The sequence below is a fragment of the Camellia sinensis genome, chromosome 4 (assembly GCF_055761805.1).
Source record: "Camellia sinensis isolate YWXY chromosome 4, ASM5576180v1, whole genome shotgun sequence".
In the NCBI taxonomy this organism is placed as follows: Eukaryota; Viridiplantae; Streptophyta; class Magnoliopsida; order Ericales; family Theaceae; genus Camellia; species Camellia sinensis.
In genome coordinates this window covers 86321209-86393297 of record NC_138964.1, presented here as the reverse complement: position 1 = coordinate 86393297, position 72089 = coordinate 86321209, and the positions used below count along the sequence as shown (strand labels likewise).

The 72089-nt window shown below is 45.3% G+C and overlaps 1 protein-coding gene across 1 annotated transcript; it reads left to right on the top strand.

Moving 5' to 3' along the window:
- Positions 1 to 36376: 36376 nt before the first annotated feature.
- LOC114288606 (uncharacterized) lies at positions 36377 to 37183 on the top strand. The gene is made up of 2 exons (XM_082923415.1): positions 36377 to 36825; positions 37075 to 37183. The coding sequence occupies exons 1-2, from the start codon at positions 36377 to 36379 to the stop codon at positions 37181 to 37183; spliced, it is 558 nt and encodes a 185-aa protein (XP_082779541.1).
- Positions 37184 to 72089: the final 34906 nt, after the last annotated feature.

Genomic DNA, 72089 nt, shown 5'->3' with positions numbered 1-72089 from the left:
TGATAGAGGATAGCCAGTATCTCCCCCTTGCTGAGGCAGGATTTATGGCGGCACAAAGTTCAGAAGAAATTGTGGTTATGGCAGCCGTATCGGAACAGGGGACCGCTCCGCAGAGTGAGGCCAACATCAGTATGTCATACCCGCCCAGGTCGCCCGTTGTGCACCCGGTCTGGGCTCCCCAGTTATACCAGGCTCGTGAGCCCACCACCTTCGAATTGATGGGGATGATAGGCGATCTCCAAAGGTCTGTGGCAGACCTCGCCTATGGAATGTCGGCTTCACCGCCAGCGGCGCCGTATGCCGGGAATTTTGTACCACAGGAGCCCCCGCTACTGGGGCGGATTGTGATAGAGCTCAGCCAGCCGGAGGTGGCTTCCGGCTATAGCCACGACATGCCAACACCAACCCAGACCCTCGATCAGGCTGAGGCCAGGGGAAAAGACAAGGCAAAGGTAGACGCCGACCCTATTGAACAACTGCTGTGGGCAGTCGAGGCTCTGAAAGCCAGAGGGATGAACAAGCAACAAACGTCTGCAATAGTGACCAAAGCTATAGATGATGCTTTCCCCGCTCCAATCAAAGGCAGTTCAAGCCAGGCAGAAAACCGGGATGGGCCAAGTCATGCCCAGACAATTCCTGTAGTTCCCACCCCTGCACCGGGGAAGGTTCAAAAAGCCAAGGCAGCGCCAGCCGATCCTTTCGCCAGCGCATCTGGCAAGAATCCTCAAACTGCAAAGTACCTGCCCCGAGGGCGCAGGGTCTTTCACGACCTCCACATGCCTTTGTCTAGGGCATTGCTAATACTGGCGAAGAATGGGCATCTTAAGCCTTTGGAGCCCCGGCCGCTTTCGAAGAATCTCCCCGCCACTCATGATGCTACCTTGTACTGCGCGTACCATCAACAGTCCGGTCACAGTACCGATGGATGTTCACGCCTTCATCATGAAGTGCAGGATTTGATTGATAACAAGGTTATCCTACCACCCACCTCGGGCAAGCCCGTCACCACTCAGTTGTTGGATTTCGAGGGCTCAGATACTGCGAGTATGTGAAGTGAAACGCCTGCGGGCAACATTTGGTGTATTTTTGAAGCGTCTGGCACGCATTTTTGAGCATCGGTGAAACCGAGTTTTGTAAATCCTGGCTTGGATATCGAGTCAGTCTTTTGTTTTGAGTCTGTCTCTTTGTCTTGAGTCAGTCTTTTGCTTAAGGGTCTGTCTTGTTGTATCGAGTCAGTCCCCGTTGTATATAATACCAGGTGATTCTGGGGTTGTTGTCCCGAACACTGTTTTGTTTTATTATTATCTGTTTTTGTTTTGAGTCTGTCTCTACCGAGGGGCCAGTTGCACCAACAGAACCGATTGAAACAGCTGTTGCTATCTCAAACTTCATGCTTGCTTTCAGCATAAGTGCCAGAAAATTTGATCGGGCTGACAGTACATCTCGCCTGCTCTCCTGCGCGCCAAACTCATTGCATTAACCTAAGATTTTCAGAAAACAAATCTTTTGAACACCGCGGTGATGAAAACGAAGAGAAAGGAATTCCTCGGGTTTTGCAAAATTTGATCATTTTGAGAAAAAGAGAGGCGTGCTAAGCCTTTTTATGAATGAAATCATGCTTGTCGGCGTGAGTACTGAGAAGGACCCTGGCTTGATCCAGATTGGTTCCACACTATCTTCGGCGCGAGCGATTTGTCGCTTTCTTAAAAACTTTCAAAAACAAATATTTTACGCGGCCTTGTGAAGACCTGTGTGGAATCGCTCTTGAGATTGCGCAGCTTAGGATCGCTCTCAGCCTCAAGATTCGATCCGTTTCAAACTTTGAACCCGTTCAGAACATTCAGAGAGTTCAACGGACAAACATCATGCAAGGTCTGTATGGCCAATTCTGAAGTAGCCCTCGAGCAAGAGGCACCCAAGCTGAATCAGAAGGAGTGAATCTCGCCGGAAGAAGCTCGTGGAGCAACCGTGATGGATTCTTCTGCAAATCAGCGCAACAGCCGTTCTCCTGGACACAGAGAGGCTTCAATTCAATTTCCAAAACCATTTGGCATGGACTTGCTACACTTTTACCCCTTGAGAGGCTCGCTGGGCCGAAAACCCGGAAGGGCGGCCCAGGCAAAAGTTAGAGCAAGAGAAAAATACAAAAAGAAAAGAAAAAGACAAAAAAAAAAGAAGAAAAGAAAAGAAAAAATGCAAAAAAGAAATGAACAAAAGAAAATGAAAAAGAAGCTCGCAAGGTCGAAAACCCGCATTGGGCGCCTTGGCAAAAGTGAGAGCGAAACAAAGTGAAGGTTAAAATACCCGAGTGGACCTTAACCGGAACTACGTAAGGCTTGATTCCCATGTTTGGGATACGTAGGCAATTTCATCATGAAGTCCAGCCCCCAACGCTTTCATAGCGTCTCAGTCCATGCAATGGTTTCGATTTCATCCCAAAGTCCAGTGGCCAACACCCTTCAAGGTGATTGTGTCCATATATTTGTTGTGACTGTCGTCGTCATCTCTGTGTCCAAGAGCTCGACCACTGCCAACGAAGACTGTCTGCGGACTGCTGCGGCACCATCCAAACAAGGGGCAACTTTCCGTTGCCACAAGCCGTCGCGAGACGCCATTCAAACTAGGGGCAACTTTCCGTTGCCTCCCACCCCCTTTAAACCAGGGGCAATTTTCCATTGCCTCCAATCCGAGGTTGCGCATCTCAAAGGGTAAGCTCCATGCTTGTCGAGCATCAGCTGTTTGAAAAATAGTTTTTGAAAATTTTTACTGAGGTTGACTATTTTCTCGAAAACTATTCCATTTTCCAAAACTGGACCATTGTCTTGGACCCAAAAAAGGAAAATTTTCAGTGCTTACATGTCTGACTTGCACGGTTTTCAAATCAAAAATTGAACGAGTACGCTAATCCGACTCTCATTTTGATCAAAATTGTTTTAGTAGAAAGCAAAAAACAAAGAATGGTTAAAATGATGAACTAAGGGCACAGTTGAGTCAGGCGTTCTGTCTTTCCCCCGTCATCGACGTACTTGCCAGAAGGGCGCTCTGCCCGCCAGAAGAAATAGCCGTGAGCTAATGGTGTCGAGCATGAACCCACACCTTTCCATTTATCCATCGATCACCCCGGGGAGGGATGAAAAATGAGAGAATGAAGAATAGAGAGGTGTGAGTTGAGAGAAAAGTGAGGAAAAGGGTTTTGAGAGAAAATCCGAGCTTAAGAGTTGAGTGATGTGAGAATCACAAATCAGAAAAGGGTGGGAAATAATACCCAGATTGAACTGGCTCCTCGTGATCCGAGGTCCCCCATCTTCGTTAAAGCGTCTGTGAGTCGTGTCTTTTTGATTTGTCGGTCTCGTCTTTTGTTTTAGTCTTTCTCGAGCGTGTCTCGCTGGGTTTAGGTCGTGTACCTTTGTTGAGTCTTTTTCTGCTATGTTCAGTTGTAGGCTCGCTACCCCGGTTCGAAGAACCCTCATTCTATTTCAAAAATTGTTTACACTCAGAGTGCTGTGCCATTCTCTACGTTGGAGCGTGATTCAACTCCAGCTGGTCTCGTCTTTCAGCTTCGTCTTGTTAGATTGGGCTGTTTTGTTTGAACTTTGCTGTGTGCAGAATGAAACGAATGTTATGTTATGAGCTGTATGCAGATTAATCCCCACAGAGTAAGGGCTGTGTCCAAGAATCAGGCAGTGGGTTGCTTGAGTTATTTTGCTGTTGGCTGTTAAGTTATCTGATTATTACAGTGCGAGTGTTCAATTTTCAGACAGCCAACCAATTCCGTTTACATTGAGATGTAATATGATGAGATGTGATGCGGTGCAATACGCAAGATATGTAAATGTAACACTTTTTGAGCAAAAAAAATCTGTTCATTTCATAATCTTTTTCCAGTACAAAGTTTTGTGGAAACAAAATCTGCCTGCGGCAGTACAAGGTAATCTATCTACCAACAAAAGAAAAGAACAAGAAAGAAGAAAAGATAACAAAAATCTGCATCTGTGTCGAGCACCCCAGAGACCGTCAGTCTGTCCTGGTCCTCTTCCTGGACGAGGGTCCAGGAGCATCATCAGCAACATCGTCAGAGCCCGAGCTAGAACCGCCTCCGGTCTCCTCCGACGACGACTCGGACTCCGCCTCTGCCTCCGCCTCTGACTCCTCGTCATCATCATCACCCGGGACCGGAGCTCGCGAGCTACTCTCGACGTGAGTACGCCCTCCCCTGGTGCGGGGAAATATCCTGCCCTCCTTGTCTCTCCCCTGAGCAGGAACAGAAGGTCTCGCTGGAGCACCCCCTGCCATGGGAATCTGGAAAGGAGGCTGACAAAGTACATGAAGGGAAATGCATCAGTATACTGTGAACAGTTTAAAGGTGCAGAATGCAGTGTATGAATACAGCGTGAGGATGCCGTGAGCAATTTATCAGTGCAGAATGCAGTGTATGAGTGCAGTGTGAGAATGCCGTGAGCAGTTTGTCAGTGCAGAATGCAGTGTATGAGTATAGTGTGTGGATGCCGTGAGCAGTTTAACAGTGCATAATGCAGTGTATACAGTGTATCAGGTGCTGTGAGATCAGTGTATCAGGTATGGTGCCATGAATCAGATTATGCAGAGCAGTGCATGAATGGTTTGAGGCCAGTGTCAGAAGAACATACCGGTATGCTGTAGACGGCTAGGAGGTCAAAAGTCCGCTGAAGCATCCCCATCATCGAGGCATTCATCGCCAATGCCTGACGGGTGTACTCAGAAGAAGCCTGCAAAAGTATCAGATGCATTAGTATTCTGTGGAATATCAAGTAAACTGAATTGAATAACTGTACGAAGTGCAGTGATACATACCGGCGGTAAGTCGGGGACATCAATGAACTCGTGACCAGCCGGTGGAGGGGCGAAGGAGATCTGATAGGTCGACCCACCCTGCCCCTGGAAGGTCAGTACAGCAGGCAGGGCAGGCCAGCCAGCTCCTCGTCCTCCCCGCACTCCGCCCCTACCACGGACCCGGGCCCTCCTCGAAGATCCAGCCCCTGCTCCCGCTCCGGCCCCAGCCGCCGATGCTGCAGGCCTGGCCCCCTCTGCTCGACGACCGCTCAAGGGGCGCATCAGGTATGTCCGCACATACTCCCCATAGTCGCCGGTGCCTCGGAAGCCGGTCTCCTCCCAGCCGATGGAGTAGTCATCCAGCTGCTCACGGGTAAGTCCCTCGGTCTCCCTCATCTCTGCAGGAGGGTGAACCGGGACTATCTGCTTAGGTAACCCGCGGGTTTGGCGTAGAAAACGCTCCCCCAGGTACCAAGCCCGACAGACCGGGCCCTCAAGCAAGATCCTGAAACGCGAGGTCTCCTCAGCACCAGGGAACCGACCCCGCATCGCCGACGGCAAAGAAGCCCATGGCCGCCAAGTGATCTGAAAGTGACAGACAGTTTGTTATCTACTGCTATTGAAACATGCAGTGGGAAAGTGAAGCTAAATGAACTGAAAGTAAAGCATACCTCAGCCGGGGTGATGGTGTCGAAATATCGGCGGAAGAAGCCGAACGTCTCCCGCGGTCGCCGAGTGCATCTCCCGTCAAAGCGACTCGAGAACGGGACAGCCGGAGGAGGCTCCGCAACTGGCACAGGTGCAAGCCTGGGAAAGTAGGCATAAACCCACAACTGCAAAACAGATGTCAGTACGATCATCAGTTGAAGCAGAATATGCAGAATAAAGCAGAAATGGCAGAGCCGTGTAATGTGCAGTGTACAGTGTGAGCAGTGTACAGTCAGTGTAAAGCAGAATGTATGTGTGTGCCGTGTGTACAGTATACAGCAAGTGTGAAGCAGACTACAGTGAGTGCAGTGTACAGAGTACAGAAAGTACGAGACATAAATGAAAAAGCGGAGAAGAAATGTACCTCCCAAGCTCGCCAGTAGCCTCTGAGTAGCTGGCCGCTGCCACGAGAAGCCGAGCTCATATACCCATAGAGGGTGGCCAGAGCGGCGCCGCCCCAATCGTAGTGCAGAATGTCCCGGACGTCCACCAGTGCGCTGAGAAGGCAGAGAGGCACGGTGTTCGCCCGGTCGGCGAAGATAGTAGTCCTGAACAGGAACATGAGGAAGCCGCGAGCATACCTCTCCACGTCCTCCTGGGTCATCTGCGCCTCCTCCTCCAATGCGGGCTGGACCCGAAACTGTACCTCGAACCAGGAATACCGCACAAAGCCTGGACGAGCTAGTGGTGGGGCCTCCCCCAGAAGATGGACCTGAGCGGCGGTCCACTCATCCATGTCGGTGTCGAAGGGGATCGGATCACCCCCTACCCCGATGCCTGTGAGCATCGAGAAGTCATAACGGGTCATCGTCATGTCCCCTGCAGCAGAAAAATGGAAAGAATCGGTGGTGTCCCACCACCTCTCCGCCAGAGCGGCAAGAAGAGGTCTGCAGGTGGACAACCTAGAGAGCCCTCGGCAGAAGGTGCCGAAGCCCGCCCGATCCACGATGCGCTGGACCGCATCAGGGAGCTCGTCATACCACTCCCGTGCACCAGTATTCCCATACCCGCGAATGGTATGGGAACCCTCCTGCAAACAGAAAACAACAATTGCAAGACAACATTCAAAATGCAGTTTTGAAAGAACAGATAAAGCATGTGTGCAAGTTTGACAGATTCAGGCAAATACCGGGTGCCGGTGTGCTTGCAGTGAAATACGTGTGCTGTGTCAGCGTGTTTGGGTGTTTCAGAACATATATAGCATTGTGTGCAAATCTAACAGATTCAGACAAATACTGGGTGCCGGTGTGTGTGCAGTAGAATACAGTGTATGTCGTGTGTTTGAGTGATTCGGGGTCAGTGCAGTGTGTGTGCATGTGTCAGTCTCAAGCAGATATCAGTTGTATGTATGTTTACAGTCAACTACGGTCTACGACATATCAAATCTAAGCAGTTAAAGAGTACAACTAACTATGGCAGTTTTGTATCCTACATTGCAGAAAGTAAAGCAGAAGATGAAGAGTTACCTCGGAAGTGCCGAATGACAGATGAGAGGTAGGCTCGCGTAGCAATAGCTCAGGCGCCGCGTACCTCTCGAAGCTCCGGAACTGACGCAGACCGTCTGGGGGCAGAACGCGGATCGCCGGCCGGTAGGTCGCCGGGTCGAACGGGCGCTGGTTCAATGGTAGAAGCTCGACCCCGGGGTCCATCTCGTGGTCCGGGGGAGTCCCGACATGTGGAATGTCGTCCGCCATGAAGAGAGTGGTGTGAAAATGGCCGAAAAAGAAAATCGGGTCGGAATACGAAGAGTCAATTGAAAAGTCAACTCCCGAGAGGGTCGGAAATGGACGGGAAAGCCGGAATGTGAAAAGGCACGAAAACGAAGAGAAAAGTGAGGGGAACGAACCCCGAAAAGGCGAGAACGCCAAACGGGACGCCAAAATAAAAATGTGATCGGTGGAAAACGTCCGAAACGCGAAGAGAAACGCGAATCCGACGACGAAATGAGCGTAGAACGCGAAGAAACGGGCGAAAAACGAGAAAGAAACGCTCCAGAGAGAGAGGGCAAAGGTTTTCGGCGGTGGGGAGATGAGAAAATAGCCCTATTTTATAACACCCAAGGTGAAAAGACAAAACTGCCCCGTACCAGCAACTGTTTGCCGGTCGGCAATATTTTGTGCCGGCCGGCACTTTTTCGTGCCGATGAAGTTGTTTTTGTGCCGATGGCCAGCCGGTGGCCTCCTCTTTCGGCCGGTGGGGTTCCCACAGCCTTGTTTAGGCCATTTGAGTAGTTTTTGGTCTTCATAGCTCAAGAAAGTGCAAGAAAGTGCACCTCCGACGTTCAACCGGCCTCCGTCTTGACTTCGGGCCGTGTCTCCAGTGCGTGGCACTCGAATTCGTGCAGGGTGTATCCTTTTTGTATCCTTTTGAATTCAAAAGTTGCCCCATGTGTGTTCCATGGGTTCATCACACTACTTCGATGCATTGCATCGCGCTCTCATGCGCCACACATTTGCATTGTTATGCACGTGTTACATGCGTTGCAACACGCACCCCTTTGCATTGTCGTGCACATTTCTCATGCATCATCATTGCATTTCCATTCCATGCATTGTCATACATTCTGGAATACGTGCGTTGTTGCGCATTTAAGCCCATTTACATTCCGTGTGGCATGCATGTCGCACTTAGCGTCGCACTGTTTGTGCATTTCAAATCGTCGCACTGTTTTGTGCATTGCATCCCGTTGTGCGGCTTTGAGCTCTCATTACGTTAGTTGCGTAGACCGCATCTCAATTCCTTTACTTGCGTAGACCGCATGTTAATTACGTTATTTGCGTAGACCGCATCTCAATTCCTTTACTTGCGTAGACCGCATGTTAATTACGTTATTTGCGTAGACCGCATCTCAATTCTTTACTTGCGTAGACCGCATGTTAATTACATTACTTGCGTAGACCGCATCTCAATTCTTTACTTGCGTAGACCGCATGTTAAGTACGTTATTTGCGTAGACCGCATCTCAATTTCTTTACTTGCGTAGACCGCATGTTAATTACATTACCTGCGTAGACCGCATGTTTTGATTGCGTAGACCGCATGTTTAATTTCATTACTTGCGTAGACCGCATGTTTTGATTGCGTAGACCGCATGTTTTGATTGCGTAGACCGCATCTCAATTCATCACCTGCGTAGACCGCATGTTTTGATTTGCGTAGACCGCATGCCTAATTTCATTATTTGCGTAGACCGCATGTTTAATTTCATTACCTGCGTAGACCGCATGTTCTGATTACGTAGACCGCATGTTTAATTTCATTACTTGCGTAGACCGCATGTTTTGATTGCGTAGACCGCATGTTTTGATTGCGTAGACCGCATGTTTAATCTCATCACTTGCGTAGACCGCATGTTTTGATTGCGTAGACCGCATGCTTAATTTCATTACTTGCGTAGACCGCATGCTTAATTTCATTACTTGCGTAGACCGCATGTTTTGATTGCGTAGACCGCATGTTTAACTTCATTACTTGCGTAGACCGCATGTTTTGATTGCGTAGACCGCATGCTTAATTTCATTACTTGCGTATACCGCATGTTTTGCTTGCGTAGACCGCATGATTGTTCAATTTCATTACCTGCGTAGACCGCATGCTTAATTTCATTACTTGCGTAGACCGCATGTTTTGATTGCGTAGACCGCATGTTTAATCTCATCACTTGCGTAGACCGCATGTTTTGATTGCGTAGACCGCATGCTTAATTTCATTACTTGCGTAGACCGCATGTTTTGATTGCGTAGACCGCATGTTTAACTTCATCACCTGCGTAGACCGCATGTTTTGATTGCGTAGACCGCATGTTTAATTTCATTACCTGCGTAGACCGCATGTTTTGATTGCGTAGACCGCATGTTTAATTTCAATACCTGCGTAGACCGCATGTTTTGATTGCGTAGACCGCATGTTTAATTTCAATACCTGCGTATACCGCATGCTTTGATTGCGTAGACCGCATGTTTAATTTCATTACCTGCGTAGACCGCATGTTTTGATTGCGTAGACCGCATGTTTAATTTCATTACCTGCGTAGACCGCATGTTTTGATTGCGTAGACCGCATGTTTAATTTCATTACCTGCGTAGACCCCATGTTTTGCTTGCGTAGACCGCATGATTTATCCATTTCATTACCTGCGTAGACCGCGTGCTTATGATCAACTTCGTCGCCTGCGTAGACCGCTTGCTCCACTTACCTAGTTGTATTTCCGCAGCATTGTTATGCTCCCCACTTGCTTTGCGCTGTTACGCATTTTCGAGTACATCACATTTGCATTGTCATGCATGTTACTAACCATATTGTACCTGTTAAGTTTGTTTTCTTCGCAGGCACGATATTGTATGTACGGTTCATTTTGAGGCTGGTGCAACCAGACGAGCCGCACAGGTATTGTATCTCCCGAGTGAGACGTATTGAGAATTCCATAATTCTCTTACATCCTTTCTGCATTGTAGTGTAGTTTGGTATGCTAGCTTAAAACTGTCGCATGCTTGCTTCGTTACAGCTTTCTTTGCATGATCATAAGTTATGCTCGGCTCCGTGCATTGTCTTGCATTTTGCCCCTGCCTTCGGGTGCATATCTTATTTGTTTTGCATGTTTGTCTGAGTCTTCGGCCTTGTCAAAAATGGGTCGTCTCTGGGCTTTGACATTCACTCCCGTCATTGTTATGACTTTCGAGTTCTGTCAAAGAGGGGCAACTGTAGACACCCCATTTTTGACCGTCCTCAAGACTTGGACGTCACTGTTTGAACACGCGGTGATCTTCCATGTTTGTGTTTGTTTGGAGTTCCCGGAGGTTTTGGCTCGCGCGCCCTACCTCAGAATCTCCGAACTTGACCGTTTAGTGTCCGGTTTTGCACTAAACACTTGTGTTTTGCCTTGGAAGGGCAGGGTAGGGCTTGTAGACCATCCCCACCCGCCACCAGCATTGGCTTGAGGCCACCGGCTGGTTTTTGTGGCCACCGGCAATATAGTTTGCCGGTCGGCACTATTTGTTGCCGGCCAGCACTATTTGTTGCCGACCGGCACTCCTTTTGGCCAAGATGGCATTTTTTGCCGGCCGATTGCTGTTCATCTGCTTTTGCAGATATTTTAGGACAGCTGTATTGCTTTTGCTCCCTTCCATACACGTGTATGGAGGGATCTCCCTCTTGCAAAGCTTGTCTTGTAAGCTTTACAAGAGGCATATAGAGGGAAGCTCTCTCTAAGGCAAAAAAAAGAGCTTTGAGACATTTTAGAGGAGAGAAGACAGAGGAGAGCTCTGGTTTTTTCTAGGGTTAGGGTTAGATACACTCATATATCTCTCTTTCCCTCTCATTTTGCACACTAGGTGTTTTGTGTCTTACTATTGCACACAAACACCTAGTGTTTCACCTTCCTCTTGAGATTAGGATTCTAAGGGCTTGTTCTTGAGTTTCTTGACTGGTTTGGAGCCAAAGGAGGCCATTGGAGCATCCTTGTTGAAGAGGACTACAAGGGTAAGAAACTTACACCTTTATTCCCCATTTTTGCATTGACTTTCTACTAGTCTTAGAGCTGTTTTTGTGATTATTGTACAACATAAAAAAGTTCTGTTTTTAGGCCCTCTTTGTTGTTTATTAAGAGTGTTTTGTTGTTTGAGGGTTGTTGACCACCCTTAGGCCTCAAAAGGCCTCTTTTTGAGCCATTTTGTGCTAGCTCCGGGATTTTGGTGTTGAGGTCTTTCACCACTGGAATCTTGAGGGATTTCAGTGGTGAAGATGATGCTTTGAAGTCCCAAGAAGGAGAGGGCCACCCCCTCTCCTTGTTGTCCTTGAAAAGGGCACATTTTGGCCTCTTAAGGAAGCCTATGCTTGAGTGTGTGTTGAGCATGTTTGGTTTGTTTTTCATGCTTATATATCCATGATATAACATGATTTCAAGTTGGTTTTGGAACTCCATGCATGTTTAGCATAGTTGCCATGTAATGCCTTGTTTATGCCTTAATGTGCCTTAGGTTTTTAGCCTTTGTTGGAGCATGTTTAGGCTTGCATTTGTGAAGTTTATGTGCTTATTTTGCCATGTTTTAGCTCTGTCCATAGTCATTTGGGTTAATCTTTGCATGCATTATATAGCTCCTTTGCATTTAGGCTTGTTGGCCTTGAGTATGTGCATGTGTAGCATGCCATCTTTGCATTGTTTTGATGATTTGGAATCATCCTACATGCTATTTCAGTCCCATTTCCATGCTTGTTTGATCGCCTTGCATGTCTCTTTAATGCTTTGAAAGCATGTGTTGCAATGCCCCATGTTTTGGCCATGGTGTATGCCTTTGTATTTGGGCCATTTAGATGCCATCTAAGTAGTCCTTTAGCTTTGTTTTAACATGCTAAGCCTCTGATTTTGGTCCCCCCTTGCATGCCTTGTTTGGTCTTGTTAAGTGTAGTCCAATGCTCCATTGGTTTGTTTTGAGCACTTAGGCCATTTGGTGCATGCTTGGCTTGATTAGTTGCTTGGTTTGGCACCATGTATTAGCATGATTTTCAGAGCTTATGTTGCATGATACTTGCTCATGTTTGCCTCTTTCAAGTGTGCTTGAATGTTGTTTGATTTGTGCTTAAGTGTTGGTCCTTATGTGCATGTGTGTGTGCATGCCATTTAGCTCTCACTTTTTAGCACAATGGCCACTGTTTTAGGCCTTATTAGAGCTGCCTAATTCATGTATAGGACCATCTTAGCATTAGTTTGCATTACCATATGTATGCTTGTATGCTTGCATAAATGCTTCGCCACGCCATGTTGCATTCCTAGCTTGTATGCCTAGGTTGCATTGCATTTTGCATGCATGCCTTGTTCCTTGAATTGGTGATAGGAATTGGGCCTAATTTGTTTGATTGGTTTGCATGCATTTGAAACCAAAGTTGCATACTTGGTTCTTCGGGCCATCATGCATGGAAATGCGTGATTGGTGGTCCGAGAACCGAGGCACATGTCCCTTTGAGTCATCACAATGATAAGAGACATGGTTGGTGCATACATGCCTTGAATTATGCTGCCATGCCTTGTTTTGCCCTCTGTTGCTGTGAGTTGCAGGTTCTGCAGGAATATTCTGCCGACCGGCAGTGTAATGTGCCGACCGGCACCTTTTTCTCTGCCGACAGACCCTATTTTGTGCCGATGGCCATACTACACTGCCGGTGGAAGTTTCAATCAGCCGGTGGTGATCCTCTCTTTCCAAGGGACCAGTCCTGAGGCTTTGACAACCTCCAGAGGAGGAAAGGAAGGAAAACAGAGGCAGCTTGTGCATGGTGGCGCGCTTCCCGAGGCATTTTCCTGTTTTAATTAGTCTATTTAATTTGTTAATTAAATTAGGCAATTTGTAATATTAATTAGCTTGTGTAGTTAATTAGTCTGTAATATTTATTCGGTCCCTCCGAGTGAGGGCAAATCTGTAATAAGTGTGTGTGGGTGTGTGAATGTCTTCCAATTCCCACTTCTTTCTTCCCTTTTACTTACCCGCTTTAATGGTTAGTATTAGGACACGTTTAATTTAGCATACTTTATGCTATGCATGCGTGCATCCATGCATTTGTATTGCATGCATTAGGCTCGGTACATCACGCTAACTGCATTTTGTACTTCAAATTCCAAACTGAATATGTGATAATTGTGCATTTTCACATGCCATGTTTAGGATAGCCGAGCCTATTCTAGCAACATTTTGTATGCAATGCATTAGACACTCAACATGGACTTAGATCATGCATGTTTGCTAACAAGTTCTTTGTTTTGGCACGGAGTACGATGTAAGTATTTCCGCTTTAGCATGTTGCATGAGTGTGAATGTTGCCATGACAGCATGCTTAACATGTGGCTAGATGCTTATGTGTTTAAACTGCTTGAATGCCTGTGGGTGAAGGTTGGATTGTTTGAGTTGGAAAGACTCGTTGAAATCCGTATTTTAGCCTACTTGCAAGTAGCAAATTCCAAAGCATTTTCAAACCAAACGGGTATGCAATGTTTATTTCCAAATTAGGCAATCTAGTCTATACTTGTTTGCTGCGCGCATAACATAGTGATTCTAGACTAATAATTGGAATAAGAATACAAAAAGTTTTCAAATACGGATATCACGGTTAGTAGAGGCCGGTCTTCGGACCGGGCGAAAGGGGGTGCTCATAGCTGACCTTCCCCGATCGTACCCAAGCTCCCGAGCCGAGACAACTCCGGTGATGACGGACATGTGGCCTTCGGCACCGAGTCAGGGTTTCCTAAATTCTCCCATAAAAAATATTTAGGTGGCGACTCTGTATCTGGCAAAGCAGTCCATGTTTGGCACTACTTTTTCAAAAATCTGTTTCTCAAAACGATTTGCCAGATTTGGACTCTTTGGTTCAGATTAAGAACCGTGACACAAATCGAGTCCGAACTGTAGCATGAGGCCCACGCGGGCGCGTCTACAGTATGTAAATGATTCAAGGAAGATAAATGTCATATGTATATAAATGGTTCAAGGAAGATAAATGATATATGTTTATGTAAATGATTCAAGGAAGATACATAAGTAAGAGAAAGAATGAAACAATCTTTGTAAGACTCTGAAATAAGTTTGCTATGATAATGTTTGGGGCTAAATGCCAATAAGTTTAATGCCAATACATGTAAGAGCTAAAGGCTAACAAGTCTAAATAATCAAGAAATGCTCTAGTTATGATATGTTACGTTATGACTTAATGAATGTTTACAAGTTTACGTATGTTCTAAGCTCAAGTCTGTTACAAGATTACGTATGTTATAAGTCAAGAATGTTACAAGTTAATATATGTGACAAGTTCAAGTATGCACAAGTTTAAGTAAGTTTATAAGTTCAAGTATATACAAGTTTAATATGTTATAAGTTCAAGTATGTTATAAGTTCATGTATGCTACAAATCCAAGTATGCTATAAGTCTATGTATGTTACAAGTCCAAATATGTTACAAGTATACGCCTGTTACAAGTTCACGTATGTTGTAAATTCAAGTAAATTTCAAGTATGGTCTAAGTATGATTTCAGGTAAATTACAAGTTCAAGTATATTTCAAGTATGGTTTCAAGTATATGACAAGTTCAAGGATGTTTCAGGTACGTTTCATGTATATGTTACAAGTTTAAGTATGCTTCATGCCATTTTCAAGGGCTTTAATGCCAACATGTTTACAAGGGCTTCATGCTATTTTCAAGGGCTTTAATGCCAACATGTTTACAAGGGCTTTATGCCATTACAAGTTACAAGGGCTTTATGCCATTACAAGTTACAAGGGTTTTATGCCATTACAAGTTATGAGGCTTTATGCCATTACAAGTTACAAGGGCTTTATGCCATTACAAGTTACAAGGGCTTTATGCCATTACAAGTTATGAGGCTTTTATGCCATTACAAGTTACAAGGGCTTTATGCCATTACAAGTTACAAGGGCCTCGTGCCACATGTTTCAAGGGCCACGTGCCACCATGTTTTAAAGACTTTATTGTCATTATGTTTATGTTGCAGGATTGGGCCTAAGGCCGTTATGTACTTTGCACAGATTCAGACTAACTATGTGAACTCTGCACCTTTTTATTCATTGATATGAATTATGTTTCAAGTTAAGCATTGGTTTATGTATGTATTACTATTCACTGAGCCAGCTCACCCGCTGTTATGTCTGTTTCTGTAGGTTACCAATCAGGTGGTCAGCCCTAGCCAAGACGCCGCTTCCTTTTGCCAACCTTCATATGTTCAGGCACTGTTTAAGTCTTTCAATTTCTTAAGTTGTCAAGATGTTGGTTTGCTTATGAGTGTCCATCTAAGGTTTTCGTATGTACCTTTCATGTTTGTCTTCGTATACGCCCGACTGTAGGGCTAAAACTGTAAATGTGTATGTACATACTCTGGGATATAGTTTGGAACTTTATTTATCCGGTATAATGCATGTGATGAATGAGATCCTGGCATGTAGGAGTAGCTCAATGGAGTTTCATTGTTCATTATTATTTATCTATTTATTTTTAATGCTTCTGTTCAGGCCCCATATGATATATATATAACAGGTTAAGTGTCCGTTACTGAAGTGGTCATGCCCAAACTTTTAGAGGCGAGTTGTGGGTATGACAAGACCTATGGAAACATTGAGTTATATATTATGTGTTGCATCACCTACAGGGGGATCCATGTTATGCTCAACTGTATATGTTGCATGTCAATTATTTCTTGGGAATGCTATTTTGGATGCTGATTTAATTCCTTCAGACATGAGACATTTTGATGTTGTTTTGAGTATGGATTGGCTAGCTAAATACCATGCCACCATAGATTGTGCTTTAAAACGAGTGATATTCCAACCTCCTGGACAAGATGAATTTTATTTCGAGGGAAATGGGGTAGTTCCACCACCATACCTTATATTTGCTACAAAAGCCCAAAAACTAATGAGTAAGGGTTGTCAAGGGTAATAGTGTAGTGTAATAACTGAACCGACCATGGACATTACTCCAGACAATATACCAGTGGTTAGAAATTTTCTCGATGTGTTCCTGGATAAATTACCTGGACAACTTGCTGATAGAGAGATTGAATTTACAATTGATGTAATACCGGGTACACAACCAATTTCTAAAACTCCCTACCGTATGTCCACTATTGAAATGAAAGAATTGAAAACTCAGGTGTAGGAATTGCTTGATAAGGGATTTATTCGTCCAAGCACTTCGCTATGGGGAGCGCCGGTTCTTTTTGTAAAGAAAAAAGATGGGACCCTCAGACTATGTATCGATTACCGAGAACTCAATAAGGTAACAGTGAAGAATAATTATCCATTGCCACGTATTGATGATCTATTTGACCATCTGAAGAGGGCCCAGTTATTTTCGAAAATTAACTTGAGATTAGGCTATCATCAGTTGAAAGTCAGGGCAGAAGATATCAAAAGTACTTGTAGGCACCCCATTTTTGACCGACCTTAAGACTCAGACGTCATCGATTGAGCGCTCGGTGATTGCGCATGTTGTGCTCGTTCTGAGGTTACGGAGTCTTGGCTAAGAGCCATGCCTCCGAACTTCGGGACTCTTTTGTGCTTTGTCTCGGTTTGCGAACCAGGTTCTGTTTTCTCTTCCTGAAGGAAGGGAGAGGTCTCGTAGACCATCTCTTACTGGCCGTAGGCTACTTTTTGTGGTCGTAGACAACTGTTCCCGTTTGGAGATCAGTTTTCAATTTTCGGAGCCGTCGGCCGTGCGCCTCGGTTCGGGACTGCTTAACTTTCTCCGTTTGATCCGGTTTTTCACACGCACCTTATTTCGTCTCTCTAGAGGGACACTGTGGCCCGGGAGACCACCTTCGTGGTCGCACGTCACTTTTGATGCTTAACAGTCAGTTTTCGGGGCACCTGGCTACGCGTTTTGACCACTGAACCCTCGTTTTGCATTCGTCTTGGTTTATTTTTGGCATGGACCCTATTTTCATTGTTTGGAAGGTGGTACAAGGGTGGAAGACCACCTTTTCTTCTAGGAGACCACTTTTTCCCACCGGTCGATTTTTCTTGTCAGGTAGCTGGTCTCCCTGACTTTTGAGCCACATTTACTGGTCTCCCACCATACCACTAGCTCGCATTGAGTGAGGAGACCACCCTAGGAGGCTGTCGACCAGCTTTTGAGACCTGAACCTTTTGAACCTGGTCGGGCGACCAGGGCAAGTGGTCAGCCGACCACCTAAACTGGTCGGCCAGCTCCCACCTTTTCTGTCTCAATAAGTTGGTTCCAACTGTGCAAGTTGGTTCCAACTGTGCCAGTTGGGAGGCACAGACTGCATCCTCCATACGTATGGAGGATATTGGCCCTAGGTTTGAAGCTTCTTGGAGAATCTTTAGCCTCCCTTGTTTATAAAGGAAGGCCTTCCCTTCCTTGTAGAAGGTTCAAAATTTCCCTAAGGCATACACATATATCTCCCTCTCTATATCTCTATTTTGGCTCCAAAAGTGCATAATTCTTGGCCCTTTGCACACTACCTCTTAGCCTAACACCTCCAACACCAACCTAAGCTTCTTGGAGGGTATTGAGAGGTCCTAAGGAGCTGCATTTTAAGTCCATAAGCTGCTGGAGTTGCTAGGCTACAAGGGTAACACCCTATTCCCTCTTTTGAGTCTTATTTTGCTCCATCTTTTAGCCATACTTGTAAGCATATTTGAGCTTTGGTGTAAACTGAAAAAAGTCTTATTTTGAGGCCCTTAACGTGCTTTTTTAAGATCATTTTTCTGTTGGGGTTCATCTACCCCTTGCATGCTTCATTTTCCCTTATTTTGAGCCATGCATTAGGGCCTTTGCATTGACCCTTTTTTGGCCTTCTAGCCATTGAAATCTAGTGTATTTTTAGTGGCTAGTATGCTGTTTTGAGTGCCAAAATCAGAGAGGGGTGACCCTCTCTCTCCTTGTTATATTTTCTAGCATTTTTAGCCTTACAAAGGAGCCCTTATTTGCACGCTTCTAAGCCATCTTTCAGGCCATTTTTGGTGAGTTTTAGGACCTACATAGGCTCTTTCCAGAGCTTTTTTTTCCATATTGGGTGTCCATCTTGCATGTGTAGAATAACCCTCTTCATAGCCTATCAAAGGAGCATGTCATTCTTGCATGCATTGACCATGTTTCAATGAGTTTTTGGGCTTTATTTGGCATGTCATACTTCTGAGTTTTTCTGGTTTAGTGACCTCCTGAATGCTTCATGTACTTGTAGTGTAAACCCTCTTCACTAGCTTGTATTGCATATTATTTTGGTCTTTGATTCTAGCACTTTTTGACCATGCCTTAAACTTATTTTGTGCATGTTTTGGACTACCTTAGCTCTATTTTTATGCCTCATGGTCGAATGATGCTTGCTATGCATGGTTGTAGTGTAATACCCTTGCCTAGCCTTGAGTTTTGAAGCCTATTGCATGCTTATACAGAGGTGTTTTCATGTTTTGGGGCCATTGAGCATGTCATTTCAGAGCCTACATTTGTGCCTTATTCCCATGTTTTCAATTCTTTAAATGTGCTTGAGAGTCGTGCTTAAATACGTCATTTATGGGCCATTGCTTGAGCTTCATTACCATGACTTTCAAGTCATCATTTTAGTCCATTTTCCTACTATTTTGGGCTTGCATAGGCACTGTTTGGGACTGGTTTGGTCATTTGTGCATTGCTTTGCATACCTCTAGTGTAATGCACTTCACTAGTTTCGGTATCCGGGCCATCTAGTATGCATTGTGTGAGGTGTTTGCATGATTCGGAGCCACTCTGTATGACATTTTAGAGCTCGAAAATGTGTGACTGTATGCCATATTTAATCCCTTGCCATGCCTTGGTAGAGTTGCATTTGGTGCTTTAGGTTTGGTCCCTTTCATTTGTGCATATTCGCATGTGTTTTCGTTGCCTAATTTCATCATGTTTGATCACTGATTTGAGTGTGGCTGAGGTCCATTCATTTTAGTTTAAGTCCATCTTCCATTGTGTATGCCATGTCCATGTTGTCGCATGCTTGATCGTCGCATTGTGTATACCTTCACTATGCCTTTGTGTATGTCCATCGTCATATGTGCGTTGTGTATGCCATATAGCGTCGTATGCATTCAGTATGCCATTCGTAGTTCATAGCATTGCGTATGCTAGTTGCACCTTTGCATGCCATTCCTTGCATGTTTGCATGTCTTATGTGCATTTCGTTTAGCATTCCATGCTAGTTGTTGCATTGTGTTTGCATGCCATGCCATTCTAGTTGTTGCATAGTGTTTGGAGTAGGGTTTAGTCCAAACACGGGAAACGAGGGACATTTCGTACTCAAAGTGACGAAACGTGCTTCGATTCCCGGTCGCCAACATTCTTGATTACCCATGATGGAGTTTAGGCCTTATTGTGCTCATTTGTGCATCCATTTGACATTGAGTCATGCAATTCGACTCCTTGGCCATCATGCATTGAGATTCGTGATTGGTAGCACGAGGATCGAGGACTACACTCCCTAGAGCTTATGCAATGACGGGGAGAGTAGTCGTGCACACATATGTTGAAAATACTTTGCCATGCCCCTTTCTTGCTCTCTGTTGCAGCAAACCAGAAGCCAGCAGCAAAAACTGGTCGGTAGTATCCCTACAGCATGTTGGAGTTTCAGCCTTCTAGAGTTTTGTACAGTGTTCTGGGACCAGTTGCAAACAGAAACAAATCGGGGCATCGCGATGGATTTTCCGGCAAGGCGACTCGAGCATGCATGCATTCCTTATGATTTAAGACTGAGCTGAGGCAGCCCATTTCATATGTTTTGCATGCTAGCTTATTTATTTTAGTTAATTTGTTAATTAATTAGGGTTGTATAACAATTAGCTGTAATTCGTTATTCATTCGGTTGTTTATTATTTATTCGGACCCTCCGAGGAGGGCAATGTTGTAATAAGTGTGCGTGTGTGTGTGATGCTTGCCTTCCAATCTCACGTCTTTCTCCCTTTTATTGACCAGCTTATGATGGTTAGTTTAAGGCACGTTTCAATTAGCATGCTTATGCTCACATGTTTGCGTCCATTTATCTGTCTTGCATGCACCGGGCTCGGCGCATCACACTAACTACATTGTATTTCAATTCCGAGTTGAATACTGTATCAGTTGTTGCATTTCATATGCCATTTTAGAATAGCCGAGCATATCTTAGTTGCATTTTTGCATGTGTTGCATTAGGCATTTCAGCATAGTTAGGATTCATGCATGGTTTCTAATTAGCTTCTTTCTTTGGCTTGGAGTGCTCGGTAAGTATTTATGCTTTAGCATCCTTGCATGCGTGTGAGTGACTGCCATGATAGCATGCTTACCATGAGGCTATTTGCTTATGTGATATAACTGCCTGAATGCCTGTGGGTGAAGGTTGGATTATTTGAATTGGAACAATTCATTGATTGCGAGTTTTAAGCCCACTTGAGAGTGGTAAATCACCATATTTTTCTTTGACCACTTGAGGGTGCCAAAATCCGCATTTTAGCCTACTTGCGAGTAGCAAACAGCTTTCAAAAACATACATGAGATGTTTTGTTCCAACTTAGGTGATCCAGTCTATACTTGTATGCTGAGCGCATCACATAGTAATTCTAGGCTAATAAACCGGAATAAGAGCACATAATGTTTTCAAAACTCGATATCATGGTTAGTAGAGGCCGATCTTTGATCGAGCGAGCAGGGGTGCCCACGAAGTGACCTTCCCCAATCGTACCCAAGTTCCCGAGCCGAGGCAACTTTGGTGATGACGGACACGTGGCCTTAGGCACGAGTCAGGGTTTCCTAAATTCTCCTAAAATAAAATATTTAAGTGGCGACTCTATATCTGGCAAAGCAGTCCATGTTTGGCACTTCTTTCTAAAAATCGATTTTTCAAAATGATTTGCCGGATTTGGACTCTTTGATGATTCATCGGTCTTACATTGCCCTCCGCGAGATTAGATACAGGACCGTGACATTGAGTCCAAACTGTAGTAAGCCCCAATGAACAAAACGGGATTCCCTCCTGGGACGTTCGGGGACGTCTACAGTTTCTAGCGACTCTGCTGGGGATTTAGAGAACTTTACTCGAACTCATGATATCTTGTTTTGATTACACCTATGTGTTTCTTTGCATTGCATTTGCATTGGTGCGCCTAGGACACCGTGTTTGCCATCTGCTATTCCTAAACAGCTTGCTGGAGGCTCGCTTTGAGAAATGTGCCATAAGGCAAATCGGTTACAGGCTCTAGCACGATGGGAAAACAAACCCTGATTTTTACCGGGGCACCCTTTTTTGATCATTCGTCCCAGTGTATATTCGGAATCCATAGTGAATATTCCAAACTAGGACAGGTTGCTTACCCGATTATAGGTTGTTTGAAACCGTTGTATGCGTAGTGAAACCCTAGCTCCTGACAAAATAGGACAGGGAAACCCTACCCCAACATAGGGGTGTTTTTGGCTCTCATTTGCTTGCTATGTGCTTTTAGAGTGTGTCTCTACCGGAATGCATGTATCAGTTTGCAAGTCTGGGTATCAGGCATGCGGGCATCAGTATTTTTGAGAATTAGTTATATCTGCGGGTATCAGATTCAGTTTTGGGGCAATAATTTGGAGAACAGTGATCAGTGGTCGAAAACAGTTATTCAGCTATGCTTATGTCTATTCTGGTGAAATTGGGCAGAGATGCTGCCTGTTTTCTCTTTCAAGGTTCAGAGATCCAATTCAGAGTAGCCAGTATTTTCCTTCACTGAGGCAAGGTAGAAAAAGGCCAGCCAAGGCTCACCGGTCCATTTGATCTGTTAGTCACCAGTCACATCGCCTTTGTTCAGTTCAGCAGACTCGTGATGACACAGAATTCAGAAGAGATTATGGTCATGGTAGCAGCATTGAACCTGAGAATCACCGTGCAGGGTGAAACTGATGTTGACATGCCACACCCACCCAGGTCGCCTGCCGCACATCCGATCTGGGAACCCCAACTATTTCAAACCTGTGAGCCTACTGCTTTTGAGCTAATTGGAATGATTGGTGATCTTCAGAGATCTGTGGTTGATCTAGCCTACGGAATGTCAGCCCCGCCACCGACAACATTGTATGCCGAAAACTTCATGCCAGAAGAGTCCCCGCTATTAGGGTGAATTGTAATTGCACTCAGTCAACGTGAAGCCATCCCAAGTTCCGGCAATGGCATGTCGACAAAAACGGAACTCCGCTCTGATGTAGCAACCCAAACCTTCTACCAAGCTGAGGCGAGTGGTAAGAACAAGGTGAAGGTGGACAGCGATCCCTACGAGCAACTCTCGTGGGCAGTTGAGGCTTTGAAAGCCGGAGGACTGAACAAACAGCAAGTGCTCTCTGTTGTTGCAAAAACTATGAATGACACTTTCCCCACTCAGACTGAGGGCAATTCAAGCCAAGGGGAAAATCAGGAGAAAGACCGTCGTGCCAAAACTGTTCCTTTCAACCCTAACCCTGCACCCGAAAAAGATCAGAAAACCAAGTCAGCACCTGCCCGACCCTTTTGCCAGTGCGTCCGGCAAAAATCCACAAACCTCGAAGTATCTACCCCGAGGTCGTAGGGTCTTCCATGCCCTCTATATGCCTTTGTCCAAGTCACTTCAAATCCTTGCTGAAAATGGGCATCTTAAACCCCTTGAGCCTCGGCCCCTCCCTGCACATCTTCTACCAGGTCATGATACTACCCAGTACTATGCGTACCATCAACAGACCGGTCACAGTACCAACAATTGCTTCCGTCTTCGCCATGAAGTACAGGACTTGTTTGACAACGGGGTCGTCCTCCCACCAAGCTCAGCAAAGTCTATCATCACCGGATCTGTGAATCTCGAAGATAATGTGACCTGATCAGAGGGGTTGAACCGCCTACAGGTGGCGCTCAGTTTACTCCAGATGTGGCGTATGGCACGCACTATTTTGATCATTTGCGAATGCTAGCTTTTGTGCTTTCTGACTAGGGTATTGGGTTAGTCTTGCTGTTTTGTATAGAGTCAGTCTTTTTATGCTAAATCGGTTGGGTCTGTCTTGTTGTATCGAGTCAGTCCTGTTTTGTTGGAGTCGGGTGATTTCGGGGGTGTTACCTCGGACATCACTTGCTTGTTTTGTATTTGTCTTTTCGTTTTCTTTTCAGTCTGTTTTTGCCTTGGAGCCAGTAATGCTAACAAAATTGAATGAACAGCAGTGATTTTCACACCCTTGTATTTGCTTCTGCGTTGCGCCAGTTTTGCCAGAAAGTTTGACTGAAACGGCAGTACTTTTTGCATACTTTTCTGTGTCTCGAACTCATTGCGTTGACCTAAGTTTTCCAAAACTTTTCAAACACTGTGATGAAAACGAAGAGGGAGAAATTCCTCGGCCTTTGCAAAGTTTGATCAATTGAGAGAAAGAGAGGGATGCCAAGCCCTTAATGAATGAAATCATGTTTGTTAATGTGAGTACTGAGAAAGACCCTGACTTGATCCAGATTGGTTCTACACTGTCTTCAGCGCAAGCGATTTGTCATTTTCTTAAAAAATTTCAAAAAAATATTTTGCACGGTCTTACGAAGACCTGTGTGGAATCGCTCTTGAGATTGTATAGCCTAGGATCGCTCTCAGCCTCAAGACTCGACCACTTGCTTTCGAACCTTGAACTTAGATTCAAAATGTTCAACGGTCAACTACCATGTAAGGCCTGTGTGGCCGGATCAGAAGCAGCCCTCGAACTAGGGGTAGGGAAGTCAGATCAAGAAGATCAGATGTCGTCAAAAGAAGCTTGCAAAGCTAGATCAGAAGCACCCTTCGAACTAGGGGCAAAAGATGCCAGATTGTGCTCGAAGAGCCGAAGATGGATCATTCCACAAATCAATGAAGATCGGCAAGAATGCCAAACCCCAGAACGGAGGAAAGAATAAGACATTGCTGAAGGACAACCGAGTTCCTATCCACAACACTAGGGGCAAATTCACCTTCCATTGGATGGACTTCTACATCATTAGCGAACAGCAACCATTCTCCTGGATTCAGATGACTTCAAGAGCTCAAAACCATTTGACATGCACACAGTAGAATTACTGGTCGTAAAGTTCCTTTCGCCGTATAATGTCATCATGGGGCAAACCTGGTTACATATTATGAAGGCCGTTCCAAGCACTTATCATCAGCTTGAGCGCTTCCCGACAGCCCATGGCATTGAAGAAATTCGTGGCTCCCCGCAATCGGCACAAGTAGAGATTTGATGAAAACCCTATCACTGACCCGACCAGTAGGCTTTGATACTTGAATATACAACACTTCTACAATGCAAACCATTTTTCTTCGTCGCTCAATTCATTTCTCAAAGCCCCCTTTAGTGCACGACACCGTAGGGCCGATTAAGACTCCGGATTCGGAGCGCCCTTCGTGGATATCACGATTGGCCACATTAAGTCTCTGGATTCAGAGCCTCCTTTTGTGCATGACACCTTAGGGCGGATTAAGACTCCGGATTCGGAGCGCCCTTCGTGGATATCACGATTGGCCACATTAAGTCTCCGGATTCGGAGCCCCCTTTGGTGCATGACACCTTAGGGTCGATTAAGACTCCAAATTCGGAGCCCCGTTTGCTGCATGACACCTTCGGGTCGATTAAGTCTCCAGATTCGGAGCTCCCTTTGGTGCATGACACGTTAGGGCCGATTATGACTCGGATTCGGAGCGCCCTTCGTGGATATCACGATTGGCCACATTAAGTCTCCAGATTCGGAGCCCCCTTTGGTGCATGACACCTTAGGGCCGATTAAGTCTCCGGATTCAGAGCCCCCTTTGGTGCATGACACCTTAGGGCCGATTAAGTCTCTGGATTCAGAGCCCTCTTTAGCGCTTGACACCTTAGGGTCAATTAAATCTGCGGATTTGGAGCCCCCTTTGGTGCATGACCCCTTAGGGTCGATTCAGTCTCCAGATTCGGAGCCCCCTTTGGTGCATGACACCTTAGGGCCGATTAAGTCTCCCGATTCAGAGCCCCCTTTGGAGCATGACACCTTAGGGCCGATTAAGACTCCGGATTTGGAGCCCCCTTTGGTGCATGACACCTTAGTGCCGATTAAGTCTCCAGATTCGGAGCCCCCTTTGGTGCATGACACCTTAGGGCCGATTAAGTCTCCGGATTCGGAGTCCCCCTTTGGTGCATGACACCTTAGGGCCGATTAAGACTTCGGATTCGGAGCGCCCTTCATGGATATCATGATTGGCCACATTAAGTCTCCGGATTCGGAGCCCCCTTTGGTGCATGACACCTTAGGGCCGATTAAGTCTCCGGATTCGGAGGCCCTTTGGTGCATGACACCTTAGGGCTGATTAAGTCTCCAGATTCGGAGTCCCCTTTGGTGCATGACACCTTTGGGATGATTCAGTCTTCGGATTCGGTGCGCCCTTCGTGGATATCACGATTTGCCACATTAAGTCTTCGAATTCGGAGCCCCCTTTGGTGCATGACACCTTAGGGCTGATTAAGTCTCTAAATTCGGAGCCCGCTTTGGTGCATGACACCTTAGGGCCGATTAAGTCTCCCGATTTGGAGCCCCCTTTGGTGCATGACACCTTAGGGCCGATTAAGACTCCGAATTCAGAGCCCCCTTTGGTGCATGACACCTTAGGGCCGATTAACACTCCGGATTCGGAGCCCCCTTTGGTGCATGACACCTTAGGGCTGATTAAGTCTCCGGATTCGGAGCCCCCTTTGGTGCATGACACCTTAGGGCCGATTAACACTCTGGATTCGGAGCCCCCTTTGGTGCATGACACCTTAGGGCCGATTAAGTCTCCGGATTCGGAGCCCCCTTTGGTGCATGACACCTTAGGGCCGATTAAGACTCCGGATTCGGAGCGCCCTTCGTGGATATCACGATTGGCCACATTAAGACTCTAGATTTGGAGCGCCCTTCGTGGATATCACAATTGGCCACATTAAGTCTCCGGATTCAGAGCTCCCTTTGGTGCATGACACCTTAGGGCTGATTAAGTGTCCGTATTCGGAGTACCCTTCGGCATGAACAAAACAAAACAAAACAAAACATGCCAACATCCGAAATAAGGTGCTTTATTAAGCATATAAAAAATTCAGAATAAGACGCAAATGTTTGAAATAAAACATTTATTTGATCAAACAGTTGTTACATAAACGCAACCCGCATTTGAGCATTACAATACCCATTTTCAACCTCAAAAGCTAAAAAGGGGAAAAGTCGCATTGGTAAAGCGGCAGCGCCGAATCAACTACTGTCACCCGGAAGTCCTCCATGGTTTGCAATGCCTTGAGCCAACTGTGCCCAAGCCCATGACTTGCGCATTGCCAAACTTCCCCTGATACCATTGACAATGTCAAGGCAATGATCCAGGATAAGGAAGGATAAACCCAACGGTCGTTGCCTTTCCTTTCGGGGTGATCTGCTTCGACGACTTGAAGACTCACACCAACTTTTGGACGCCCTACCTCCCATACTGATGGGTCCTCTGCCGCGCTCCATTGCAACACCAAGCTCGGCTGAACTCCGAACCTCTCTAACTAACATCCCCACTTATCTCACCTCACATAATAAGTGATTGTTTATCTGTGCTCCTTTTATTTTCAATGCGGGCTGCCATCTCGAGGCCCTAATCCTGAGGGAATTTCATTAACGCTAAACTCCATGAGACAAGCGTCGGTTGACATTCGCCACGGCCTAGTTATCTGTTCGGCACTGGCCAAAAATCTAGGCCCTGAGCCGAGTCAAATTTGCCGCAGCCACTCTACTCACTGGTTTTCGGCTTCCTCAAGTTACAATGGCCTTATTCAGGAATAAACCGGCGTATCACTGGACACTTAATAGATACTCGGACCGATCAACATTTATATATTCATTCAAACATGTATACAGTAAAACGAAACACGTACATGCCGAATATGAACTGTAACGAAATATTTATAATAGAACGTTTCTATTCAATCAAACAAACAATAAATTACATAGTTTTGAACGTGATCTACGTTTCAACCTTACAATAGGTATATTTATACGGCGTCACCCTCATCCTCACTCTTCTCGACTTCAAAAGCAGAAAACGAAAAATGTTTACTGTGGTAGAGTGGCGATGCCGAATCAATGCCCGACGCTCGAAGAGCTTCCGCGGCTTGAGATGCGTTGATCCAACCATGCCTAAATCCACGATTTTCACATCGGCAGACTTCTTCGGCAAGTTTATCCTTGGTCTTTTCGATTCCAACTTTTCGGCCTTCATGAAAACCTTTTTCATAGGCCCTCCCCTTCGCAGTCTCCATTGCAAACATACTCGCCGTCTCACGATTGGCGAGCGCTGTACGGATGAGCCGACTAGTAACCCTTTCTTCAATGATTGGGTTTCCCTGCCCGTCGGGTTGTGCCTGAGCCGCCTTGGTCTTCCTTAACTCGCGCTCAGTCGCCTCCGCGCGAGCCTCCAAACTTCGAATATGTTCCTCCTTCTTCTCCATTTCTAGGTGGGTAGCGCTCAGCCCCATGCCGATTTCATAGGCAGTGTAAAGCCCCTTCACTGCCTTGTGAATGCCTTCACGAAATACTTCGTAGTCTTGTCGACCTACCATCGATTGCTGAACCTCAGGAGGAAAAATTTGTCGAGCAAACTCGACCGCTACATTTGGGTCTCGAACGATCGAGTCCGCCTCTGCCATGGGTCTATTCTCCACAAATACCGTAAAGCTTAATGGGCACGGATTCGCGTCAGATCCCCACTCGACTCGAGGTTGAGGAGATCTGCCCTGCGACTGCTTGTCCCGCCTGGGCGACCTGCTTTGACGTCGAGGAGACTGACGCCTCTCTCGATCCCTGGAACTCCTACTCCCTATGCGCGAAGGGTCACCACCTCGATTCATGTCTCCACCCAGCTCAGCTAACGTCCTCGCTTCCCCTCTACTTTTAAAGAAGAGTCTGTTCGAAATTCACACGATACCTTCAAAAGCTGGAGTCAGTTGCTTACTGGGCTCATAAAAGTTGTACCGTTAATCATTTATCGTTTACAGAGGCAGCACCCTCGAGCCAATCTCATTAATTGTGAAAACCTCAATCACCTGGCGCCGACTGGATTGACCAGCCTAGAGCAAGGGCAGATAGATTTATCAATATATATTCGACTTAAGTGATTGAATATATTCGGCTTAAGTGATCCAGCCGGCCTATGAATCGACTTCAACACTCCTGAGTGATCATGCACCGCCTGGGGCAAGGGTAGATTAATCAATCTATTTGGATTAAGTGCCCCAACCGGCCCATGAATCGGCTCACCAGCATAATACCCACGAACTATTCGGTATACGAATGATAAGTCAATATTGCCAAGATATTCAATCGTAGAAAGCTCAACAGAGTCATCATTTTATCTAAAGTAGTGAAAGGCAAAAATTCTTCACCAACATAACATCACAAACTACGCATAAGTAGTAGTGAAACGACAAGGTAATTTTCATTAATAAATTGAGCGCATACAGTAACCAATTTATACATGAAAACTACTCGGAACCAACAAAAGTCTTTAAAACAAAAACATATATCAAAAGGGAAAGCATTTCATAAAATTCGAATGACTCCCAGATCAATCCTTGGGGTCAGACTCAAGTGGCTCAACGTCCACCTGCTCATAAGGAATTGGCAAGGCCAATGTAGCCCCAGTGACATCAAGGGCCTTAAGCCACCCATGTTTGAATCCCCGATTCTCAAACTTGGGGACTTCATCTACGTATTCCTTGAAGGCGGTGCCTTTTCCTGCTTCGAATGCGGCAGAAGCCTCAGATTCTAGCTTTTCCTTGGCCGCCTTCAACTCTGCTAACTCAGTCTCCACCTTGTTAAGCGCCTCCTCAGCTAGCCTAAGCGATTCTTTACTCACGTTCGCCCTATCTTTGGCATCAGAATGGAGATGATCGGCAGTCTCGGCACTTTCTACTTCGGCTTCGGCTCGCGCAGTCTCCACTGCAGCTCTTATCATCTCAAACTCAGCCCTGCTCTTTTGATCGCCCACTTCTAACTGTAAACGGTCAATCCTCTCAAGTGCATCGTGTAGGCGACGGCCCAAGTCGGCGATCCTGCCGACCGTCTGCAAAACCAGTTGGGATCGTTAGATGCCATAGGCAACCAAAATCAAAACAAGTCAAGTTCACCTACCAAAAGGGCTGACTGCACAGATAGGGCTACGGCCACCAAATCCGGCACGGCATGAAAGGATGCCTTATCAGCTAGTAGGGAGACTGAAGCTGCCAGGCTCAAAGCTACCGCTGGGTCAGTAATGATGGATGCGTCAGAGGAAATCGGCGTGTCTCTGATCTTTGGCTGAACAATGAAAGGAACAACCACGTCCGACTCTTCTAAGCGAGGCCTTTTGTCAGCAGGACTATCTTCCGAATCGGCCCATCCCTCGGCGCTACGCTTCTTGCCCCGCTCTTCTGGAATCAACCATTCTTCAATGACCGGTTATTCAACCTCTTTTTCCATTTCGGCCGCAACAATCTGAGCCGGCTCCTGAATAACGGGTTCGACAGACTCAATCAAGGCAGGTGCAGAACGGGCGGCCTCGTCCTTTTTCCAGGCGGCCATTCGCTCGGCATTTTTCTTTCAAGCCATCTGTGTGAGGTTTTCCCCAGCCATACCTTCAAAAAAACCGTCGGGTAGGTCTCCCAAACTTCCAAAAATATCTCCAAAAGAAAACTCCGTCCGACCCGAAGTGGACGGCGAGGTAGGCTGACTAAGTCCGGCTACCTCAAACGCCGAGTTTAGGGCCTCGTCAACCTCTTCGGCCTCCTCAGTGAACTCTCTGGCTGGTTCGGTGACTACCTCGACCACCGGCTCCACGTCTTGCCCCAAATCAAAAGCTTCAAGACCAACTTGCCTAAGGTTCCTGAAGTTAGGGAAGATAAGAGCCGCAAGGTGTTGATCGCCGGATGGAATCGGAATGTTGTCAGCGGCCGAAAAAGTTGTATAAGTAGGCTCGTATCGAAGAAGAATGTGGGCCGCTCTCCCTTGCTTCTGTACGTTTGGGCGGCCGAAGTTCTGAGTGCAGTCGCAATCTACGCAAGGACTGCGTCGTTAGTAGAAACCAGAATCTTCTTCAATTTACTGCCTGCAAAGACAAAGGGTTAAACATGGAGAGAACGCCGAGTGAAAGAAAAGTTCAATAAACGCAAGGAGACACACGGCAACCTGGTTCACCCCTCCATCTGGGAATAGGGTCTAGGCGACCCTCGACTTCGCCAAATTCCCAGTTCCTTCGGACATTGACTATTACGTCGTCCACACGTTTACCAGAACTGGTAAGCATGGTTACCAAATGATGGTCAGTATCCTTGGCCTTAAGAAAGTACCGCCCAAGCCGACCGGAAGATTTGGCTAAAGCATAGCAGTGCCGAATGGCTGGAATGCCAAGATCGATCCTGAGGCGCCGGTTCAACTCTACGATCCCCATTACGATTCGAAAAAAGTTCACGTTGGGTTGAGAAGGAATCAGACCCCAATGGCAGAGGACGGCCCTAAGGAATGGATGTAGGGGAAAACAGACCTCACCCTCTACAGTGGATAGGAGAGGAAAGACGATTGAATTTCGATCCTGTCTCTCCATATCCAGAGTATTGTCTGTCACTAGAGATAGTTGAACATCGTCGGGGATAGAAAAGTGTCGCCAAAATCCGAAAACACGACCCTCAGAAAGGAGGTCTTTCAAGTGTTTAGCCATTTTCACGGGGAATCAAGGGTTCGCCAAAATTAAACAGAAAGTAGGATTGCAAAGAAAAGAGAACAAGACTTACGAGGAGCAAGAGGGACGAGGGTAGACGGAGAAGAGTTGCAAAAAAATGCGAGTCAGAGAAGGGATACCCGCTGGCGATCCAAGAGTGTCGAATACTCGACGAAATATGCACTTGAAAGGACTGAAATTTCAAATCGCAATAAATGCGAGACGCACGAATGAGGCGGGAAAGTGTAATGATGACCAAAAAGGTGTGCGCATTCTGACAACTGTATTGGGGTACGCGAAGCCGCTTGACCTATTTTGACTTTTCCAATTCAAGACCAAACACGCCGATTAACTACCGTCAATGGGGAGTTCGGGGGCAATTGTGGGAGCCAAATAATGGAAAAATCAGAAGGTACGTACCTTAGAAGACTGATATTAATCGGCTGTATCCTACGAGAATGGGAAGCCGAATATAATATATGTGCCGAATAAGTGTAGATCCTTAGAGTCGAATAAGAGAAAGGACAATGATTAAAAAGTAGGCCCTGGCCCCGAGGATCAAAAGGAACAGGTATAAATACAGGTACAATGGATTGAGAAAGGTTTGTAAGAATCACTTCACTTAACTTAGTAAACAAGCTATCCTGAGTGTCTGAACTGACTTGTCCGTTGGAGTGCTAATTCCAGCACCCCTGATCGGAGTGTTTGTATCTTTTCAGGTGAGTAGCTGAGGATCACTAGCGCCTCCCAGGATCTGAAGAGTATTTCCAAACCACTTCTCCACAGTTCATTTTTGGCATGGACCCTATTTTCATTGTTTGGAAGGTGGTACAAGGGTGGGAGACCACCTTTTCTTTTTGGTGACCACTTTTCCCCACCGGCTGGTTTTTCTTGTCAGGTAGCTGGTCTCCCTGACTTTTGAGCCACATTTACTGGTCTCCCACCATACCACTAGCTCGCATTGAGTGAGGAGACCACCCTAGGAGGCTGCCAACCAGCTTTTGAGACCTGAACCTTTTGAACTTGGTCAAGCGACCAGGGTAAGTGGTCGGCCGACCACCTGAACTGGTCGGCCAGCTCCCACCTTTTCTGTCTCAATAAGTTGGTTCCAGTTGTGCCAGCTGGGAGGCACAGACTACATCCTCCATACACGTCCATACACGTGTATGGAGGATATTGGCCCTAGGTTTGAAGCTTCTTGGAAAAGCTTTAGCCTCCCTTGTCTATAAAGGAAGGCATTCCCTTCCTTGTAGAAGGTTCAGAATTTTCCTAAGGCATACACATATACCTCCCTCTCTATATCTCTATTTTGGCTCCAAAAGTGCATAGTGCTTGGCCCTTTGCACACTACCTCTTAGCCTAATAGCTCCAACACCAACCTAAGCTTCTTGTAGGGTCTTGAGAGGTCCTAAGGAGCTGCATTTTTGGTCCATAAGCTGCTGGAGTTGCTGAGCTACAAGGGTAACACCCTATTCCCTCTTTTGAGTCTTATTTTGCTCCATCTTTTAGCCATACTTGCAAGCATATTTGAGCTTTGGTGTAAACTGAAAAAAAGTCTTATTTTGAGGCCCTTAACATGCTTGTTTAAGATCATTTTTCTGTTGGGGTTCATCTACCCCCTTGCATGCTTCATTTTTGCCATATTTTGAGCCATGCATTAGGGCCTTTGTATTGACCATTGTTTGGCCTTCTAGCCGTTGAAATCTAGTGGATTTTCAGTGGCTAGCATGCTGTTTTGAGTGCCAAAATCAGAGATGGGTGATCCTCTCTCTCCTTGTTTTATTTTCTAGCATTTTTTGCCTTACAAAGGAGCCCTTATTTGCATGCTTCCAAGCCATGTTTCAGGCCATTTTTGATGAGTTTTAGGACCTGCATAGGCTCTATCCAAAGCTTGTTTTTCCATATTGGGTGTCCATCTTGCATGTGTTGAATAACCTTCTTCATAGCCTATCCAAGGAGCATGTCATTCTTGCATGCATTGACCATGTTTCAATGACCTCTAAATTTTTCTGGTTTAGTGACCTCTTGAATGCTTCATATACTTGTAGTGTAAACCCTTTTCACTAGCTTGTGTTGCATACTATTTTGGTCTTTGATTCTAGTACTTTTTGGCCATGCCTTAAACTGATTTTGTGCATGTTTTGGACTGCCTTAGCTCAATTTTTATTCCTCATGGTCGAATGATGCTTTCTATGCATGGTTGTAGTGTAATACCCTTGCCTAGCCTTGAGTTTTGAAGCCTATTGCATGCTTATACTGAGATGTTTTCATGTTTTGAGGCCATTGAGCATGTCATTTCAGAGCCTATACTTGTGTCGTATTCCCATGTTTTCCATTCTTTAAATGTGTTTGAGAGTCATGCTTAAATACCTCATTTATGGGCCATTGTATGAGCTTCATTTCCATGCCTTTCGAGTCATCATTTTAGTCCATTTTCCTACTGTTTTGGGCCTACATAGGGACTGTTTGGGGCTAGTTTGGTTATTTGTGCATTGCTTTGCATACCTCTAGTGTAATGCACTTCACTAGTTTCGATATCCGGGCCATCTAGTATGCATTGTGTGAGGTGTTTGCATGATTCGGAGCCACTCTGTATGACATTTCAGAGCTGGAAAATGTGTGACTGTACGCCATATTTAATCCCTTGCCATGCTTTGGTAGAGTTGCATTTGCTGCCTTAGGTTTGGTCCCTTGCATTTGTGCATATTCGCATGTGTTTTCGTTGCCTAATTTCATCATGTTTGGCCACTGATTTGAGTGTGGCTGAGGCCCATTCATTTTAGTTTAAGTCCATCTTCCATTGTGTATGCCATGTCCATGTTGTCACATGCTTGATCGTTGCATTGTTTATGCCTTGATTATGCCTTTGTGTATGTCCATCATCATATGTGCGTTGCGTATGCCATATAGCGCCATATGCATTGAGTATGCTATTCGTAGTTCATAGCATTGCGTATGCTAGTTGCACCTTTGCATGTCACTCCTTGCATGTTTGCATGTCTTATGTGCATTTCGTTTAGCATTGCATGCTAGTTGTTGCATTGTGTTTGCATGCCATGCCATTCTAGTTGTTGCATAGTGTTTTGGAGTAGGGTTTAGTCCAAACACGGGTAACGAGGGACGTTTCGTACTCAAAGTGATGAAACGTGCTTCGATTCCCAGTCGCCGACACTCTTGATTACCCATGATGGAGTTCAGGCCTTATTGTGTTCATTTGTGCATCCATTTCACATTGAGTCATGCAATTCGACTCCTCGGCCATCATGCATCGAGATGGATGATTGGTGGCACGAGGATCAAGGGCTACACTCCCTAGAGCTTATGCAATGATGGGGAGGGTGGTCGTGCACACATATGTTGAAAATACTTTGCCATGCCCCTTTCTTGCTCTCTGTTGCAGCAAACCGGAAGCCAGCCGCAAAAATTGGTCGGTAGTATCCCTACAACATGGTGGAGTTTCAGCCTTCTGGAGTTTTGTACAGTGTTCTGGGACCAATTGCAAACAGAGGCAAATCGGGGCATCGCAATGGATTTTTCGGCAAGGCGACTCGAGCATGCATGCATTCCTTATCATTCAAGACGGAGCTGAGGCAGCCCATTTCATATGTTTTGCATGCTAGCTTATTTATTTTAGTTAATTTGTTAATTAATTAGGGCTATGTGATAATTAGCTGTAATTCGTTATTCATTCGGATGTGTATTATTTATTCGGCCCTTGGAGGAGGGCAATGTTGTAATAAGTGTGCGTGTGTGTGATGTTTGCCTTCCAATTCCACGTCTTTTTCCCTTTTATTTACTAGCTTATAATGGTTAGTTTAGGGCACATTTCAATTAGTCTGCTTATGCTCGCATGTTTGCATCCATTTATCTGTTTTGCATGCACCGGGCTCGGCGCATCACACTAACTGCATTGTATTTCAATTCCGAGTTGAATACGTGTATCAACTGTTGAATTTCATATGCCATTTTAGAATAGCCGAGCATATCTTAGTTGCATTTTTGCATGTGTTGCATTAGGCATTTCAGCATAGTTAGGATTCATGCATGATTTCTAATTACCTTCTTTCTTTGGCTTGGAGTGCTCGGTATGTGTTTATGCTTTAGCATCCTTGCATGCATGTGAGTGACTACCATGATAGCATGCTTACCATGAGGCTATTTGCTTATGTGATATAACTGCCTGAATGCCTGTGGGTGAAGGTTGGATTATTTGAATTGGAACAATTCATTGATTGCGAGTTTTAAGACCACTTGAGAGTGGAAAATCACCATATTTTTCTAAGCCTACTTGAGGGTGGCAAAATCCGCATTTTAGCCTACTTGCGAGCAGCAAACCGCTTTCAAAAACAAACATGAGATATTTTGTTCCAACTTAGGTGATCTAGTCTATACTTGTATGCTGTGTGCATCACATAGTAATTCTAGGCTAATAAACCGGAATAAGAGCACATAATGTTTTCAAAACACGATATCATGGTTAGTAGAGGCCAATCTTTGATCGGGCGAGCGGGGGTGCTCACGAAGTGACCTTCCCCAATCGTACCCAAGTTCCCGAGCTGAGGCAACTTTGGTGACGACGGACATGTGGCCTTAGGCATGAGTCAGGGTTTCCTAAATTCCCCCAAAATAAAATATTTAGGTGGCGACTCTATATCTGGCTAAGCAGTCCATGTTTGGCACTTCTTTCTAAAAATTAATTTTTCAAAGCGATTTGCTGCATTTGGACTCTTTGATGATTCATCAGTCTTGCGTTGCACTCCTCGAGATTAGATACAGGACCATGACATTGAGTCCAAACTGTAGTAAGCCCCAATGAACAAAATGGGATTCCTTCCCGAGACGTTCGGGGACGTCTACAGTACTACCTTTCGAACCAGGTATGGACATTATGAGTTTTTAGTAATGCCTTTCGGAGTCACTAATGCACCCGCAACATTCACGGATTTCATGAACAGGGTTTTCAAACCTTTCTTAGATGATTTTATTGTTGTTTTCATTGATGACATTTTGACTTATTAGAAAAACAAGGATGAGCATGAACAACATTTCAGAATGACTCTTCAAACAGTTAGAGAAAAGCAACTGTATGGTAAATTGAAGAAGTGTGAGTTTGGCTTGATGACATAACATTTTTGTGGCATGTTGTTAACAGAAATGGTATCTCAGTTGACCCTTAGAAAATCGAAGCGATTGTTGATTGGCCTACTCCGGCCAATGTAACAGAAGTTTGTAGTTTTATGGGATTGGCTGGTTATTATAAGAGGTTTGTTCAAGACTTCTCAAAGATTGCAGTGCCATTGACCAATTGACTCGAAAGGGAGAACCATTTGAATGGACCAACCAAAGTGAATTTGCATTTCAAGAACTAAAGACAAGATTGACCACAGCTCCAATCCTCACTATACCCTCAGGTACGGAACGATTTATGATTTATAGTGATGCATCTTATAATGGTTTGGGCTATGTCTTAATGCAGAATGGTAGCGTGATTACTTATGCCTCCCAACAAGTGAGACCACATGAAAAAAACTATCCAACGCATAACCTAGAACTTGCCGTAGTTGTGTTTGCAATGAAACTATGGCGTCACTACTTGTATGGAACCAAATGTGAAGTGTACACAAATCATAAAAACTTGATATACTTTCTCACCCAAAAGGAATTGAACATGCGACAAAGACGCTGGCTTGAATTGATCAAGGACTATGATTTACAGATTCACTACCATTCGGGCAAAGCCAACATTGTGGCAGATGCACTCAGTAGAAAGAATGTGGGGAATCTAGCTTATTTGCTCACAGACCAGAAAGAATTGCTACTAGAGTTTGAACGACTTGAAATTGAAGTGGTACCTTTTGAACTAGATAACTTTATAGCTGCAATGTCTGCACAACCTGCAATTATTGAAGAAATCAAACAAAAGCAAATGAATGATGAATTTTTGAAGAAGATTTGTGATGAATTTGACACCAAGCCTAAATCGGGATTCACGATTGAGGATTTTGTGTTGAGATTTCAAGGGAGATTATGTATTCTTGATGAAACTGACTCTAAAAGGATAATTTTAGCGGAAGCTCACAAATCAATGTTGCCCATGCATCCAGGAAACATCAAAATGTACCAAGATTTGAAGCTAGTATATTGGTGGCCTAACATGAAAAGAGAAATTGTCGACTTCAATTCCAAGTGCATGCAATGTCAAAAGTGAAAGCAGTGCATCAGAAATCGGCAGGCTTGCTTTAGTCTCTCCCTACTCCGGAATGGAAATGGGAGCATATCACCATGGACTTTGTTGTTGGCCAACCTCAAGCACCTAACTAAGTCTGCTTATTTTCTTGTTGTAAAGACTTCTTTTATTGCATATAGACTTGCTACTATCTACATTGATGAGATTATTCGATTACATGGAGTTCTCATGTCTATTGTATCAAATAGGGATCCTAAATTTGTTTCTAGATTTTGTCATAGTCTATAGGATGCAATGGGGACAAAATTGAGGTTTAGTACAGTATTTCATTCACAAACTGATGGGAAAACCGAGAGGTGTAGACACCCCATTTTTGACTGACCTTGAGACTCAGACGTCACCAGTTGAGCACTTGGTGATATTGCATAATGTGCTCGTTCAGAAGTTTCAGAGTCACGGCCGTGAGCCCTGCCTCCGGACTTCCGAACCCTCTTTTGTACTTTGCCTCGATTTGCGAACCAGACTCGGTTTTCTTTGTTTCTTTTCCTGAGGGAAGGGAGAGGTCCTGTAGACCATCTCTCAATGTCTGTAGGCTACATTTGGTGGCCATAGGCCTTTTTTCCCATTTCGGAGTCCGGTTTCCGGTTTTCGAAGCCGTCAGGCCGTGTGCCTCGGTTCGGGACCGCTTAACCATCTCCTATTGCTCCGATTTTTGGCATACTTCGTATTTTCTCCCTTTTGAGGGACACTGGGGTTTGAGAAACCCACTTCGTGGCCGAATGCCACTTTCGGTGCTTAACAGCCCATTTTCGGGACCTCGAACTGCGCGTTTTGGTCCCCGAGCATTCGTTTTGCAACGGTTTTCGTTCATTTTTGACAGGTACCTCTGTTTTATCACTGGGGAGGTCACTGAAGGGTGCAAAGCCAGTAATTGTTGCAGCAACCAGTTATACATCCTCCGGCGCCCGTTTTTCACACTTCCGGGCTAATGTTGAACACCTTGGGGGCATCTTCTTGAACTTTGAACCACATGGTTGTGTTGTACACACTTGGGAGGACCCTAATAGTTCATGGCCGGCCAGTAATTCAATTTGACCATTTTGACCTCTAGCCGGCCGGCTAGGGGATGTGGCCGGCCGGCCACCTGGAGCAAAAGTAATAGGCCGGCCGAGCTCCTTGCACTGTGCACTTTACAGCTGTGAAGCTTTATCCCCCAGAAAAGATCTTTATCCGGGGGATATTTTGTGGGGGAAAGTTGCCCTCCTTTTCCCCCACCTTTACAACCCCTCTTTGGCCTTTATAACAAGCAAGCTAGATCCTTTGTTGGGGTTGGAAAACTTCACCTTCAAGCCTCCATACACAGCTCCATCTCCATACCTCTCATTTCCTTAAAAATCTCTAAGTCCCTAAGCACCATTTCTTCTACACCACCAAGCTCTACCACCACCACCTCTTTTCCAGTAACAAGGAAGGTTTCTCAAAGGCAAAAGGAGCTGGAAATTGGTCCAAGAAGCAACAAAAGTTTTAGTCTTCAAGGGTGAGTAACCTTTCTCTTCTTTGACCCTTTTTTCTTGATCCATTTGTAAGCCCCACTTTCTTTTTGTTTCAAGCTCCGGCCCTAACTGAAAAGGGCCCTCTTTTGAGCTTATTTTCACTTTTCATTAAGGGCTCAACCCTGTTTGAGCCCTCCATGATACACTTGCTTCATTGATTCTCTTATATGTCATAGTTTTGCATGCTATTTTTGGCCCATGAGTAATCTGTTTTCGAGCATGTTGTAAACTGATATTAGGCTTATTTTGAGCCGCTCTTCAACATTGAAGAAGGGCTCAACACCATTTGGGACTTCCATGTTGTACTTACCTTTATACTCCTCTTTTATTCCCCATCCTTGCATGCAATGGCAGCCTACCATGCTTTTGTTTTTGGCCATTTTACAGTTCTGAAAAAGTGCTTATTTTGGTCCATTATTCATGTTTTGTTTAGGTCCTTTCATGGTTTGGGACCTCCATATGCCACTTCATGTTATATCTCCCTTTTATTTATCCGCTTTTGATGGTTAGATTAGGGCATGTTTAAATTAGCATACAGTATGACAGCATGTTTGCATCATTCATCTGTATTGCATGCACCAGGCTCGGCGCATCATACTAACTGCCTTGTACTTTCAATTCCAAATTGAATACATGATAGTTGTAGCATTCCATATACCATCTTAGAATAGCCGAGCCTGCTATAGTTGCATTTTTGCATGTATTGCATTAGGCATCTCTGTATGCTTAGGATCATGCATTGATTTCTAATGAAGTTTCTATTTTGGCTTGGAGTGCTCGGTAAGTTTTTATGCTTTAGCATCCTTGCATGTGTGTGAGTGACTGCCATGAATAGCATGCTTACCATGAGGCTATGTGCTTATGTGATATAACTGCTTGAATGCCTGTGGGTGAAGGCTGGGTTATCTAAATTGGAGTAAATCATCAAATGTTTCAAGCCTACCTGCGGGTAGCAAACCTCTTTCAAAAACAAACATGAAATGTTTTATTCCAATTCGGGCGACCCGATCTATACTTGTATGCTGTGCGCAGCACATAGTAACCTAGGCTAATAACCGGAATAAGAACTCACAATGTTTTCAAAATTTGATATCATGGTTAGTAGAGGCCGGTCTATGACCGGGCGAGCGGAGGTGCTCACGAAGTGACCTTCCCCAATCGTACCCAAGTTCCCGAGCCGAGGCAACTTTGGTGATGACGGACACGTGGCCTTTTGGCACCGAGTCAGGGTTTCCTAAATTTTCCAAAATAAAATATTTAGGTGGCGACTCTGTATCTGGCAAAGCAGTCCATGTTTGGCACTACTTTTTCAAAATCTGTTTCTCAAAACGATTTGCCAGATTTGGACTCTTTGGTTCAGATTAAGAACCGTGACAATTTTGAGAGTCCTGAGCTGTAGTGACCCCAATATGAACAGAACGGGAGCTCGTTCCTCCCGGGGCGTTCGGGGACGTCTACAGTTTCTGGCGACTCTACTGGGGATTTAGAGAACTTGACTCGAACTCATGATATCTGTTTTTTACTACACTTGTGTGATTCTTTGCATTGCATTTGCATTGGTGCGCCTAGGACACCGTATTTGCCATCTGCTATTCCTGAACGGTTTGCCGGAGGCTTGTCTTGTCAAGGCATGACCATAAGGCTGACCGGTTGTGGGCTCTGCCAGTATGGGAACACAAACCCCGGTTTTACCGGGGCACCCTCTTTGACCATTCGACCTAGTGCATATTCGGATCCATAGTGACCATTCCAAACTAGGACAGATTGCTTACCCGTTTATAGGTTGTTTGAAACCGCTCTGTGCGTAGTGAAACCCTAGCTCCTGACAAAATAGGGCAGGGAAACCCTACCCCAACATAGGGGTGTTTTGGCTCTCACTTATCTGTTATGTGCTTTAGAGTGCGTCTCTACAGGAATGCACGTATCAGTATATGGGTTTGAGCATCAGGCCTGCGGGCATCAGTTTGGTATTGTCAGTATCAGGCCTGCGGGCATCAGTTCAGTACATGAGTTTCGGTATCAGGCCTGCGGGCATCAGCCAGTATTTGAGAATTAGTTATCTGCGGATATCAGATTCAGATTTGGGGACAGTGATACAGGGATAATAATCAGTGTTTGAGGACAGTGTGTATTCAGCTTATTGACTGTGTGTTGATTATGCCCGGCTGTGTGTCATGCATTTTATTTTAAGCTGTTATGCTGTCCGTTTATCTGTTTATTTATTTCCTTTTCGCTTTATTTGTCTTTTGCTAGGTCAGTTTTTAGCACAATTGCTTCCAACCCAGCAGGCATTCCCCAAGCACTTTGGACACGAGGTCGTCGACTCCATCGATCTGAGGATCTAATCGACGGACAGCCAGTGTTCCATTCTCTACCCCCCGTTATCAGAAGAAGGCAGAGGAAGCGCAGTATATCTGAACAGAGAGCACCAGAACAGTGGTTTCCCCCATCAGTGGACAGTCGGATTGAGATCCCCATTGAGACAGATCTGCAAGTAGTTCAGATAGATCAAAACAGTATGGCGGCACCAACAGGAGTTGAGGAGATGATGCACCAAATGCAAGAAACTATGCGGGCCATGCAGCAGGATGTTGTTCGCCGAGATGAACTCGCTAAGCAACAAGCCGAGATTTTGACCCAGCAGGCTGAGCTGATTACCAGACTGCAACAGCAGAATGAGGCATCTGCTTCACAACAAATTCCTCCTCCGGTAGGGGCTCCATTACATGAGCGGACACCTGCTGTTCAGAACGCTCCTCCAAATATCCAGAATACTGTGCCGACCATCCAAAACTTACAAGAGGACACGAGTCTTCCAACGGGGCCAGCTCTGCCCCCGCTTCTACCACAACTGTCCAAGGTCCATACACCCAATCACCCGGACTCTCCCTTCGAGGTCGAGGTTGATCATGCAGCTCTAAAACTGAGCAAACTGGAGAAGCTCTTTAAGAAATCCCAAGGGGTCAAGGCTATGCCGGATATCGAAGATGGATATACCGAGGAGGCCGTAACACTCCCCGATAGGTTCAAAATGCCACAAATCGACCGCTTTGACGGGACCGGTGACCCCATGGTCCATATCCGATTGTTTGCAGACGTCTTGCGGCCAATGGGCCTAACACGACCACAGAAGCTCTCACCATTCGGCCGAACCCTGTCGGGTGTGGCCTCCCATTGGTACGCAAGATTACAAGATGAAGTGAAGAAGAATTGGGATGAGATGGCTGAGGCCTTTGTCACGCAATATTCATATAACACTCAGATTGAGATCACAACTCGTGATCTCGAAACGACAAGGCAAGAGCCCAAGGAAACTTTCTCGGACTTTGTGATCCGATGGAGGGCAAAGGCGTCAATGATGACTTTAAGGCCCACTGACAAAGATCAAATCCGGATGATTGCTCGCAATCTCCACCCAAAGTTGATGCAGAGAATGATCGTAGTCCCCTTCCCTACTTTCGCAGATTTACATGATATGGGAGTGCAAATCGAAGACGCCATGAAACAAGGGCTGTTTGACCACGACAGGGAACAACCGAGGAGGACTTTCAGCCGTAACAACAATGCGGGCCCGAGTGGCGCTGCTAATACAAGAGCCTCGGAAGTCGGTATGGTCACCACCACTCCCCCTCCCCCTCCAAGGCCCATGGCCGCCACACCTTTCTCCGACGCATCCGGAAGCAACACACAAACCAACCGATTCCAACCTCGGGGCCAAAGAACCTTCACCCCACTATACATGCCCCTGACCAAAGTCCTGGGGATATTGATCAGGAAAAACCATTTGAAACCCCTGGAGCCCAAGCCACTACCGAATCCACTCCCTCTCTCTTATGACTCATCGAAATACTGCTCTTATCACCAACAACACGGTCACGACACCGACCGTTGTTACAGATTGCGTCATGAGGTCCAGGATCTTATTGACAAACAGGTGATCGCGCCTCCTGATAAACCCAATGTCACAACCAACCCTCTCCCACCACATAACCAACCTCCCCCTCCCAACAGAATTAATTTTATCCAGACTGGGGTCGAATCTTACGATCCTAGCATCTATATCACGCCCGCCCACCTACCCAAGCCAGAGGTGTTCCTCCCTGATTGCACTGACTTCTTGTGCATGATGGACATCTCCAAAACCCAACCAGAACCGATGGTGGTGACCGTTGAAGATGGGGCAGGGCAGATTTTGGGAGAGAATGAGATTGTTGAATCTGGGGCTGGACAGAGTTTTGCTAGGGGAGCCTATGATCCAAGCAAGTACATCCTATCAACAAGCCAGATTGGGCTGAGCTTAGAATTTCCCGAGACAGGAGAACTGTGCATGATTCGGGGGGATGGATCTGGGCTATGGGCAGATGATCTGACAGCCGTAGAGGAGGACTTTGCCAACTCGCAATTTTTCGATGACCAGGAACTGGGGAATGCGTCAATCAACTGGTACGATTATGAGGGATCAGCGGAGGGCACTGGATGGCTCGAGGATCTACCAGATGTAGTGGGGGAAACCCAACCAGAACAGAGCCCGGTAGGGGCAGAGATATCAGCTGTGGCCGGAATGGCCGAAAGTCAAATTGTATCGCCGGAGAGCGCCGGTGTTAAGAATTCCGCTCAAGACATGGGCATTGTGGATACAGGAATTATTGAACAACCAGTTGTACTGATGCAGCTGGAACGAGAAAAGTTTGAGGAAGATGAGAGAGCTAGGAAGGCAAAGGGCCCTGAGGGAACTGAAAGTGCTGTGTGCACGAAGATAGAAAATGCTGCGAGCATGTGGACAGGGAATACTGCGAGTGCAACTAAACCGGAGCCAGACAGGTGTCTGTTGGATGCCAGCGGAATGTGGTGGGAAGACGATGACTTATGTCTTGCCCACACAGACGAAGATTGGGCAAGTGGCCAACCGGATGACACTTGGTACCTCGGCGAGGTGGATCACATGACAAGAAGTGGGCGGTACTTTAAGCCCCCACACATAGACCAACCCGAAGCATCCGGGAAAGACAGAGAAGCGGAGAAACAGAAGGAGAAGCAGATTGAGGAGGAAGCTGTGCTGAAACAGTTAAAGAAGATACAAGCGGACATCTCCATCTGGAGACTGCTAATGGCATCACGAGTACATAGAGAAGTTGTCCTATCTGCCATGGACAAGTCCAAACTCTCCATAGACACCACGCCTGAACAGCTGGTTGGGCTGGTTTTTCCGGGAGGAGGTTCCCCGGCATTAACCTTTTCGGACAAGGAGCTACCGCCTGAGGACACAAGTCATAACAAACCTCTCTATATTTCTGTGGAATGTAGAGATAAGTGGATACCGGTGGTACTTGTTGACACCGGGTCTGCGATTAATGTCTGCCCAACCAGAACGGCATATGCAATCGGGTTAAAGCCCGTGGACTTCGTCCCAACTACCTAAGTGATCAGAGCATACGACAATACCAGCAGAGAAGTGATGGGGACTGTTAAAATTCAAACCAAGGTTGGTCCAGGACAACACAGCATCGAATTTCATATCTTGGACGTTCCCGCAACCTTTAACCTACTTTTGGGGCGACCGTGGTTGCACCAGGTCAAAGCAGTCTCTTCCACTCTACATCAGATGCTGAAATACCCTCACGGGAAAGGGGTAGCAATTGTTTTTGGGAATTCATCAATCCATCCGCCGCCGGAAGTGTCCACACCTGTCTTGGAGATCGAGCACGGCACGGAGGATGTGTTTTTGTCGGGGTTCACTTTGGCCGAGGCTCAAGTGGTGCAGAATGTCATGGCTGTGAATGAGGGTATGTACGTTAGTGCTCAATCTATCTACCTCATGAACAAGCTAAAACATACCCCTGGAATGGGATTAGGGAGAAGCGGCCGGAAGGGCGTCTCAGTGTTGGCCGAAGTGCCACACAACCCTCACGCCTTTGGACTGGGTTATCTGCCCACCAAGGAGGATTGGGTGAGGAAAGGAAAAGAAATGGCCGGAAGGGCCAAAGCAAAGAAGGCCGGGAAACCATTTGAGTTAATGCACAGGCCCATCTGGGGTACCCTAAACGGACGTTTCGTCCGGGAGGGGGAAGATTTTCCATTCTGCGGCTTCCCGGAGCCATGGCTAAACGCGGAGGGGACGCGCGTGCCTGGTTTTGAAATCTTCTTCGACATACAATTATCTAGGGATGACGTTGCCGAAGCGCAGACAGACCCACCAACTGAGGTTGAGCAGTGTAGAGTAGTGGATCTTGAGAGCACAGAGCTCGAAATGGGGGTAGCACTGGCGAGTCTACTATCAGATCCTCCGATCGACCAAGAGTGCTTGGGGGGTAACTCTTCGGTTTCTGTGATTGGAGATGAAATAGCTGCGGGCTTTCCAGCGCCGATTTTGGATGCATCTATCGCACCTTCTCTCATCTGGCAATATGAAGAAGGCTTTTTATCTAGCAGCACCGGGTCAGGTAGTGAGCCGGAATCTGATTCTACCGAATCTTCTGCGTCGGAATCAGATTCCAGCTCGACTGAGTCTGAGTCCGGTATTCCTGGAGGTGATAACCCAGATGCCACAGTCCTGTCTAGGTCGTCATTTTCATTTTCTTTTGAGTCTGTTGTAACAGAGGAATCTGACGGCTTGGAAATATTTAATGAGAATGATCTGGATGTGGTTTCTGAGTATTTTTCTGTGCCTTTGATTTATTGCTTAAATCAGGATTTTCAAAATTTTGATGAAAACGACGAGGAAGAAATTCCTCCGGTTTTGCAACGATTAATTGATCAAGAGCAGGAAAGATTTGTTAAACCTTTAATGGATGAAATCACTACTGTGAATGTTGGTACTGAGAAGGACCCGCGGCTGGTCCAGATCGGGTCCACGTTGTCTTCCGAGGAACGCGAGCGCTTAGTCGCTTTATTAAAAGATTTCAAAGATGTTTTCGCGTGGTCCTACGAAGACATGCCTGGAATCGATCCTGAGATTGTACAGCACCGGATCCCTCTTGACCCCGAGGCCCGCCCTGTCAAACAGAAGCTCAGAAGGATTCGCCCGGACTGGGCCCTCAAAATTAAGGAAGAGGTCACCAAGCAAATTGACGTAGGCTTCCTGCTGGTATTTGAATACCCAACTTGGTTGGCCAACATTGTTCCGGTGCCAAAGAAGGATGGCAGAATTCGGGTCTGTGTAGACTTCAGAGATTTGAACAGGGCCAGTCCGAAGGACGACTTTCCCTTGCCACACATTGATGAATTGGTGGATTTCACGGCAGGACACGCCTTGCTTTCGTTTATGGATGGTTTCTCAGGCTATAATCAGATAGTAATGGCACCCGAAGACCGGGAGAAGACTGCGTTCACTACCCCGTGGGGGACATATTGTTATAGAGTGATGTCGTTCGGGTTGAAAAATGCTGGAGCTACGTATCAACGGGCAGCAACTACAATATTGCATGATATGATCCATAAGGAGGTCGAGGTGTATGTGGACGACATGATTGTCAAGTCCAAAGATAGAGAGGGCCACTACACCGCCTTACAAAAATTCTTTCAAAGGATCAGTGAGTTTCGGCTGCGGTTGAATCCCCAGAAATGCACGTTTGGTGTTACAGCAGGGAAGATGCTAGGGTTTCTGATTACACAAAGGGGCATCGAGGTCGACCCTTCCAAAATCAAGGCCATCTTAGAAATGCCACCACCAAGGACTGAAAAGGAGGTGCGAGGCTTTCTAGGTAAAGTGCAATTCATAAGACGGTTTATTTCTAAATTAACCTTGACTTGTGAACCACTTTTTGGTCTCCTGAAGAAAGGAAAGAAATTCCAATGGGACGGTCGATGTCAAGCAGCTTTTGAGCAGATCAAAGAGTATCTACAGAACCCGCCCGTGTTGTCGCCACCAGAGCCGGGGAGGCCGTTGATATTGTACCTCTCGGTAACTGAGACTACCATGGGCTGCATGCTCGCGCAGGAGTCAGAAGACAAAGTGGAAAGAGCCATTTACTATCTGAGCAAAAAGATGCTGGATTACGAGACCCGTTATACACCGCTGGAGAAGGCTTGTTTGGCCTTGGTATGGGCAACCAGGAAGCTGCGGCACTACCTGTTAGCTCACTCCGTAATGTTGGTTTCGCGTTTGGATCCTATCAAATATCTCTTCGAGAAACCAGCACTTACGGGTAGGCTAGCTCGTTGGCTGCTGTTGCTCTCCGAATTTGATTTGAAGTATATAACGCGCAAGTCAGTAAAAGGGAGAGCGGTAGCGGAGTTCCTTGCCGACCACCCGGTCGAGGGGGATGAAGCGGTTGAGTATCTATTCCCAGATGAAGCCATTCTGCACGTCGAAAATGAAACTTGGACGATGTACTTTGACGAAGCGTCAAACCAGTATGGGTATGGGATAGGGGTGTTACTGATAGCGCCTGATGATTCCCGTATCCCTTTAGCATTCAAGCTCCGGTTCAAAGTTTCCAACAATGAAGCAGAGTATGAGGCATGTATTGCTGGCCTGGAAGCAGCCCTGGAACTAGGGGCAAAACGGTTGGACGTCATTGGGGACTCGAACCTTGTTGTGTCTCAAGCAAAAGGAGATTGGAAAGTCAAGGAGGAAAGGATGATAATTTACCACCAAGCCTTGGATTTGCTAATTCCTCGGTTCGAGAAGCTAAATTTCACCCACCTCGTAAGAGAGAACAACAGGTTTGCAGATTCACTAGCAACTCTATCTTCTATGATAGACATCCCGTCCGGAGTCCGGATGCGCCCAGTCATTATTGATCAGAAGTTCGTGCCGGCATATGAGTCGATTTCCGCCATAGATGAGGATCAAGACGGCAACCCCTGGTATTACGACATCTGGAACTTCTTGGAAAATGAGACATATCCACTAGGGGCAAATGCCAAGGATAAGAGGACTGTCAGAAGAATGGCTGCTCAGTTCATTATCTGCGGAGGAAAGCTGTACAAAAGGGGTCATCTGGGAATGCATAAGCTCTGTGTAGAAGCTGAAGAGTCAAAACGCCTGATGGAAGCCATCCATGGGGGGGAGTGCGGTGCACACATGAATGGAGTAATGCTGGCCAGAAAGATCCTCAGACAGGGCTACTACTGGTCAACCATGGAGGAGGATTGTATTAGCTTTGTTCGGCGATGCCACAAGTGTCAAATTCATGCAAACCGCATGAACATCCCGCCGTCAAAACTGTACAACATGACTTCGCCGTGGCCTTTTTCAGTCTGGGGGATTGACGTGATCGGAGCTGTTACCCCGAGGGGGTCAAACGAGCATGAGTTTATCCTAGTAGCGATAGATTATTTCACAAAGTGGGTCGAGGCCCAATCATACGCGGTGTTGAAGGCGTCGCACGTCGCAAAGTTCATCAGGAACAATTTTTTGCCTGAACTACGTAAGGCTTGATTCCCATCTTTGGGATACGTAGGCAGCTTCACCTTGAAGTTCAGCCATAAACTTTTCCCCGATCAACTCTGTCCATTTTGATCATCTCAATCATCTTTATCCATCAGTATTTATCGTGATCTCCGGTACAGTGCTGTTCAAACTAGGGGCAACTTTCCGTTGCCGCGACGGTGCAAAAGTTACTCAGACAAGGGGCAACTTTCCGTTGCTTTGCAGTGCCGCATTGTTCTTCAGACTAGGGGCAACTTTCTAGTTGCGGGGATCTGGGATTGTGCATCTCAGTGACAGATTTTCGGCGTGTCCAGTTCTGATCCACATCGAAAATAGTTTTGAAAAGTTTTAATAAAAGTTGACTTTGTTCAAATTAATCTTTTTACGACTAAGACCATTTTTGGACCAAAAGTGGAAAATTTTCAGTACCATAACTTTCAATTTCATTGATTTCAAAACTGAGTTCTCCTGCTCTTGCATTACAATCGAGGTTGCTTTTTAGTACATTCATAAAGAAAACTTGAAAATGCTAAATAAGCAATAAATTTGGGGCATAGTTGAATGAAGTATCTCTGCGTCCCCTCCCAGAGCTGGACGGAGCATCTGATGCCAAACTAGGCCCAACCTGAGCCTCCTCATTAAGCCAATCCAAGCGCTCATCGGACAAAGTGCAACTGAAAGTAGAAGCAGGGGCCAGGAACTCTCTAGTCCTCCATGTTGTGGCATATCGGGCAAGTTGCGCACCCCGGATCGGGAAAGCGGCTGGGTACTCAATCCCCTCCGGTGGGCAGGTCTGATCATGACCAAACTGACGCAGAAACCGGAATGGAAAATAGAATACGCAGTGGGTTAGACCAATCAATTGGATCCCAATCAGCCGGGACATACTATAGCTCATTGCCGGGAGGTTGAGCCAAGGACAACGCCAAGCAATGTGGTCTGCGGACAAATTGCACATCCAATCGAACCACCACCTTTCGTCAAGAGCATTGACTAGGCGCTGCCGAAAGAAGTAGCCTCGAGCTGAATAGGCCGGGCAAGAGTCCACGATCTGCAACTTGTCCATTAACCATACCTAGGGGAGGGATGGAAAATGAGAGATTAAAGAATAGAGAGATGAACGATGAGAGAAAAGTAAAGACAAGGGTTTTTGTGAGAAAAATCGAGCCCGAGAGCCGAGTGACGTGAGCAAATATATGTAAGGATGGGTGGGAAACATTACCTGCAACAGCAGTGGACTCCCAGCGAACCTAGTCGTCTCCCGGCGATAGATAGAATCTAAGCCCATCAGCGTCTCGGCCAAGGTCATGGCAATACAGCTCTTTCCTTCTCTCAAGCCTTGGGCAACTTCAATCAGGCGAATGCTAGCCCCGCCGAAGCCCGAGGAAAGCAGAAAGTGAGACAACAAACATAAGCAGAGGGCGTGTTGCCGGAAACCCTGCCAATAATGGTTGCTGCGGTCTCCGGCATCGGAAAAACGATGGATCAAGCCGAGGATGTCCAGTTCTCCACTGCAAATCAGAGATCGAGCGTCATGCGCCGTTAGCCCACACATCCGCCCTAAAGCCTGAGCATGGCCAAAACGGAGCTGGGGCAAGATCACTTCAGAGCATTCAGACTCCATCAAAACCTGAAAATCTTCGAAAGTGGGACACATCTCTTGGCCGCCAAAGCTAAAAACATGCGTCACTGGATTCCAGAACCTTGCCGCGGCATGGAGAAAAGGAAGCTGTAGCGGAGTACGGCTCAGCGTGAATAGTGCATTCAAGCCGAAACCCCGGAAATTCAGCTTTTCCGAGCCATCTAGAGAAGAGATCCAAGATGTGACATTTTCTGCAAGAAATGCCTCCATTTTTGTGCAAAACTAAGATGAAATGAATGTTCCCGAAGTTGAGGGTTTTATAGAAGGAAAAACACTATTCACGGGGACACGTGTCCAAAATCTGGTGGCTGCAGGACTAAGTGGCCGGCCGGCCACCTTTTCTGGCTGGCCAGCCATTTACTTTTTACAAAAATGGCCGGCCAGCTGTCTCTCTCCACAAAAATGGCCGGCCGGCTCCCCAAGATGGCCGGCAGTGCTGCAGTGTATCTCCTTGACCCTGTTTTACCCTTCGAGGGAAAGTTTCAAGCATTTCCATGCAACGGGAGAGTCAAAGGCCTTCATCTCCCTCCGTTTCGGATGCGTTCCGGTGCCCAGATCGTCAGAAGTACACTCTGTTATCGTTTTGTTTATCGAGTTGTTGTTTTGATTATCGAGCTGTTGTTTTGCTTATCGAGTTGTTTGTCGAGCGGAAGTGTTTCGTGTTTTTGAGTCATTGCGCTCTGTTCAAGCAATCTTTGTTTAAAGTCTTGTTTATTTGCGTTGTCAACGTTGTTGCATTTTGCTTATCGAGTTGTAAACTTCCTAAGTTTCTGTTATATCTTAGTAAGTTGAGTTGCTTAGCTTGTTGCGTCGGTTCACTACCTGACTTGGTGATTACACAATGCACATTTCAATTCAATTTCATTTTGTGCGAAATAAAATGATGCGATACGATGTTAAAGTTTAAAATACAAACACCTTTTCAAAAGCTATTTCATTCCATCATGCTTTACAACAAACAAAGGTACAAGTTTTACAAAAAATAAAACTGCCTAACAATGTGCAAAGTACTACAAACTACTAGCAAAAAGAAAAATAAAGCAGGAAATAACAGCATCAATGTCCTCGAGAGCGGGAACGAGAAGCACTCCTCATCCTCTTCTGCGGGACAAACTCTGCGCCATCATCATCATCTGGGTCGGAGCTGTCATCCTCAGGATCCCCCTCGCCTCTGTTCCCCGAGCCAAAACCGGAGCCCCCCTCCTCAGCAGATGTCTCTGACTGACGGTCGGTAGCCTCCTCCTCCTCCTCAGCATCCTCCTCCTCCTCATCAGGCTCCACCTCTACAACGTGAGCCCTGCGTCTGCGGACGGACCCTCCTCGAGCCCCTCGAAAAGGCCTAGATAGCCCAGCTCCTCGGAAAGGCCGGGATGGCCCAGCCCCCTGAAATGGCCCAGATGGCCCAGCTCCCCAAGAAGGCCCAGGTGGCCTGGCCTGCGGCTGACCGGACCATGACGGCATCTGAAAACAAAGTGTTCAATTCAAATACATCAGTCCAAACATATACATCAGATGCAGATACAAGCAAAGGCTACATGAAGTGGGTGCATGTAAATACAGTGTACAAGTGGGGTGTGTGTCAGATGTGCTCTACACAAGTAGTCTATCAATGCAGTAGAAATCAGCATGTCATAAGGAGTATGATAAATGCAAAAAAACTGAAGGGTACCTGAATGCCCGCGACAGACAGCTGTGCCTCCCTACGCAGGACCATGCCCTCGAATGTGGCCACCAGTCCAACCACCTTCTCCATGTACCCTCGAGGTGGCTGCAAAAATGAGCTCATAATCATCAGTGAACAAAATAATGTCTAAACATCTGAATGATGAATGAAAAACAGTGGAGCATACCAGCGGTGAGTCAGGATCAATGGCGTATTGATCACTGGACATCGGAGGCTCTAGCGGGATCGGGGTCGGAGAAATAGCCCCATACTGCCATGCCATCAACTCAGTAGGCATATCAGGCCATCCAGGATGAGGATAAGTCGACGGAGTCGGAGGAACCGGTCTACTCCCACCTCTAGATGTACCAGCCCTGCTAGTAGAAGGGGCGTCTGCAGCCCGAGCCCGAGCCTGGCCCGAGGATGACATACCGGCAGGCCTCATCATCGGGATACGAGCTCCCGTCAATGGAGGCATCAAATATATGTGACGGTAAGTGGCGTAGTCCCCCTCCTCAACATATAGTAAAGCATCACTACCCAGCATGGCGCCGACTACCTCCGAGTAAGAGAGCCTGTCAGCGGTCCGCATACTGACTGGGGGTACTGCGGGAAGATCCTGAGAAAGATACCCCCATACCTGGCGCAGAAAGCGTTCCCCCAGAAACCATGCCCTGCCAACCGGCCCTTCAAGCAGGACCCTATACTGGGAGACGCTCGATCCTCCGGGATACTGGAATCGGAGACCATCACCCAGGGGCGCCCAAGGCTGCCATGTGATCTGCGGATGATAAATGCATAAACCAATCAGAAATCGGGAATATACAGAGCGAATCAAAGATGAAAATGAAAGGAATTGAAAGTTCTGAAGTACCTCCGACTGTCGCACAGTGTCAAAATACTGTCGCAGGTAAAGGAGGGTCTCTCGAGGTCTCGGCCGGTGCGGGCCCTCGAATACCAACGAATACGGGGTCATGGGCAGGGCTACCACCTCCAACTCTGGAGCCAATGATGGGAAGTATACATAGACCCATAGCTGAGAAAAGCAGTGCAGAATGTAAGTACGAAATGCTGAGAGCAAAATACAGACTGTAAAATGTGCGCTGTGAGTGCAATGTACAAGTAATGAAAAGCAGAAATGTAAATCAAGGGGACCGAAAAGTACCTCTCAGGCTCTCCAGTAGCCGCCAAGTAAATCGCCCCGCCCGCGGGAGGTCGCGCTCATGTAAAAGTAAAGGGTAGCTAGGCCGGCGCCACCCCAGTCATATCTACTGACCTGTGATAGGTCAACCAGAGCGCTCAGCAGGTATAACCCAACGGTGTTCCCCCTGTCGGCGAACAAGGTGGTCCCGAAGAGGAACATCAAAAAGCCGCGGGCATACTGTGCTGCCTCCTCAGGAGTCTCGGGCACCATCTCCGCCCGCCGAAAATGGGAAGAGAACCAAGTGTATCGGACTCTCCCAGAAACCCTGTCAACGGGTGGGCGAGCTCCCAATAGATACATCCAGGCAGCCTCCCACTCGCCCATGTCCTCATCATAGGGGATGGCCCAACCTCCCACATCAAGGCCAGTCAACACAGCGAAGTCTAGAGGTGTCATGGTCATATCCCCGGTAGCAGAGAAATGAAAGGAGTTGGTGGTGTCCCACCATCTCTCTACCAGTGCCACCATCAGTGTCCTCCTGGCGGAACAGCGTGACAACCCAACGCAGAAGGGCCCAAACCCTGCCAAGTCTACCAAATCTCGGACACCCTCCAGGAGCTCAGCGTACCAGTCCCGCGCGGCAATGAAACCATATCCCCGTACGCTGCGAGAACTGACCTGCATTCAAAATGAATACATGAGTCAGTATGAAATGAATGGGCTGTGTGCCAATGAAATGAATGAGCTGTGTGCCAATGAAATGAATGAGCTGTGTGCCAATGAAATGAATGGGCTGTGTGCCAATGAAGTGAATGAACTGTGTGTTCAAGAATGAAGTGAATGAACTGTGTGTTCAAGAATGAAGTGAATGAACTGTGTGTTCAAGAGTGAAGTGTATCAACTGTGTGTTCAGTATAAGCACTATTTAATCTGGGCTGCGTGTTCAGAAAATTTGAAGTTTGGGCAGCGTGTTCAACTTCCTGTTAGTGTGGGCTGCGTGTTCACTATTTAATCTGGGCTGCGTGTTCAGAAAATTTGAAGTTTGGGCTGCGTGTTCAACTTTCTATCAGTGTGGGCTGCGTGTTCACTATTTAATCTGGGCTGCGTGTTCAGAAAATTTGAAGTTTGGGCTGCGTGTTCAACTTCCTATCAGTGTGGGCTGCGTGTTCACTATTTAATCTGGGCTGCGTGTTCAGAAAATTTGAAGTTTGGGCTGCGTGTTCAACTTCCTATCAGTGTGGGCTGCGCGTTCACTATTTAATCTGGGCTGCGTGTTCAGAAAATTTGAAGTTTGGGCTGCGTGTTCAACTTCCTATCAGTGTGGGCTGCGTGTTCAGAAAATTTGAAGTTTGGGCTGCGTGTTCAACTTTTTATCAGTGTGGGCTGCGTGTTCACTATTTAATCTGGGCTGCGTGTTCAGAAAATTTGAAGTTTGGGCTGCGTGTTCAACTTCCTATCAGTGTGGGCTGCGTGTTCACTATTTAATCTGGGCTGCGTGTTCAGAAAATTTGAAGTTTGGGCTGCGTGTTCAACTTCCTATCAGTGTGGGCTGCGTGTTCACTATTTAATCTGGGCTGCGTGTTCAGAAAATTTGAAGTTTGGGCTGCGTGTTCAACTTCCTATCAGTGTGGGCTGCGTGTTCACTATTTAATCTGGACTGCGTGTTCAGAAAATTTGAAGTTTGGACTGTGTGTTCAACTTTCTATCAGTGTGGGCTGCGTGTTCACTATTTAATCTGGGCTGCGTGTTCAGAAAATTTGAAGTTTGGGCTGCGTGTTCAACTTCCTATCAGTGTGGGCTGCGTGTTCACTATTTAATCTGGGCTGCGTGTTCAGAAAATTTGAAGTTTGGGCTGCGTGTTCAAATTTCAACTAGTGTGGGCTGCGTGTTCACTATCTAATCTGGGCTACGTGTTCAGAAAATTTAAAGTTTGGGCTGCGTGTTCAAATTTCAACTAGTGTGGGCTGTGTGTTCACTATCTAATCTGGGCTGTGTGTTCGACAAATCAGTGTTTGAGCCGAGTGTTCAGAAATTCGAGTGTTGAAACTACATGTTCAGGATGCAAGCAAAGTACTATGTCATAAGCTAAGCTGCGTGTTTAAGCATGGAAAAGGTGCGAAATGTACGAGAAATACAGAAAATGAAGTAAATACCTCTCGGGCCTCATGAGAGAGGTGATGCTCCGGCTCTCGGAGAAGCAGATCCCCGGGTGCTCGCTCGTCAAAGCTAGTGAAGTGACGGAAGACAGCACGAGGGAGGACATGTGCTGGCGGACGGTACCTCCCGGGAATAAAAGGTCGGGTCCTCGAGGGTAGAGTCATGGGATCAAAATCATCTCCGGCACCTGGAAAACCTCCGCCGTGGGGGAATTACCCGCCATTTTCAGAAGATCTGCAAAAGGAGCAAAAATGAGCAAAATGAGCCAAAATTGGAAAAAGTCAACAAAAGTCAACTCTCGGGAAATAAAAAAGTCAACAAAAGTCAACTCCCGAGAAAATCTTCCAAATATTGAGACAAACTTACCTCAAGTGGCGAAAATGCAAAAAGAAGCTCCGAAGCCAGAATTTAATCGCTTCAAAGTGCTTGAAACTGAATGTTTTTGCGGAAATAATTTGCACGGGGCGTTGGAAAACGCGTATGAAACTCAGATCTGGAGAAGAAAATGTTGTGGGAGGCAAGAAAGGAAGGGGCCTCGGCTGCCTTATATAGGCTCAAGGTCTTGATTGAAGGAGCATCAAAAAGGAGGTGAAAAAGACCAAAAAGCCCCCAGATTTGGGCAGATGGCCGGCCGGCCACCTTTTCCAGCCGGCCAGCCATTTCCTTTTGGGAAAACTGGCCGGCCAGCCTTTTACTTTAAGGAAAACCGGTTGGCCACCTCCCCCTTCTCATATAACCGGCCGGCCATGTCCCCCACATGCCCACCTAGCTCTCTGCAAATTTTGAGGAAGATTGGAGTTCCCGGGACCTGAAAAAGTTCAAGAAAAGTACACTTCCGGTCGCGAAATTGCTCCGTCGGGACTTCGGCTTCGAGATTTGACATGTGTCTCATCATCATTCATCAAAATCAAAGCGTATCCTTTTTGAATGAGTTGTAGCCCTTCCAGGAAGTGGGTCGGAGGTCGTAATTGAGGTACCTTCGCCGAAACACGCGCTTCCGTACTCGTTGTTTCATGACAAATGAACACCCTGAGTTATGCTCATTTTGCACCATCATGCACATAATTCGCATTCTCATGAGCATACTCACATTTTTATGCACATTCCTTGATGTTAACCATACTTCTGTGCTTAGGCATGCGTTGTCATGCATGTTCCACTCTTGCATTGCGATGCATTCACTCACCGGCACTGCGTGTGTCAAACTTCCAGAATCACATTGGATATATAGCATATTGTACTTGTTGCAATTTCTCTCTTTTTGCAGGCACGATATTGTATGTACGGTTCAATTGAGGCTGGTGCGACCAGACGAATCGCGTAGGTATCGTATCTTCTCCGAGCGAGACGTGGCGGGGATTAAATAATCCTCCGCATTCTAAACTGCATGAAATGTAGTTGTTGCTTTGCATTCTTGCTTAAAACTGTTGCATCTATTTGCGAATACTTGCCTCATTACAGCTTGCTGCATTTGCATGATCATTGAGTCATGTCTGGCTTCTTGCATGTCGCTTTGCATTTTGCCCACCCTGCATGCGGGCATGCCTGCGGGCACATTTCTGTTTATCTTGTATGTTTATCTAAGTCTTCGACCTCGTCAAAAATGGGTCGTCTCTGGGCTTTGACATTCACTCCCGTCACTTATGACTTTCGAGTTCTGTCAAAGAGGGGCAACTGTAGACACCCCATTTTTGACCGACCTTGAGACTCAGACGTCACCAGTTGAGCACTTGGTGATATTGCATAATGTGCTCGTTCAGAAGTTTTAGAGTCACGGCCGTGAGCCCTGCCTCCGGACTTCCGAACCCTCTTTTGTACTTTGCCTCGGTTTGCGAACCAGACTCGGTTTTCTTTGTTTCTTTTCCTGAGGGAAGGGAGAGGTCCTGTAGACCATCTCTCAATGTCTGTAGGCTACATTTGGTGGCCATAGGCCTTTTTTCCTATTTCGGAGTCCGGTTTCCGGTTTTCGGAACCGTCAGGCCGTGTGCCTCGGTTCGGGACCGCTTAACCATCTCCTATTGCTCCGGTTTTTGGCATACTTCCTATTTTCTCCCTTTTGAGGGACACTGGGGTCTAAGAAACCCACTTCGTGGCCGAATGCCACTTTCGGTGCTTAACAGCCCATTTTCGGGACCTCGAACTGCGCGTTTTGGTCCCCGAGCATTCGTTTTGCAACGGTTTTCGTTCATTTTTGACAGGTACCTCTGTTTTATCACTGGGGAGGTCACTGAAGGGTGCAAAGCCAGTAATTGTTGCAGCAACCAGTTATACATCCTCCGACGCCCTCCGGCGCCCGTTTTTCACACTTCCGGGCTAATGTTGAACACCTTGGGGGCATCTTCTTGAACTTTGAACCACATGGTTGTGTTGTACACACTTGGGAGGACCCTAAAAGTTCATGGCCGGCCAGTAATTCAATTTGACCCTTTTGACCTCTAGCCGGCCGGCTAGGGGATGTGGCCGGCCGGCCACCTGGAGCAAAAGTAATAGGCCGGCCGAGCTCCTTGCACTGTGCACTTTACAGCTGTGAAGCTTTATCCCCCAGAAAAGATCTTTATCCGGGGGATATTTTGTGGGGGAAAGTTGCCCTCCTTTTCCCCCACCTTTACAACCCCTCTTTGGCCTTTATAACAAGCAAGCTAGATCCTTTGTTGGGGTTGGAAAACTTCACCTTCAAGCCTCCATACACAACTCCATCTCCATACCTCTCATTTCCTTAAAAATCTCTAAGTCCCTAAGCACCATTTCTTCTACACCACCAAGCTCTACCACCACCACCTCTTTTCCAGCAACAAGGAAGGTTTCTCAAAGGCAAAAGGAGCTGCAAATTGGTCCAAGAAGCAACAAAAGTTTTAGTCTTCAAGGGTGAGTAACCTCTCTCTTCTTTGACCCTTTTTTCTTGATCCATTTGTAAGCCCCACTTGCTTTTTGTTTCAAGCTCCGGCCCTAACTGAAAAGGGCCCTCTTTTGAGCTCATTTTCACTTTTCATTAAGGGCTCAACCCTGTTTGAGCCCTCCATGATACACTTGCTTCATTGATCCTCTTATATGTCATAGTTTTGCATGCTATTTTCGGCCCATGAGTAATCTGTTTTCGAGCATGTTGTAAACTGATATTAGGCTTATTTTGAGCCCCTCTTCAACATTGAAGAAGGGCTCAACACCATTTGGGACTTCCATGTTGTACTTACCTTTATACTCCTCTTTTATTCCCCATCCTTGCATGCAATCGCAGCCTACCATGCTTTTGTTTTTGGCCATTTTACAGTTCTGAAAAAGTGCTTATTTTGGTCCATTCTTCATGTTTTGTTTAGGTCCTTTCATGGTTTGGGACCTCCATATGCCACTTCATGTTATATCTCCCTTTTATTTATCCGCTTTTGATGGTTAGATTAGGGCATGTTTAAATTAGCATACAGTATGACAGCATGTTTGCATCATTCATCTGTATTGCATGCACCAGGCTCGGCGCATCATACTAACTGCATTGTACTTTCAATTCCAAATTGAATACATGATAGTTGTAGCATTCCATATACCATCTTAGAATAGCCGAGCCTGCTATAGTTGTATTTTTGCATGTATTGCATTAGGCATCTCTGTATGCTTAGGATCATGCATTGATTTCTAATGAAGTTTCTATTTTGGCTTGGAGTACTCGGTAAGTTTTTATGCTTTAGCATCCTTGCATGTGTGTGAGTGACTGCCATGAATAGCATGCTTACCATGAGGCTATGTGCTTATGTGATATAACTGCTTGAATGCCTGTGGGTGAAGGCTGGGTTATCTAAATTGGAGTAAATCATCAAATGTTTCAAGCCTACCTGCGGGTAGCAAACCTCTTTCAAAAACAAACATGAAATGTTTTATTCCAATTCGGGCGACCCGATCTATACATCACATAGTAACCTAGGCTAATAACCGAAATAAGAACTCACAATGTTTTCAAAATTTGATATCATGGTTAGTAGAGGCCGGTCTATGACCGGGCGAGCGGAGGTGCTCACGAAGTGACCTTCCCCAATCGTACCTAAGTTCCCGAGCCGGGGCAACTTTGGTGATGACGGACACGTGGCCTTTTGGCACCGAGTCAGGGTTTCCTAAATTTTCCAAAATAAAATATTTAGGTGGCGACTCTGTATCTGGCAAAGCAGTCCATGTTTGGCACTACTTTTTCAAAATCTGTTTCTCAAAACGATTTGCCAGATTTGGACTCTTTGGTTCAGATTAAGAACCGTGACAATTTTGAGAGTCCTGAGCTGTAGTGACCCCAATATGAACAGAACGGGAGCTCGTTCCTCCCAGGGCGTTCGGGGACGTCTACAAGAGGACTATTCAAACCTTGGAAGACATGCTTCATATATTTGTTATGGGCTTTCAGGGCAGTTGGGAAACGTATTTGCCATTGCTCGAGTTTGCTTATAACAATAGTTTTCACGCTAGCATTGGTATGGCACCATATGAGGCACTATATGGCAGAAAGTGTAGATAGCCAGTTTGTTGGCTAGAGGTTGGTGACAAGGCTATTTATGCTACCGAACTTGGGCAAGAAACAACCGAAAAGATCAAAATCTTTTAGCAAAGGCTAAAGACCACACAGAGCCGACATAAAAGTTATGCAGACTATCAAAGAAGAGACTTAGACTATGATGCGGGGATCATGTATTTATCAAAGTAACATCGATGAAAGGACAAATGAGATTTGGTAAGAAGGGAAAATTGACTCCTCATTATATTGGACCATTTCAAATTCTTGAAAGATTGGGACCTATTGCTTACCGTATTGCCTTGCCACCGGGAATGGAACAAATGCATATTGTCTACATGTATCCATGCTTCGTTGGTATCTTTGAGATCCGTTCCATGTGATTGATCACCATCGGATTGCTTTAGACGAAAATATGATTTGTGAAGAATGGCCTCTGTAGATCATTGATCGGCAAGTGGAGCAATTGAGAAACAAAACTATCCCTATGGTGAAGGTTGAGTGGAAAGAACATTATGGGAAAGAGGCCACTTGGCAAAAAGAGGATGAGATGCGGCAACGATATCCGCATTTGTTTCCGTTTGAAGGTAACTTAAGTTTGGAGGACCAAACTTTCTAAGGGGGAGAGATTGTGTCGGCCCCGACCTCCATATTATTGTATTATATTGTTTCAATAAGTTTAATTGCATGATTGTGTGTTTAATTATGTGTTTACATGCTTAATTTTGTAGTTATATGTTATTTCATGGAATATCTGTTCACTTATTAACTTGGAATCAGAAATTGAAAGCCCAAACAGCTTTGGAAGCCAAAATTGACTAGCCCAATAAGCCAATTAGAATATTTAGAATTTTATGGCAACTTTTGGCAAAATTTGATTTGGACCAAAATAATTAGAATAAATTGATTGAACTTAGTTAGAAATGAGCCTAATTAATTATCCTTAATCAACTTTGATTAGGCTAAGTTAATTACACTCTATAGAAGCTTAGCACATGTTTTGAACTCACTTATACAAACACATGGGCTGAGATTTTGAGAGAGGAGGAAGCTAAGCTCAACATTTAGTGAGAGAGAAATGGGAATTTGAAGGAAATTGCGGAGGGTTTGAAGAATTTAGCTGAACAACACTTGAATATGGGGATAGAATTCCTTCTCAAATCTTGAAAATAAAACATGTAGGCCATGAATTCAATAAGTTTTGGACCTTTGTATATCAAATTTGAACTTCAAACACAGTTCTGGAAATTCCACAATTCGGCATGTCCACTCAAGCGAAGAAAGTGTCGCTCGAGCATAAAAATCGATCTCCCAGAAGTTTTACAAAATTTTACAGACCGCTTGAGTGACCAAAGTAGCACTCAAGAGAGGACTCCTTTTACTCAATCTTCTGCTCGAGCGATCGTCGAGTGGAAATTTCATGCAACCAGTACTTTTGCAAAGTTTACAGACCGCTTGAGTAACAGAAGTTGTGCTCGAGTGACTACTCTTATTTTTTATCATCCGCTCGAGCAAAGGATGCTGTGCTCGAGCGAAGACCCTATTTTCAACAAAGTTTGACTAACACTTTTAAGTGAATACTTGCATCCTTATGTTATTTCAAGTACTCTTAGGCACCAATTGAGCTCACACAAACATGTAATGAGTTAGAAACACATGAGAAAAATTTAATTAAAGCAGCACAGTTACTGAACGGTACTATAATTGCATTTTTGTTATATGTTTTGTATAGGTGGACGTCCGAGGCCTATTGACAACGTAACCCACTGTGAGTAATAACTCCATACATATATGTTTAAGTTATATTTATTTTTGAAAATGTTATTGTCATCAAAATTGATATATGAATGATTGAATTGCTTATTGAAACGAATGGTTGATTGAAATGTCATGATGATTTATCAAACCTATTATTGTTCATTGAATGGTTTATTAAAACTTCAGTTTCTTATGAATGAATGAAGTTCCCTTTTGAAAATTTATTCTTGGCATCCTTTAGTGAGGCCCTCGCCTGGGGGATATAACACCATGGCCCATTGCTTAATAGGCCATCGCCTGAGGGATATAATACCATGGCCCATTGCTTAATAGGCCCTCTCCTGGGGGATACACTACCATGGCCCATTGATAAAAAGGCCCTTGCCTGGGAGAAATAAGTACCATGGCCCATTGGCCCTCGCTGGGGGGAAATAATATTGTGGCCCATTGGATAATTAAAATACGGAGATGTCTGCAGTTAGACCTTAATGGTCACATTGGATAAGGTACATTGATTGACCCATTGTAGTCCCATTGATTGACCCTTGAGGTCCCATTGTTATTGATACATTGTTACTCTATTAGATGTTCCACGTAAATTGTCATTGAGTGTGCAATAGTATTGAGATAACATGGATTATTGAGAATTGTATTGAAATCAAAATTGTATTGAAAACGGCATCGAACAATGGTTCTATTATTGCAAAGGATTGAGATGATGGCTAATCTATTTGATATTTATAATGGTGTGAAACTTCATTCATATAACCTCTTTATTCTGTTATTACTCACTAGGCATTAGCTCACTATTTATGTATATATATATATATATGTAGCTAAGAAGTTGAGCATCAAGGATGGAGATTGCCTCAAAGTCACCCCGTAGTCAGCCTTTTGTGGTGCTCCCGTGATGGAGCCAACTTGGACTCGTGCGAAGCCAAGCAAAGTTGAAATCCTTTTTTGTTATGAACTCTTAGTTAATTTTTGGTATAGGGGTTTTGTGTATGTAAGACTTGACAAGTTCAAAATTATGGGCAGAATGTTTGTTTTTATGTAAAATGTTTGTGGTGTATGCACTTACTTATAGAATGGTTGTACAATTTTGTTTCGAAGTTTCTTTCATATATGCATGGCTCAATGGACAATTTTTTTTTCTTTTTCTATGTTATGATATACTTTTATTAAGCCCCGTACTTTATATTAAATGGATTTTGTTTATAGAGGATGTTGGTAATCTATGATTACTGGCCGGTCATGACGCTAACCCTATAGGGGCGGGTTTGGGTCGTGACAGAGTGGTATTAGAGCACGAGTTATATCTTACTCACTTGGCCATTGAGCTATAGAGAGTCTAGAGAAGACTTTAGGATTGCATTCATGTGTATTTAAATGCTAGAGTGAGACAATTTGTATGATTACATATTTGAATTTGTACATGTATACATATGGTGTTTGTTGTGTTTGTCATAATACAAGTTTTATATAGAAAAATGGTGAGGACAAGGGGTGATGAGCTAGAGGAGGCAACCTCCTCAAGGCTGGATAGAATGGAATAGACGATGCAGGACACGGTTGAAGCCATAAAACAACAACAACAATGATCGCCAACCCCACCTCCAATGCATGTACCACCTCCAGCTCGAGGGTGTCAGAGAGGGGACTGTACTATTGCTTTGAATAGAGAATTCAAAAAGATGAAACCAACGTTGTTTCATAGCAGAATTGAGCCACTAAAGGCCGAAGCTTGGGTCTTAGGGATTGAGAAGTTGTTCAAAGTGTTCCCACGTATCGAAGCTCAGAAAGTACAACTAGCTGCATTTACATTAGAAGATGCTGTCAAAATGTAGCAACCCTCACCTTACTCTTGTCATACTTGCATACATTCATACATGATCTTGTCTGGTTATGTTGTTTTGATAGTTTTGCCTTGCCTTGTTTTGTTTACGTATTGCTTGCATGATTTTGTTCTTTGCTCGGCGTGTAGCCGAGGTCATCTCGAGCTTAGTTCACCACTGAACCTTTGTAGTTAGAATCGTTTGGGAGACCATTTGGTCGACCCCCATCTTCCCCTCGGGCTTGTTGCCGAGATGTTTTGCACTTAGTGATTCTTGTCCTTGGGCAGGTATGGCCTAGACCGAGGTGTGGCACACCCTGGCCAAGGTGTGGCACAGCTTAGTCAAGTGTCGTCCTCCCTAGTCGATGTCTTTGTTACCCTGTTGCCGAAGCTTTGACTTCAGCCGATGTTATTTCTTGCCGATGTGTCTTGCCCTGGCTTGCTGCATACGCTTTGTCATAGACTTGTCTTATCAATCAATCACCTTTTTGAGTTGAACCAACCCGGTAACGCCACATGTCCGAGCTTATTGTTAAGACAGCCGACAGACCTAGAACCAAATTCATTTATTTTGTCTCAAATCTTTGCCTTTAGAGAGAGAAGGAGGAGAAGTTCTTGAGTGAGAATAGATCTTCCATGCTTGATCTTCGAGGTTTGAGCCGTTAGATTCGAGCTTTGGGGTAAGAATCTTGATCTACTTTGATTGTTGTTATTGATCATCTAGCTGCATTGCATGATCGAATCTGTTTTGCATGTCATGCATCGATTTGAAGTTAGTTTTGGAAGAGAAAAAGGGTATTCATGTGTTCTTGAAGAAAGTCTCGTTTTGATCCGAAAGTTTGGAACAAGAACCATGTTTTTATGTTTATTCTTGCATGACCTTCTTGCATGGGTACCCAGGTCCATGTTTTGAACTCATGGCATGAAAATCGCAGATTTTTGTAACAAGTTATGATCTTTGCACTTCATCTTCTTCATGATCATGTTCTTCATGCTCTTCAAAGGGAAACCCAGGTTTTCCCGACTTTGTTTTCGATGAGGCCCTCGGGACCACACCTCGGCAATGTGGTGTGGGACCTCGGCAAAGACTTGGTTGGTACCCAGTGTGTCTTCTTGAGGCGGGAGCAGTGTTTGAACTCCCAGAATGTTTTGCTTTGTTATTGACTTGGATCTAATGTGAATGCCGAGATCATTTGCATGCATATAAAGCTTGTTTTGAGAATGTGATTGCCATGTGATTGTAGGACCTTGATCCTTGCTTTGAGCCTACACCTGAAGAACTAGGTGAGTGGTGCTTTTAATAAAGCTATGTTATACTTGTTTTTTGATAAATCTTGCTTTGTTTTGTTCGACGAAAGTATTTGCTAAGCATGAATGAATAGCCCTGTTTTGATGTATCAAGTATAAGCTTTGTTCTGATGTCATTCTTGACAAGTCCCTTGTACTGGAGGACTCTAAACTTTCGCAGTACCAAGTATAAAAGTATACGGTCCTTTCTTGGAAAGACTATAATGTTAAATCGGGCTACGGGCCTAAGTAACACAAGTTCTATAATGTTAAATCGGGCTACGGGCCTAAGTAACACAATTTCCATAATGTTAAATCGGGCTACGGGCCTAAGTAATACAAGTTCCATAATGTTAAATCGGGCTACGGGCCTAAGTAACACCAGATCATCGTGTTAAAAGGAGCTACGGGCTTAAGTAACACAAGTCCCTTGTGCCGGAGGACTATAAACTTCCGCTGTACCTTCGACTAATCGATTACGGATCGTACAGTCCTTGTTTTGCCACTGAAGGTTTGCCGCGTGGACTTGCTTGTTTTGATAAGCTTGATGTGTTTTGCCGATGTCAGTAAGCATCCCTTGAGACTTGTAAGACTTGATAGATGAATACGGTTCATCCCTTGTTTGATAAAGTTTTGTTGTGTTTTGTTCTAAAAGGATCTCGGCTAATGTTCGTATGGTTTTTTTTTTGGCATGTTTCGTTTTGAAAGACTTCGGCTATATTCATGCAAAACCTTTATTATTTGTACCATTCACTGAGTATCCAAGCTCACCCCTCTCTATATATATGTAGGTGATCAGCAGGACGGCGGTGACGCCTAGATGTGTTTTTGAAAGATTGTTTTGGGTCCTTGATTTTTGGTCGGTTTTGTTTTGGATTCACGTCGGTGATGTTATTTATCTTCATGTCGGCGAATCTTGAAAATCATGCTTCTTGGCTTGTATTCACTGTATTTTGTATATGTCGGCGTGAGAAGCCTTTTGATCAAGATGTAATACGTATTTTACCTTTTGTATTCAAGTTGTAAAGATGTATGTCATTACATTGGATCTATGCACTGCTCTCACGGACCACTTATATTTTGATTTATTTCTTCCGCATTTGTGAGCCCCGTCATTATACTCTGATTGTGTTAAATTTTAGAAAGTTGGCCTTCGGTAATTACGGATTACTGGCCATCACGACACCAAACTACTAGGGGCGGTTTGGGGTCGTGACAGAATGGTATCAGAGCACAAGTTCCTTAGTTTACGTTAATCACACACTTGAGTCCTGAAGAGCATAGGATTTCCCTTAGAAAGATGTTAGGGTTGCATCATAGTGCTTGCTATTTGATCAAGGTGTGCATTGTCTTGACATGCCTATTTGTTACTTGTCTACGTGGTTATTTGCTTATTTGTTTTAAAGTCACACTTTGCATGCTCATAGCATTATGAGGAGAGGTAGACCTCCAATTGGCCGGGATCAGCCCGAAGACAGATTGGACAGACTGGAAAGATTAGTTGAAGGTTTGGCCTGCGTGTTGAGGCAGACAAGACAGCAGTATGCTAGTGCTACGTCGACTCAGGCCGAGCAGACCAACGGCCGAAATGTAGTTCCACCCCCACCTCCTCCGGTGCCGCAAGTTCCCCCGCAGCCAGCCTTATATGGGGATGGCACGATAGCTTTGATCAGGGAATTCAAGAAAATGAAACCACCAAGATTCTCTGGGGGTATAGAGCCGATGAAGGCTGAGGCATGGGTTTTGGAAATGGAGAAATTGTTCGAGATCTTCCCTAGCACCGATGCTCAGAAGGTGACGTTGGCAGCATTCACCTTAGATGACGACGCTCGCAGATGGTGGATGATGGTTCGGGAAAGCAATCCAGATCTGACCTGGACTCGATTCTTAGAGTTGTTCTACAACAAACATTTTTCCCTAAGTGTTCGAAACCGCAAGGCTACTGAATTTCATACTTTGACGCAAGGCAACCGAACAGTGGCGGAATACGACCGCGCTTTTACTGAATTGGCGAGGTTTGTACCTCACATGGCCAATGATGAATACATGAAGGCCAGGAAGTTCAAGAGTGGGCTCCGCGGACCGATTCAAGACCGGGTTAACTTGCACAATATGCCGACTTACGCCGAAGTATTGGGCAAAGCCATTCAGGCCGAAGCTAACCTGAATCGATACCAGAGCTCGGGGCAGAACCAACGAAAGAGACAGAACTATGACAATCGCCAAGGACAGCTGGGCACCAAGAAGAGAACGAACATGGGCAGTGCTGGTAACCCGAGGCAGGAAGGTAATGCTAAGCTGACGTGTTCCGATTGTGGGAAACAGCATTTCGGGGTCTGTCGACGGACGTCTGGAGCTTGTTATGAATGTGGCGAAGTGGGCCATTATGTGAAAGATTTCCCGAAGACAAAAGCTGATAACAACAAGAAAGGTGAGAGTGCCTCGGGTTCCGCTCAGAAGGGTAATGTTGGAAAAGGACAGATGAGACAGGGCAGAGTATTTGCGCTAGTACCAGGGGACACTCAGAATGCTGAGACAGTGGTGTCAGGTATACTCCTAATTTGCCCCCAAAATGCCTATGTGTTGATTGATTCGGGTTCTACGCATTCGTTTGTATCTGCTAAGTTTGCCGAGAAGATTAATAGAGAACTAGAACCCCTTGATTGTGTATTATCTGTGTCTACTTCATCTGGGAGACCTATGATTGTTGCATCCATTTATAGAGCATGTGTTGTTGTGATCGAGAATGTGGAATTGTTAGTAGATTTAATGCCTCTAGACATAGCCCATTTTGATGTTATACTGGGAATGGATTGGTTAGTCGCAAATCATGCATCTATTAATTGTGTTTCGAAAAGTGTCACACTGAGACCCCCAAACCTAGCCGAGGTTATTTTCCAGGGTAAAGGGATAGTGCCCTCACCTTACTTGATTTCGTCCATTAAGGCCTATAAGTTAATTCAGAAAGGGTGTCGAGGCTACTTGTGTAGTATACTGGGTGATCAGAATGGGAATGTCAATTTAGCAGACATCCCAGTTGTCAGTGAATTCCCCGACGTCTTCCCAAACGAATTGCCTGGCCATTTAGCCGATAGAGAAATAGAGTTCACTGTTGACATCATGTCAGGAACACAGTCGATCTCCAAAACACCATACAGAATGGCCCCAGCTGAACTTAGTTTATTAGGCTAAGCGCTTCACCATGGGGAGCACCTGTTTTATTTGTTAAGAAAAAGGATGGCACACTCCGTCTTTGCATCGATTATAGAGAACTTAATAAAGTCACTATCAAGAACAAGTACCCATTACCTAGGATTGATGATTTGCTTGACCAGTTACAAGGAGCACGAGTCTTTTCTAAGATCGACCTTAGGTCGGGTTATCACCAACTTAAAGTTAAAGCTGAAGATGTTGAGAAAACAGCTTTTCGGACAAGATATGGCCACTACGAGTTTTTGGTAATGCCTTTTGGGGTGACCAATGCCCCTGCTGCATTTATGGATTTAATGAACAGAGTCTTCAAGCCACATTTAGATGAGTTTGTAGTTGTCTTCATTGACGATATACTGATCTATTCCAAGAGTAAAGCCGAACACGAAAATCATTTGAGGCTTGCCTTACAGATTTTGAGAGACCGGAAATTGTATGCTAAGTTTAACAAGTGTGAATTTTGGCTTTCTACTATCTCATTCTTGGGTCATGTGATTAGTGAAGACGGTATCTCGGTTGACCCTAGCAAAATTGAAGCCGTGGTAAATTGGTCGAGGCCGACTAATGTGTCCGAGATTCGTAGTTTTCTGGGTTTGGCAGGTTATTACAGGAAGTTTGTGAAGGATTTCTCAAAGATCGCAATGCCATTGACGCAATTGACTAAGAAGGGAACACCGTATGAATGGACTAAAGATCGAGAGTCAGCTTTCCAGGAACTGAAGACGAGATTAGTTACAGCACCAGTACTCGCACTTCCATCAGGTAACGAAGAGTTTCATATCTATAGCGATGCTTCATATAAGGGCTTGGGTTGTGTGTTAATGCAAGGGAGTAAGGTTATAGCTTATGCATCTCGTCAGTTGGAACCCCATGAGAAGAACTATCCTATCCATGATTTAGAATTAGCGGCCGTGGTATTTGCTTTGAAGATTTGGCGTCACTATTTGTATGGAGCTTCTTGTCAGGTTTTTACAGATCATAAGAGTTTAAAGTACCTGTTCACTTTGAAGGAATTGAATTTGAGGCAGAGAAGGTGGCTTGAGTTGTTGAAAGACTATGATATGCAAATTCAATATCATCCAGGTAAAGCCAACAGCGTGGCCGACGCTTTGAGCAGGAAGTCAGATGGAAATTTGGCGTGTTTGACCATGATAGCAGTAGAGCCGACTATTGTTGATGAGGTAAAGACAAGACAGATGGAGGATAAATTTTTCAAGAAAGTAGACGAGGAGATTGTCACAAAGCCGAGGTCAGGGTATACCATCGAAAATCAAGTGCTCAAGTTTGAAGGAAGGTTATGTGTGGCCGACATCCCAGAGTTGAAAAGGAGGATTTTGCAGGAAGCCCACAACTCCAAATTTGCCGTTCATCCAGGGAACACTAAGATGTATCAGGATGTGAAACAGACCTTTTGGTGGCCAAATATGAAAAGAGAAATAGCCGAATTTGTGTCCCAGTGTTTGCCTTGTCAACAAGTGAAAGCAGAACATCAAAGACCGGCAGGACTTCTTCAACCTTTGCCGATTCCTGAGTGGAAATGGGAACACATCTCCATGGATTTTGTGATTGGTTTGCCGAAGACACCGAAAGGTATGGATTTGATTTGGGTTGTTATTGATAGATTAACTAAGTCAGCACACTTTCTACCTGTTAAGACTACCTTCAACGCCGATCAACTTGCCTTGTTATATGTGAACGAGATTGTCAGACTTCAAGGAGTGCCGATGTCAATTGTGTCAGACCGAGATCCTAAATTTGTTTCTAGGTTTTGGCAGAGTCTACAGAGGGCTTTTGGAGCCGAGCTGAGATTTAGTACAGCTTTTCATCCCCAGACGGATGGGCAGTCAGAGAGGACAATTCAGACACTTGAAGATATGCTCAGACTTTGTGTATTGGACTTCCTAGGAAGTTGGGGAACGCATTTACCCTTAGTAGAATTCGCTTACAACAATAGTTATCAAGCTAGCATTGGCATGGCACCGTATGAAGCTTTGTATGGAAGAAGGTGTAGATCGCCGATATGTTGGACCGAAGTTGGGGACAGAGCTCTGCTTGGTCCTGAATTAATTCAAGTAAAACAGAGAAGATTAAACTTATCCAACAAAGGATTAAAACTGCCCAGAGCCGACAAAAAAGTTACGCCGACCAGAGAAGGAATGAGTTAGAATTCGAAGTTAGGGATCATGTATTCCTGAAAGTTTCACCAATGAAAGGAGTTTCCAGATTTGGGAAGAAAGGTAAGTTAGCACCCCGGTATATTGGACCGTTTGAGATCCTTGAGAGAATTAGCCCCGTTGCCTACAGACTTGCTTTGCCGCCAGATTTAAGCCAAGTCCACAATGTGTTTCATGTTTCGATGTTGAGGAAGTACATCCGAGATCCACTACATATAATTGACCATTCTGGGATTTCGGTTAATGAGGATTTGGGCTACGAAGAGAAACCAATGAGGATTACTGACAGGCAAGTGAGGCAGTTGAGAAACAAATCGATACCAATGGTAAAGGTCGAATGGAAGGAGCGTTATGGCACAGAAGCCACGTGGGAAAAGGAAGAGGATGTGAGAATCAGCTATCCGGAATTGCTTATAGAGCGAGGTAATTTAAGTTTGGGGACCAAACTTCTTTAAGGGGGGTAGACTGTAGCAACCCTCACCTTACTCTTGTCATACTTGCATACATTCATACATGATCTTGTCTGGTTATGTTGTTTTGATAGTTTTGCCTTGCCTTGTTTTGTTTACGTATTGCTTGCATGATTTTGTTCTTTGCTCGGCATGTAGCCGAGGTCATCTCGAGCTTAGTTCACCTCTGAACCTTTGTACTTAGAATCGTTTGGGAGACCATTTGGTCGACCCCCATCTTCACCCTGGGCTTGTTGCCGAGATGTTTTGCACTTAGTGATCCTTGTCCTTGGGCAGGTATGGCCTAGACCGAGGTGTGGCACACCCCGGCCAAGGTGTGGCACAACTTAGTCAAGTGTCGTCCTCCCTAGCCGATGTCTTTGTTACCCTGTTGCCGAAGCTTTGACTTCAGCCGATGTTATTTCATGCCGATGTGTCTTGCCCTGGCTTGCTGCATACGCTTTGTCATAGACTTGTCTTATCAATCAATCACCTTTTTGAGTTGAACCAACCCGGTAACGCCACGTGTCCGAGCTGATTGCTAAGACAGCCGACAGACCTAGAACCAAATTCATTTGTTTTGTCTCAAATCTTTGCCTTTAGAGAGAGAAGCTCTAGAGAGAAGGAGGAGAAGTTCTTGAGTGAGAATAGATCTTCCATGCTTGATCTTCGAGGTTTGAGCCGTTAGATTCGAGCTTTGGGGTAAGAATCTTGATCTACTTTGATTGTTGTTATTGATCATTTAGCTGCATTGCATGATCGAATCTGTTTTGCATGTCATGCATCGATTTGAAGTTAGTTTTGGAAGAGAAAAAGGGTATTCATGTGTTCTTGAAGAAAGTCTCGTTTTGATCCGAAAGTTTGGAACAAGAACCATGTTTTTATGTTTGTTCTTGCATGACCTTCTTGCATGGGTACCCAGGTCCATGTTTTGAACTCATGGCATGAAAATCGCAGATTTTTGTAACAAGTTATGATCTTTGCACTTCATCTTCTTCATGATCATGTTCTTCATGCTCTTCAAAGGGAAACCCAGGTTTTCCCGACTTTGTTTTCGATGAGGCCCTCGGGACCACACCTCGGCAATGTGGTGTGGGACCTCGGCAAAGACCTGGTTGGTACCCAGTGTGTCTTCTTGAGGCGGGAGCAGTGTTTGAACTCCCAGCATGTTTTTCTTTGTTATTGACTTGGATCTAATGTGAATGCCGAGATCATTTGCATGCATATAAAGCTTGTTTTGAGAATGTGATTGCCATGTGATTGTAGGACCTTGATCCTTGCTTTGAGCCTACACCTGAAGAACTAGGTGAGTGGTGCTTTTAATAAAGCTATGTTATACTTGTTTTTTGATAAATCTTGCTTTGTTTTGTTCGACGAAAGTTTTTGCTAAGCATGAATGAATAGCCCTGTTTTGATGTATCAAGTATAAGCTTTGTTCTGATGTCATTCTTGACAAGTCCCTTGTACTGGAGGACTTTAAACTTTCGCAGTACCAAGTATAAAAGTATACGGTCCTTTCTTCGAAAGACTATAATGTTAAATCGGGCTACGGGCCTAAGTAACACAAGTTCGATAATGTTAAATCGGGGTACGGGCCTAAGTAACACAATTTCCATAATGTTAAATCGGGCTATGGGCCTAAGTAACACAAGTTCCATAATGTTAAATCGGGCTACGGGCCTAAGTAACACCAGATCATCGTGTTAAAAGGAGCTACGGGCTTAAGTAACTCAAGTCCCTTGTGCCAGAGGACTATAAACTTCCGCAGTACCTTCGACTAATCGATTACGGATCGTACAGTCCTTGCTTTGCCACTGAAGGTTTACCGCGTGGACTTGCTTGTTTTGATAAGCTTGATGTGTTTTGCCGATGTCAGTAAGCATCCCTTGAGACTTGTAAGACTTGATAGATGAATACGGTTCATCCCTTGTTTGATAAAGTTTTGTTGTGTTTTGTTCTAAAAGGATCTCGGCTAATGTTCGTATGGTTTTTCTTTTTTTTTTTTTTTTTTTTTTTTGTGGCATGTTTCGTTTTGAAAGACTTCGGCTATATTCATGCAAAACCTTTATTATTTGTACCATTCACTGAGTATCCAAGCTCACCCCCTCTCTATATATATGTAGGTGATGAGCAGGACGGCGGCGACCCCTAGATGTGTTTTTGAAAGATTGTCTTGGGTCCTTGATTTTTGGTCGGCTTTGTTTTGCATTCACGTCGGCGATGTTATTTATCTTCATGTCGGGGACTCTTGAAAATCATGCTTCTTGGCTTGTATTCACTGTATTTTGTATATGTCGGCTCGAGAAGCCTTTTGATCAAGATGTAATACGTATTTTACCTTTTGTATTCAAGTTGTAAATATGTATGTCATTACATTGGATCTATGCACTGCTCTCACGGACCACTTGTATTTTGATTTATTTCTTCCGCATTTGTGAGCCCCGTTATTATACTCTGATTGTGT

What these genes read in the sequence shown, in the direction of transcription:
- LOC114288606 (XM_082923415.1), top strand. Translation starts at nt 36,377, where the DNA reads ATGCGACAAAGACGCTGGCTTGAATTGATCAAGGACTATGATTTACAG. An exon ending in CATCCAGGAAACATCAAAAT is followed by an intron (nt 36,826 to 37,074) that starts GTACCAAGATTT and finishes TATTGCATATAG; the next exon opens with ACTTGCTACTATCTACATTG.